Raw genomic sequence first — 56,258 nt, 5'->3', positions numbered from 1 at the left:
ATAGTGATTTTAATCACTGTCAGATATCATTATACTTGATCTAACTATGCCACGTCACCACTGTGCCACGACCCCCCTGTGCTGGGTTTTTTTTTATATTTTAGCTTCGATGCGAAGCTGAGAAGGTATTGGTTTTACTAAGATGTGTTTTTTTTTTTTGTGTGTCTATTACCACTTTTTCTCAGCTCTCACCGAACCGATTTCTTTCAATGATACGTCAAAAGATCACAAATCGTATCTAGTCGAAGACATTACCCTTAAAAATTGAAAAAAATTCCCTCGTTCCCCGTAAAAGGGGGAAACCTCCAAAAAAATTACAAATTTAAAAATCGCTAATTTTCGAAATTTTTTCAATTTTTTTTACTTAAAAGTGCCATAACTTTTTCAAAAATAAACATATCAATATAATTCTTTTTTATATAGATGCATAATATCATTACCTTTCATTTGGTATATTTTTTTCATAAATTTAACCCTTAACCTGCCCACAAGGGGGGATTTAAAATGACAACTTTTTCACAAAAAATTAATTTTTTTAACTTAAATTTTGAAAATGTTCCGGAAGGTCTGACACTTTTATATATATCTTAAATTAAAGCTAATGTAATATGCTTTATCATGAAAAAAAAAAATTTCGGACTTTATCTTATCTTCATGGTGAAAATGGCTACCGAATGCTATTTTTGTGTGAAAATTTTCGATTTTGTATTTTCCATTTTTAACTTTATTATGCTATAACTTTTTGAAAAATGTATGAATCATTACAATTTTTTTATGAGAAGTAGTATTTATATAGATCTTTCATTCGACATACTGTTTTTTTAAATCGGACCATTTCCCTAAATACAGGGGGGATTCAAAACATAAAAATGCATATAGAAAGTAGAACTTTTTCAACGTAACTTTTGAAAGTGTTCCGGAAGGTCTGACACTTTTATATATATCTTAAATTAAAGCTAATGTAATATACTTTATAATGGTAAAAAAAAATTTCGGACTTTATTTTATCTTCATGGTGAAAACAGACATTAAACTTAATAAAAAAAATACGATTTTTGTAAAAAAATTCTTTTTTATATTTTTAACTTTATAATGCTATAACTTCTCGAAAGATGTATGGATCAATATAATTCTTTTTTTTGTAGATGCATGATGTCTTTACCTATCATTTGGTATATTTTTTTTATAAATCTGACTTTTTACCTGCCTACAGGGGGGGATTCAAAATGACAACTTTTTCACAAAAAATTGACTTTTTCAACTTAAATTTTGAAAGTGTTCCGGAAAGTCTGACACTTTTATATATATCTTAAATTAAAGCTAATGTAATATACTTTATCATGGAAAAAAAAAATTTCGGACTTTATTTTATCTTCAAGGTGAAAATGGCTACCAAATGCTATTATTGTGTGAAAATTCTCAATTTTATTTTTTACATTTTTAACAATATAATGCTATAACTTATTGAAAAGTGTATTGATCAATATAATTTTTTTATGGGAAATACTATTTTCTAATAATCTCTTTTTTATTCGACATACTTTGTCTTAATCAGGATATTAATAAGGAACTAGCAGTTTATGAATCTTTTGGAATAATCCACCAATTTTTTAAAATTAAACACTATCTAAAGATTTGCATCGAAGCGTTTTTTTTTTATAGTGATTTTAATCACTGTCAGATATCATTATACTTAATCCAACAATGCCACGTCACCACTGTGCCGCGACCCCCCTGTGCTGGGTTTTTTTTTTAATTTTGTGTTTCTTTTCGGTTATGTAATTTTGAGACATTTTTCTAAATTTCTAAATTAGAAGTGGTTTTTTTTAATTTTTAGTAATGATTGTTTTAACTAGATTAAAATCAGAATTCTTTTTACGTATTGACCATTACAAATGGTCCTGTAAGATTTTAGAATTTTTATGGACACGCACAAAAAAAATAAACACATGATAATACCTTTTCAACTTTGCATCAAAAATATGCTTTTAACATAGTTAAAAATTATTTTAAATGAAGTAACTCAAAATTTTTGATGAATCAGAAGTTAAAATTTTGTCAATACATCATAGGCGACAGGTATGTTAACGATTTGTAAAAAATTCAAAAATATATTTCATAATCGTAGTAAAATATAATCACGAAAACTGACTATTTTCTTTTTTTTCTATCACCATTTTGGAAGTCTATAATTTCTAGGAACTTCTATTTATATTAATAAAATGTTAACTACATCTCTAAACACGGTGATTCTTTTAATTTTGACCAAAAATTTAAGTAAGAATTATTGTTGATAAAACTCCTAATTAAATTTGTGATCATATTTTAAAAAATCAGTATATAGAGATGCTGTAAGCATTTTATAAGTATAAATAGAAGTCCTATTATTTAATTACAAAATCATAAAACACTTCTTTTATTTACTCAATTAAAAAAATTCTATTAAAACAGTAACAAAATACCTGTTAAGTCTTAAAAAGAATGTACTTAATAGTTTCATTATTTAATTAAAATAATAAAAATAGCTTATATCAAATATAGAAATGAAATGATGAAAAATATGTTATAAAAATGTATTAGTACTTATATTTATGTTATTATATTAATAATGCTTTAATATTATTAAACAAAAAACATTGGCGTATTCACACAAAATGAATGGTTTAACATGTTATTTGCCTGCTCTTCGTCCAAACGGTTTAAGTTAATTCTTTTACTGTAAAAATAAAAATAAATTTAAAACCTTATTAATGAAATTTTAATCTTAAAAATTTAGATTTTATACAAACTTTTCAATGTAAGCACGAGCTCTAAATGCAGCTAAATGAGCATAATATGTAGGAGCTGGATAAGATACAGATCGAGTACATCGAGCAAACATAAAACACAAATAAAATGTTAGTTGCTCTAACTGATCCTCAGAGAGATTATTATCATCCCATAATAAATGATATTTAGTTGGTCTAGAAGTACCCTAAAAACAAGATAAATATAAAAATTATGTAAGTGAAGAATTTAGATGAGTATCTTTATCAAAAAAATTAGACCATGACTTGTTTATAAACATTTTTTTTTTCTAATTGATTTTTATGACATTAAGGCTAGAGAGTAACTAGGCTTAATAAAAAACCTAAATTACCATCTAGGAACAATAGACAGAAGTGAAAACATCTACTAATATATTGATTAGTGGTTTAAATTAAACTTAAAAGTGGCAGTCTTAATTGAGATGTGTGCACGTATATATATATTTATAGAATATATGTACAAAGATATACTGAAATATAATTGTCAGTGTAGCTAACTCATTTCACCCATTTACTCCCATGAAATCTAGAGCCTACCAAGAGAATTTTTATATAGTAGATAAATATTTTTTTAATTTTAAATAAAAAATTTAAATATTTTAAAACTCCAGGTAAAACATAAAAATTCCTGACATTTTTGGGTTTTCTAGGTTACATAAACTTTAAATAATCAAACCAGCAAAGCGTCATGCCAAAAAGTGGCATTTAAAAATATTTATTTCATATTTTCTAAACTATAGTCTATACATTTTTAGACTTTATACATACTATCTAGTGTATAGATTTTCTCAAATGCAAAAATTAAGTTATTAATTTAAAAGTGTATTAAAATATAGTTTAAAATTAGTATTTGACACAAAAAGAATATTTATTAAACAATATGAAATCAATAAGTAAATTAACATACTTGAATACTAGCATGACTACAAAGATAAAAATCAAGTTCAGTTGGATGTGTTATATGGGTGTCAACAATTGTTCCAGATGGAACATTTCCAAATTTACCATCCATATCCAATTTATTTTTAGGGAAAAATCTGGTATGATGGCGTTTTTGTACAACAACAAATGTTATAGCTGGCTTATAATTTGGATTCAATCTCATACAGGCTCTACGAATAGCCATTAATTCATCATTTAACACTTGCATAAATTGCCCTTCACTGACACCATCTCTAAAAAACAAAATTTTATTGGGAATTGATTTAGTTTTTTCTCTAAATTTTGATAGTTGTATGTGTATAATGTCTTCAAGATCTTGAATGATTTCAACTTTTGGTGACTGCAAACGCCATTCCATGTTATACTGAAATGCTTTAACATCATGACTGGCAGCTACCTTTATTGATGAAATAAGAATTAATAAAATTGTAGTTTGTTAACCTTATAACAATTTGAAAAGAAAATGTAAGCCGATAAATTTAATTAAAAATCATAACTTACTTTTTTATTCACAGCAAGTGATCTTAGTGAAATATTTGTCATAACAAGACATTAAGTTAGATTTATAATAAATGCCTACCTTGGATAATACTAAAATAATAGATCTAATATTTTGCTTAGAAATATATATATATATTAAATTTAAGTTTAGGGAATCAAGGAGTTAAAATATAAATAACCTTTAATATCGTAACCAAAGATCTTGCACTCCTCGAGCTTAACCCCCTCACCCCAAAATGTATAAAATAAAATTTTTAAAGATAATTTGATGTTCATTTGCTTGTTCACTTGCTTAACAAGTAATTAAAATAAAAACTAACGTATCATTACTCTTATGGAAGGCAGTAGTATTACTCTCCTATGTGGGTAATTCTGCCCAAAATGATTTTTAAGAAAATCACTAGTCATTTTATAACATATTACTTTAACTTCTCTTTGCGATTAAAAAATAAAAGAAGGTATGTACGTCTATATTTGAAAATAAAATTAATTTCTCTGTGTTAATTTATTTATATATAATGTTCCTTAAGTGAGCAGTATTACCCAAATCTTACCTACAATCAATAAAACAGAAATTAACATTCCTTAACTTACGGCTGCAACAGAAGGTATTGCAGTTTGATCTGGTGACGGATGAGTGACATCAGCACCAAAAATGATTGCACCTTCCATTGTTTTTGGACTAAAAATTATTTTATAATTAAAAAAAATAATAAATAATTATACCTGATTTGGATAAAAGTCAATTCATGTCAATTTTTAAAATTTCTGGTAATCTTATCTTATTGATAAATTAAAAATTTTAAATGAAATATTTTTTATTTTAACTTACTATTTACATACCTTATTTCTAAAATATATTTATAGTTATTGTAATATTAAATTTTAAAAAATTATACTTCAATTTTAAACAATACACACAGTTAATAAAATATTACTTTAACAGTGTTAAATTACAAAAAATATAGAACAAAAGTATTTTTTATACGTTATATATTGTACAAGGTGATTTATTAAGAATAAGACACTCAATTTTTTGGAAACTAACAATTTTTTTTATCCTTTTGTGAAGGAAAAAATGATTTGATTCAAAAAACTGTACAATAATATGTATTTAAATTATTTTTTTCCATGCCTTTAAGATTAAAAACCCTAACTTTCATTCTAACATCAGTGAGTTATTTTTAAAAATGGTTGAAATTCTAAAACGCTCCCGGTTGGAGTGATAAAAATTTCCAACCTTCACCAATAATTTTCCTAGACTCAAACCAAGTACTTGTTCAAAAATAAATTGAAAATCATAGTACACTAAGTAATTTTACAATTAAGTGTTTTTCCTTTTTCTATTATATGATAAGAAAAAATACAAATAAACAATAATTTAAAAAGGTCAGTTTTCATTTTTTAATAAAATATTTTTTCTAAAATTTCTTTAATTTTTTTAGCCTCTTAGAAATGAATTATCTTTACATTTTTGTGTCTTATGTATGTGTATCATCTTTCACAAATGGTTTTTCCTTTTTTTATTAATTGCCTAGTTGTCTGATTGATTGAAACATTTATATCAGTTGGGGTCTACTCTGTTTCATTAATAAGATTTTTAAAAATCACCAATCTTTACAGCTACTTTTTTGAGAATCTATTTCTTTTATCATTTCTTTCTATTCAAGTCTTTTGGCTTCTTAAATTTTCTTAATTACTTACTATACCCAATTATATAACCAATTTGTGATTATCCAATGTAAAATTAAATAAAATTACAATATAATACCCTATAATAAATACATGGTACATCATGTAACAATTTATCTATTTTTAGACTACATTAAAAGCATATTTTTATTTTTTATTATTAAAAAAAAAACTGTTAACTTCTAACTGTTATTTATATAAGAAAAAAAGGTTATATTGCTTTAATTATAAACCAGTTTCTATACCCATAAATAATAAAAAAATATATTTTAGTAATGATAAAATCTTCAATAGTTGAGAGTAAACAAATTAAAAAGATACTATAATCCCAATATTAGAGTTAATTTTTGTAAAAAAAGTATACCACAAAAATGAAATTTTTTAGTAAAGCAAAACTCTTTATGAACCAAATTGTAACATATTTTTCATAGTAAAAAAAATAGTTTTTAAAAAAAGTATTACTTTTTTTTAAATTATACATTTTTATTCTTGAAAATTTTGATACCAATAAAAGTACTAATTAATTATTTTGTGGCATACCTTTTTTTTTTTTTAATATTGATAAAATTATAAAAATACCAGCATCGAACTGCTAATGTATGATTTACTCCATTTAATTTTGAATTGATTTTCAATAATATATTTCCTGCTGTAGCAGGGTTCATTTTATACATAGTTTTAGACTTAATGCATTGAGTGAGTACCCCAACTTGAAGTTCTGATTGCTGCTTTACAGTTGCTAGATTATAAACAAATTGAAATATAAGAATTTAAATTATTTGTAGGAGATAACAAAATATATATATAATATATATAAATATAACATTTTTATACCATAAATTCCTAAAGGTGAATCAGGGATAATTACTACAATTAATTCCATATTGATCTGTTTTTGAGAGGTAAAAAATTTTTTAATTTCTCTTTCAATTTCATTTAGTCTCCAATTTCTTTGAACAGGCATGTTGTATATTGGATTCATTGGACTAACATTAACATTTAAATCTCGACCAGATCTAATTAAGTCTCTTTCAAAATCTCTAAAATTGAAAATCATTAATTTTATTTAATATATTTAAAAAATTAAGTATGTGTTTTACTTTATTTTTTGAACATTAGTGCGTACATCTAAGTTTAGTACAACCCATTTGCTCAACTTGATGGCTTCTAGAAACTTATCTGCTCTCCATACACCAAGACGAGGTTTAATTTCCTGATTATTAAATATATAATTATTTTAATGGTATAATAATTATTATTATTACTTCAACAAGTCAATCATTGCTATCAATAAGGAATTTTCTTTAACTTTTTAATTGTCTAGAGTAGGTGTTTAATTAGAAATTAGTAAAGTAGTTCATAATTTTAAGTAAAAATTTAAAATATTTATATATTATAAAATTTTAGAAGGCTAGAAATATACATTTCTATTTTTAAATGTAAAATATAATATTATGAATATTAATACTTAAAAAATCAGTCCAATGAACAGCTGAGAAAAAATAGAGACAGATACAAAAAAATAAATAAATAAATAAAAGCATTATGGTAAAATCGATATCTTCTTCACATCGAAGCTAAAAGAGGTATATAAAATTATATTATACTTTTATATACCCTCTGATCCTGATATGACAATACTGGCTGATCTAACACTCTAGCTGGTATATTAGCAAAACTTTCTTGAATCTCTATGCCAAATTCTTTTAAGACTGGATCGGCATTATAATTTATTTCTTTAATAGAATTTTCAATATTATTACGACGATCTGATGGTGGACGAGCAGCATTTTTAACCATATTAGACGTTTGCATTTCTGTCAATTTTTTCATACGAATCTGCCCTCTTTGAACAGTACATAACTAATAAAAAATAAAATATTTTTTAGAAATATTTAACACTTCAATCCATGGTTAGTTGGTCATATTTAATTCACTTTTACATTTTATGCCTTTAACTCCCTATCGTAAGTTCTAGAAATAATTAAAAATGAAACTATTATCTAATATAAATTTAGTAAATTTCATTTTTGCTCTCTATTAGAGGTTTAATTGTTACTATCACTGTTTTTCTTTCATCTTTTGAATAAGTTTTAATTTTGAATATTAATGTAAAATAATTAGTGTTTTAAACAGAAATTGTGATTTTGAAACTATGTGATACATGTCAGGTTGTTGCTTGGAAAATTCAACAATCTTCTTTTTTATATTTTCTAATTTTGAAATACATCAGAAATATACTTTAATTTTACATGAAGAATGAATATATTATAAGTAAAATTATATAATTATTTGTGACAAAAAGCCATTTTCTTTTTTTTTTTTTTGTAATGAAATTAATTATTATTATTATTGTATTTTAAAATTATAAAGTGTAATAAAGGAGATTGCCTTCAACATGTTTATAAAACTTTAAGAATTGCTTTGGAAATGAAATTTTTTTTGATTCTTAATGCATTCATAAAATTTATTTTTATCATTTTTTAAAAAAATTCAATACATACTAATGAATAATAAATAATGAAAATAAATATTACAAAACATTAACTGTTATAAATTACTTGATACCTTCATTCATACATAGAAGTAATTTTTTTGATTAAAATAATTAACTAAGTTTTAATAAAAATTTTATTATAATACCAAAAAAATCATACCTCTATTGGAATAGCAGTTTTTTTGGCTGGACTACCAACATGCAAACATGGTAAATTCGGATATATGATTTTATAGTTGCGCACTCTTTCAAAATATTGTACGACATTTAAAGATTGTGTAATTCCATTAGGACCTTCTATTTCAAAGCTAGATAAAATTCAACTTTTTTAAAATGAGAAAATGTATTACTTGTATTGAAATTAAGTATATTAAAAACTATTTTTCATTAAATATTGATTTTTTCATAAAAACGAACACAATAAAATTTTATTTATTTTTGTCATACATAATAATCAAGTTTTCTGTGAAAAAAATTTGATAAAAAAAAAAATTAACTATTATCAATAAATTAAGAGAACATAAAATAAGGTAACATTTTATAAATGCTCATATATTATTTAATATGAATGATTAATTTATTAATATAATAAAATAATATAAAACTAAATTAAACTTAGAGTACAATATATAAAAAAATGTAATTAATAGTTAAGGTGGTGCACTATCATTTTTTTGTTTAAGAATAATATGAGTTGTCTATTTGTAAGTGGACTTATTCAAAAAAAAATTTTTTTAACATATTAGCTTGTAACTAGGTAGGAAAAAATTTAATTAAAAAACAATTATGACATATGTTCTTTAGAAACTAAACCACTCATATGTACTCAGTCATGTAAACCCAGAAAAATATTTAGTGAAAGCAAAAAGTTATTATCTATCTCTCACAAATGTTATAACACTTTATACAATTCCAAGAGAATTTATTGGAATTGCTAGAGATTAATTATCTTTCAGATTGATAAATTTTAGACAGTAGTCCAAAATTATTACCAAAACTGTTAAAAGACATTTTAATTTTTAATTTTTTATACAAATCTATTCACTTTTAACTGAACAGCAAGCTTGTATTTTTAAGTTGTAAGAATTAGAGTCTTACAATAAGAATAGGTTCCAGGTTTAAATTTAGCTTTATCAGCTAAAATTTTAAGATTTTTCTAAACTATTCTAAATTTAATAACTGTTACAAAATTACGATGACACTTTTAATTGAAGATTTAAAATCAAAATTATTAAGAATAAATCTTATACAGTATATCAAAAACTAACTAAAAACATTTAAAAATAAATACTCACAAAAATTTAGCAGCAGTATCAAATAAATTGTTCACTTTAAATGATCGTCTTGTGTTAGGCTGATTTGGTATTAAAAAATCAACTTTTAATCCTTTCACATAAGATGCTAAATTTTTTAAATTTCTACTATCCATCTCTGTATTGAGATTGCATTTTAGATCATAATAAATATATTCAGTTAATTTTTGGTATTTTGGAAATCCTTTATGAGCAACTAAAATTAAAAATATGAATTTAATATAATAATTTTATTTTTTCATAAATCAAAAGCTTGACATTAAAATAATTTATAAAAATCATTAGTCATTATTAATAGTAAAATTTGTGTTAAAGAATCAGGTTAAATTTGAAATCAATTATAAACAAAAGCTTTTTATAATTTAAAGTAGTTGATGAAGTTGTATAATTATTTAAACTTTATAAAAATAAAATAAGAAATATTGAGCTTTTAATATCACAATAAATTTAATACATAAATAATTCTTGCTATTTTCTAAAATAACAATTTAATTTTACATTTTTTGATGTATGAAATAAAAATAGTATATTTATACACTATAATAATAATAAGTAAAAGTTATGAGATAAATGGATGCTATACATGTGGATACTATTAGTCTAGATGGCACCACTTCCAGGTTCTAGAGTCAGATAGTGATATCATTAAGTATTAAAAGAAAGGAAAAATAAATTAAGTTGTGAGTCGGCTAAGAGGTGCTTTTGTATGCATTTTAATTCATATGTGTATTTTGCTTTATATATGTTATTTTTGTTTGTGAATATTTAACAGGGCTTTTGTGTGTGAATAAATATATAGATATTAAATAATAGTATTGCATCTTTGCTCTATTCCTATGGATGCCTGTTGTATTTCCTACATATATATGCAGTGTTATCAGTTATTATAATGTAGAGTTGGGTTGGAAGAAAAACCCTGTGTACAATTCATTGCTTCTTTCTTGTTTTAATATAAAATAAAAATATGATGAAATATAGGTTTAAACTATTTTTATAAATATTAACTAACATAATAATGGGTAAAATTTTGTTAAACTACTTTTAACTTCTTTTTTGAAAATTTCGGAATGTTTAATTTATAAATATAAACTTCTTTAAAAAAAAAAATTCCTTTCATTAGTTTTATTTCCTTTTTAAATTCATAATCACATATTGCATTCTATAAAATTAAAGAATATATTGCTTTAGAGCATGCAAATGATCATCTTTTTAATGATCACCCACTTGGGATCTACTCCAAGCAGGTAAATAATACACTGATTGGTCCTTAATTATATTTGTTTATTATTATAATCATTGGTTGCGATCAGTACATGATTGAGTTAGAAGTATACTTCATAAATAAAGAAAAAATTTAAAGGATTTACTGATAAGATTTGTAATATGTCTCTAATATTATATTTAAAATTTTCTAATTATAAATTATTAAGTGTTAATAATTAATCAATGATAATGTACCATCTATATTTAAGTAAGGTTTCCAACCAATAACAGGACTTTGAAAAAATCCTTTCCACATTTCCATTCCTTCGCCAAGATCTGTAGGAATTTGCCGTGGTAAAGGAAAAAATGATCTTCCAGCATTTACAAATCTATTGTATATAATATAATGAAATTAGCTAGAAATTATTTTTCCTTCAATTTATTAAATAATTACCTTAAGGAAAATGGTCTGTTTTTTAAAACTATATCTAATACTTGTAAAGCTTCTTGTGGAGGAGAATTTGATGATCCATTTTTCAGAAACTCTTCAATTTTAATCATTTGTATGACATTAACACAGGATGTTGAAATATTAAACTCAATCATTCTGTTATTTTCTTCATTCATGACAGATATAACATCTGCTACCTTATTAAACATTTTTCAATAATTCTGTTATTATTTTTAAAACATTAAAAAATTGTTACATTAAAATAAAATAATAAAAAATTTTGTTTTCCAAAAATATGTGGTATTTTCACACACTCATGTAAAAAATTCTAAACAAAGTAATTGGGATCAGTCATTTAAGAAGCATTATAATTCATATTTAATAATCAATTTAAGTATACTAATTGATTATTAATTCTTAACAAATTAAAAAAGATTATAAGGAAACAAAATATTTGGACACTATTAATAAAAAACTTACATTAGGAAGTTTTCTTATAGAGTACATATTCTTGCGTCCATCAAATGCAATTAAATCATTAGGATAATGTTTATGGTTAAATTCTTCAAAAGCAGTTCTAAATAAAAATTACTGTCTTTAAAAATTGAATTTATAAATTATATTTATCAATATATATAAATACCTCAACAATTTTTTTGGAACATCAGGATTAAACTGTACATCATAATGATGGACTTCTTTTTTAAATAACTTTTGCAAATTCATTGGTAAATGATTGACATCTATATCAGTTTTTCTTCCTAAAGTTCCACCTATTTTAGTATTTTTTCTTTTAGGTATATCTAACTGAGACTTCATAACTTCTAATTGTTGATTAAATTGTGTTGGTGGTTGAACTTTAAATAAAATAATAAAATATTTAACAGTATTAGCTTAAACTGATTAAAAAAAAAAAAAAAACAATTGAAACCAGTATTTTGGAGATGTTTGAGACATATTAGAGATTAGTATAGATTAAAATTTGAATGTGATTAAAATCACTGTTTTTATATTTTTTGATGGGTGATGGCAAATATTGAATAGTAATTATCAAACTATTTAATAGTTTTCATAACTATTTCATAATTTTATAATCTAAGTCTATAATTTCCACACTCCTGTACGTCACTTTTACCTTTAAATATCGGCACCACAATATTATTTCTCCATTTATTTGGAATTTTCCCTTCTAATAAGATTTTATTTAAGTTTCCTTCAACCACCTTATGCCAACACCGCCTAATATTTTCCATACTTCTACTGGCACTACATCTGGTCCCACTGCTTTATCTTTTTCATTGATGCCACAGCTTCCGATACCTCTTTTTCATTAATTAAATCTACCAGTACTTCATTCAATGAGATTTCCTCTAACATCTCTTTTAGATACTCCTCATTCAATAATTTTTCAAAATACTCTTTCCATCTTTTTCTTCACATCATCATCACTTGAGAGTACCTTATTATCAACAATTTTTATACACCTTGTATAATGATAATCTTTAGACCTTTTCTTTCTTACCTTTGCAAGTCTATAGATTTCTTTTTCACCTTCCTTTGTTCTTAGCCTATCATACAACTCATCATACCTGTTAAACTTTGCCTTACTTACTGCACACTTGGTTTATTTGCACAATCGTTTATACTCTATCCAATCTTCTCTCTTTTTGTTCTTCTGCCATACTTTGAATTGTTTTTTCTTATTTTCTATGATTTTTTGAACGTCCTCATCCCACCACCAGATTTCCTTGTTTCCTGGCATTCTACTCCTACTCTCACCAACAATGTTCTTTACACAACTAGCAAATCTATTCCACACATCATTTATGTCTCCTTCGACANGCAATATTCTTTACACAACTAGCAAATCTATTCCACACATCATTTATGTCTCCTTCGACATTCCACATTGTCCTCTCTTTTACCTTGAACAACTTTTTTTCATTTTCTCTTTTCAATTTCCACCAATGGATTTTCGATTATTCTCCTGTGTTCCTTCTGTTTTTGTATATTCTTTTCCCGTTACACCAAAAAACCATTACCATCAGCCTAAGCTATGTAGTTACACTCTCGCCTGGTATAACTTTACAATCTTTTACTCGCTTTACGCTCACCCTCTTCCACATAAAATAATCAATCTGTGATCTATTTCTTCTACTCTTATAAGTTATATAATGTTCTTCCCTCTTTCTAAAATAAGTATTAACCACAGCAAGATCATACAATATTGCGAAATCCAGGATTCTTTATCCACCCTCATTCTTCTCACTAAAACCATACCCTCTATGTACTCTTTCATATCCTCTCCTCTCATTATCTACATGTCCATTCATATCTTCACCTATCACCGCATCCTCATTACAAGGTACCTCTTGCATCATCTCATCCATCTCTCTCCAAAACACTTCCTTGTCTATTTCATCACATTCTATTTGTGTACTTATTACATTCAACACATTTTAGTCTAAAATTAATTTTACGACTATAATTCTGTCACTATTTTTAGCTACTTCTAATACTTTACTTTTCATATCATCATCCATTATTACCCCTACATCATTCTTTGTAATATTCTTCCCCGAGTATATTATTTTATAACCCTCACCTATTTCCCTTGATTTCTCTCCTATCCACTTAGTTTTTTTTAGCCTGCACACAACAAAGGTTAACTTTTATTCTCTTAAAAAGTTACTTCAATATATAGTAAAAACTAAATATTTCAACATTTACTGTTTTATAACAACTGAAACTTTTCTAGATAAATTGCATTTGATTTTTGACACTAGAGGTAAAGAAAACTTTTTAATGATGGTTTAGATGGGTAAACTAAAAAAACAATTTAGAAATTAAAAACACAATATTTAATTAAACACCAATTACAATTATAAATGCTGACAGGTAGGGTTTCAAACTCATTTGTATAAATTGAGTACCTATCAAATATTTTATGTTAAAATGCTGTTATTCAAAAATAAAGTTGATAGCTAATTAATTAAATAATATGTATCAATATGATATATTATATTATATTATAATATATTATTATTTATGTTTAAATTCAAAATAACATAATAATGGTAGTAGGAAAGAAAGCATAGATGGGGATGTGGAATAGTTGGGACAAGTATAGATGATATTTGATAGTGACAAACATCACTATCATAAATTTGATGCAAATCTGTTAAATTTCACAATTGTTTGTATATTTATGATATTACAATTTCTATATTTTAAAATTTTATAAATACATGGTGTTCCACCAAGTTGGGATGGATGTCATAAAAATAATATAAACCCAACGGCATTTTACCACTATAAAATATTAATAACTTCCGAAATACTAATAAAAAATTTTTTATTAATTATTGTTAAGCTAATTATGTATGTTGCCATTTGCAAAATAAAGGTGACACTCCAATAAGTTATAAGAAGTGATTCTAAAAAGTAATTAATGGCTGATAAATCAAAAAATATATGTATCTAAAAACTCAAGTTTTTTCAATATTATATTTATTATGTGAAAAATTGAGTGTTTTATGATAAACTGAATCATTCAGAATACTAAAAAAATATTTTAATTCAAACACTTTAACAAAATTATAATTACACAAACAATAAATTATTTATTTATATAAATTGAATAGAGCCAACCATTATGACTCTCAAGTGCTCTTACCTGATAATTTTTGTACAATATTGCATTTGGTACCTAAAATAAAAAAATAACATGCATTAATTAAATAAGTTAATTAGAAAAGTTGACAATGATATTTAAACACTCACATAGGATAGTAGAAATAGAATTGTATTAAATTAAATGCTGCAACCTACTTAACCTTTGCTTATTAAAACTTTTTAAATGCTTTTATTTCATATAATATTTGTGAGAAAACAAAAAACCTTTAAAAACTATAAAACACCTTTGAAAAAAAATTACTTAATACTAATATATTGCCATTTTTAAATCAAATGAAATTGTACAATAATAAACACCATAAAAGTAATTATTAAAACTATTACACAAAATTATTTTAGATATAAAGACAAGTTACTACAAAATCAATAATAAGCTGTCATCAACCATAGATAAATTGTTTGAGTATACTAAAATTTTTCCTTTAAATAATTGAGCTTTTCTAATAGATTTTTTTCACCTATATATATATATAGTTCTACTATATATTACATTAAATGTAAGAAATATAATATAAATAATTTATTAAACAATACATTACAATTTCAAATTGAATCTAATTTAGCAAAAAACCTATTAACACAAGAACAGTGATGTCATTTGGGGATAGAAGGTGACAACATTTCCACCCCCTCGAAAAAAAAAAGATTATCACTAAATTAATTACTCCTACAATGAACAATATTAATGTACAAATTGATGAATTGTACATAATATATACATATTAATTCTTAAATAACTTTTAAAAATATTTATAATAAGTTTAATAATATTCTGAAGTATAAAAAACTATTTTAGAGTACAATAGAACATTATTTAAATAATATACTAGAAGATTAGTTTACTTGTAAAACTGATATTAGTAGATATATTTAGTAATTTGTGTGTACAGAAGAAAATAAGAATAGAAAGCTTAATGATTAAAATTTTTTTTAGATATTTCTTATAAATTATTATGTTTGTCCTATCATTTTCAAAATTTAAATGATACCATTGCACAAGAATATAAATTGTTGATTCTTTAAAGAATGATCTTCAAAACAAAAAACCTCAACACGAAAGTACCTAGAGTACCATTAACTTGACATAACCGGTAATTGATGGCTGATCATCAAAAGTGTACCAAAAATCATGTGAAAAAAAAGAAGCACAATAAGGAAATAGAACCGCAACCCAAGCATCATAGAGACAAACATTAGCATTGGATCACCTTGCACTTATGATTCAGTTCCTGATACAATTCCATATTGTTTAATAGTGTGATGTCCAAAATTCGTGTTTTTTTAACACAGTATAGTTACTGTTTTAAAAAAACAAAGAATTCAAGTTAGAAAATTCAAAGCAGGAGTTGAAGCCCACTACTGTAAGTAGCTACTAAAATAATTAAGTGATATTACAAAGCGATTGATTTATTGTTAATAAATATTTTCTAAAATAATTATGATGATAAAAATAGTGTAATTCAAAGAACTATAAAATGCACTTAAATATGGAAAAAAAATGTGAACAATCTTATCCTTTACATCATAAAATTTTTTTAATATTAGTTAATACTTAATGAAAAACTACACTTTTATAATAAATGTCCGGAATTCATATGAATTATAAATTTTATTTAAGTGACTTAAAAACACTCAAGATTATGAAAATTTGTTGTTGCAATAATACAGTAGCGAAGAAATATTTTTTTGATTTAAGAGAATAAACCTCTTATCACCCCTACACCATAACCTCAGTTGGAACATATTTTCAAGTTTTCAAGCTTATGAACACAAATTTGTACTGGTTAATAATGTGTTTGGAATAACTATTTGTCACTAAGATTTAATGTAGAATTTTTTAAAAAAAGTCTTTTAGGAATTAAAGTTAAATTATTGATTGATCAGATAAAAAAAAATATATAAGAACAATTTTTTTTAACTTTTTTCTTATGATATATAAGAAAAAAGTTTTTAACTTGATATAAGTTAAAAATCAAGTTCCTATTTAAAAAATTAAAGCTTTTAATCAATGAAAAATATTATTTAACAATATAATACTGTAATTTATGAACCAAATAATTTGTCTTTTTATAAAAAATTTCAATAGTAGGCTCTACTAGTACAAACCTATAGAAACAGCTAATCTCTTCTCCAAATACTTCTCTTCTATTTATACCTCGTTCTCTCTCACTCCGTCTCCTATTAGACCTTCCCATTTTCAGTTTTCTCTTCCTTCCAGCGTACATGTGTCCGTAATTAAGTTACACAAATCATTTAATTCTCTCCATAACATAAAATCTCTCGGTCCTGATGGCCTTCATGGTGAATATTTATTTAAATTACGGGACGTAATTGTCTGGCCTCTCTCATTAGTTTTTAATAAATATCTTAGCTCTGGAACTTTCTCCTCTGTTTTAAAACTTGGCTCTATTACTCCTATCTTTAAGTCTGGCGACCCTACTCATATTTTAAATTATCGTCCTATTACCATTCTTCCTCATCTCTCCAAGTTATTTGAAACTGTTGTCTTAAATACTATTCGCCCTTCCTTAAACCACATACTCATACCTGAACAGCATGATTTTCGACCAAAACCCGCTTTTCTCTTACATGCAACCTAGTTTTATCCTCTTATATTTTTTAGTCATTCCGCCTTCATAGTCAGGTTGATGTGATCAACACCGATTTCGCTAAAACTTTTGATCGTGTTGATCACTTCTTACTAATAAGCATTTAAGACCATCTAGGTATCGATGAACCTCTTCTTTCATGGCTTCGTTCCTATATACTGGATTGATCCCAATTTGTTTCAGTCCACAGTGCTTATTCCGATGTTTTTTCTCCTTCATCAGGTGTTCCCCAAGGTGCCGCTCTCTCTCTTCTCCTTTTTGCCTTATTTGTAAATTCTTCCACTTCAATTCTTCACCACAACAATCTACTAATTTTTGACGATGATATGAAACTATATTATCACATTAATTTATTGTCCGTTTGTCTTATTCTCCAATTAGACCTTTAAATTTGATTATGTGGGGCGAGTCCCTAGGTCTTTCCCTTAACATTAACAAATGCTCCACAATGACTTTTTCATGCCAAAGTGACCCTATTTATTTTTTTTATTCGATTCATGATATTCCTCTAAAATATGCTAGCAATTTTGTTCACAATCTGGGTTTTATCCTTACTCGTACCCTGTGTCCTATAAAACACATAGAAGAAATTTGTTGCAAGTTCTACATGGTTTCTCCCCTTAAATCATTATTTTGTGGCCTAGTTCGCCAAATTCTCTATCCAACATCCTCCTCATAATTATGTTCCTATTCTTCATTTCCTCAACCTCTCTACTCTTGCTGATCAAAGGCATTCTTTAAACCTCTCATTTTTATCAGGTGTCCTCTCAGGTACTATTGATTCCCCGATTTATTATCCCTCATAAACCTTAAAATTCCTCCTCACTATACTCGTTCAAATATTCCCTTCCTAATCCCCTATTCTTCCACAAACTATCTCCTCAATTCTCTTATAATACACATGATAAAAAAAGCTAACACTGACCCCTCCTTTATAATGCCGTAATCCAAGTTTGAGTTACTTTTATATTTATTTGCCACTTTCAGCTTAAAATGATCTTTGTGTGTATACTTAAACTTTCTGTAATTAAATATTCTTTTGTAAATACTTTTTTTCAATTGTTATCTACTAAAAATTTACTAATATTGTATTAGGCAAGTCCCGTATTAAATAATAATAATAGTTACTAGGAATTCATGCTTTAAGTAAACGCACCTACGAGTTTCGGTACTATGAAATTTGTTTGTCCCCTTTTATTCTATTTTGCTGAAACATTAAAAGGTTTTTCGTTTACTGTATTATGAATGAAGAAAAGCTTATAATTACATCGTTTGATAAATGTAAGGTATACTTTGCGTAGAGTATACCTTATTTATCATATACCAGATGATAACTAACAGAATCTAGCAATAAAACTCATATATTTAGTAAAAATCATAATATAATCGAGCTATCTCAGATATAGCAATAAAACGATCGTTTCAATGAAATTTTTACTTATTACTTTTATTTTGTAAAATTTAATTTTAAACAAATTTTGTATGAAATATTAGGTTGTATCACATATGATTCGTCAGATATGATGAAATATTTGTAAATATGCCAATTTCGACAATTTTACGAAATAATACGTATTTTGATATTTTTCTGTAAAACTAATGGATTTAGAAGAAAAAATGTAAGAACTTAATTTATACAAAACAATAAGATTTACAATTTAATTTCTATAATTTTTTTTTGTGAAAACGCTAATTTACAAGTTAATTGCTAAAAACTAAACAACTACCGTTTTTGGCCAATTTTCAACACCAAGTCGGTACGGGTTAAACTTACATACAAATTTGGAGGGTGAGCCCAAAGAATTTCCAAAATTTTAAAAATAAGAGACTCTAATATATATATATATATATATATATATTATACACACATGTTTTGACCTTCCTAATATTCTTATCTACTAAGGTACTGAAATAGCGCTAAAACATTTATTCAGCTTTGAATTTCAAGTAAAATCTTGATTTAATTTAAGATAATGGTAAAAAATAAATTATTCATAAAGTACTATTACTTTTTTGGGGATAAGATTCTTTTTTTGAAGCATTATCAATTGGGTTCTGATGTATTGGTGTCTGTTTTTTATTTTTCTTTTGAGAATAATTCAGTGAATTTGAAGGGTTTTGAAGTGATATTTTTGGTGCACTTTTTTTAATATCTAAAACAAATATAAATTTATTTAAAATACAAGTAAATTTAATTGTCCTTCAGGGGGATCACTTAGTGATACAGTTGTAGTAAACCAGGTGCCTCAAGCTACCCTTTCCATGGGTATAATGGAGTTGGCGATAGGCTAACAACCTATCCTGTAAAAAACTCTTGTTCATGAATCAAACACTAGTTTAGCCTTGGAATTATGGATCAAAGGACTTCAGACTAGAAAACTGGAAATCAAAATTGTTTTGGAACCTGAAATATACTCACTTTATTCAAACCTGGAGTAGTAGGAACAATAGTTAGAGAGATGGAAAGATATAATTTAGGGAAGTTTTCTTTAATATGCATGCTTTTACAGAGAAAAAGGATGAAAATTAAAAAATGATTTCTATTCGTTATTAGATAGTGCACTGTGTGAGATACCAAGAGGTTGTGTACAAATCAAATAAGGAGATTTTAACACAAAAATTGGATGTGAAAAATGTTTTAAGCTTATAGTAAGTGACCATTGTCTATAACCAATTATCGGATGATAATGGGTGTTTTATAAGTTATAGATTTGGCAACGAGAAGAAATCTAAAGGTTAAAAGTAACATGTTCCCATAAGAAGATATACTAAGGTATCTGGAGGTTACTAAATGGATGGTACATAAACCAAATAAACCATGTCCTTGTAAATGCAAGATTTAGCAACAGTTTTTAGATGAAAGACTGATGGAACAAACAGCGATCACTTTCTTGTGGTAGATAGACGAGTGAAGTTTAAAAAAAAACAAGGAACTAAAAGAGAAAGAGCTATGGGACAGTTTGACATCATAAACCTTAACAATTAAGCAGTTGCTGAGAACTTAAAAAAAGTACAGAAAAAAAATTAAGAGTGATGATTGCAAATGGGTCAGGTAGAGAAATGGAACAGATGTGGGAAACAATAAAACAACTTATTCAAGAAACCTCAGAAAAAACAATAGAGAAACAATGAAAATATCTGGTTTAATGTTATTTGTGAAGCCATAATAAAGAAGAAAGAAAGCTAGAAATATACAGAACATTATCATTACTTTTAACATTATCCACTCAATTTCTCTTAAAATATTATGTTTATTGAACATTTTAGCTTCGATGCAAAGCTGAGAAGGTAATAATATTACTATGATGTATTTTTTTTTCTTTTTTTTTTTTGTGTCTTTTACCACTNGGTCTTTTCGACGAAGCATCTAGACCATCGGATGGGTCTCTTCGGAGACCGGGTAGCTTTTGTGTCTGTTACCACTTTTTCTCAGCTCTCACCGAACCGATTTCTTTCAATGATACGTCAAAAGATCACAAATCGNTTTTTCTCAGCTCTGACCGAACCGATTTCTTTCAACGATACATCAAATGATCACAAATCATATCTAGTCGAAGACATTACCCTCAAAAATTGAAAAAATTTTCCTCGTTCCCCATAAATGGGGGAAATCTCCAAAAAAATTACAAATTTAAAAGTCGCTAATTTTTTCAATTTTTTTTTACTTAAAACTGCCATAACTTTTTCAAAAATGAACAAACCAATAAAACTTTTTTTTTATATAGATACATAATGTCTTTACCTACCATTNGTCGCTAATTTTTTCAATTTTTTTTACTTAAAACTGCCATAACTTTATCAAAAATGAACAAACCAATAAAACTTTTTTTTTATATAGATACATAATGTCTTTACCTACCATTTGATATATTTTTTTTTATAAATTTGACCCTATACCTGCCCACAGGGAGGATTTTAAATGACAACTTTTTCAACTTAACTTTTGAAAGTGTTCCGGAAATACTGACACTTTTATATATATATCTTAAATTAAAACTTATGTAATATATTTAAATATTAAAAAAAAAAAAAATTCCAGACTTTATTTTGTATTTATGGTGAAAATAGCTACTGTATTCAAAAATATGCTATTTTTGTATTAAAATTCTTGGTTTTGTATTTTATTTTATTATAAAGGGATTACACTGATTTTCATAAATATTACATTAATCTAATTGACATAGTATAAAAAGTTAAACATATTTAAATTTTTTTGTTTCTTTGAAGTCGAGAAAAATAACTTTAAAATTTGAACTAGCTAAATTTCCATTTTTATTATGTGGCGAATGCGACGTACAGTTTCTGAGACGGTAACAATGGGGTCTTTTACACCTGTGGCACTGAATTTTTTCCGAATTCTTTTTGAGTTAGAAAAAAATGTTTAACTCATTTGATTTTTATCTCATTTAGATTCAATAACTTCAATAAATATCAAGGATCCCATTACTGTAGTCTCCTCTCGTGAGAAGAAATTCATATTAATATTATTTTACTATGTGTTTTTTTTTTTTTTTTGTAGCTATCATTTATTTTCTCAGCTCTCACTTGACCTATTTTTTTGACTAATTTTTATTTTTAAATTAAACGCTATCTACAGATTTGCATCGAAGCGTTATTTATGATAGTGATTTTAATCACTGTCAGATATCATCTATACTGGACCCAACTATGCCACGACCCCACTGTGCTGGGTTTTTTTTTTGGTTTTTGTTAGTTTCATATGTATTTCTATTTATCTATTATAAAATGATTTTTAGGTCCATCCCTTATATCTTATAGGAGTGTCAACTTTATTCTTTTAAATGGCAACATCATACATATTAAACTAGCTTATAGAATTGAAATTTGTCTAATTAAGAATCAAGTAAGAAGAAAATTCAAAAACAAATAAGAAACCTAAAAAACCATAAGGGACCAGGGAAAATACTTAAAATTATGGGACATAACTTGCTTGATTATGTGTCTGAACTAATAATAGAAGTTTGGGAAAAATAAATAATTCCAAAGGAGTGGGGAACAGCGTTGATATATCTTATACACAAGAAGGGAAATGAGCAGTTGTGTCATAACTATAAAGGCATCAACATATTAAATGCTACTTATAAAATTCTATCTAAAAATAATTTAAACAGAATTAAGCCACGGACAGAAGATATTTTAGGGGATTATCAAGCAGAATTTAGACAAAATAGATCTACCACAGATCATATATTTATTTTAAAATAAATTTTTCAAAAAATGTGATAGTTTGACAGAGAAGTACCAGTATTATTTATCAATTTCTAGAGGGTGTATGACTGAATACATAATGCTGATTTTTGAAAAAAAAAATATTAAGACGAATCTTTGGAAGAAGTATAGATAAAATTATGGAGAATTCGAAAAATAAAGAGCTTAAACAGTTGAACCAAATGCCTAATAAAGTTAGGGAAACAAAAAAAGGTAGACATAAATAGCAAGACACACATGGAGAAAAGAAAAAACTTTAGTTTTTGATGGATCAATGTAAGACTCCGTAAGGAAAGAGACAATTGTGACGACCATGACCACGATGGGTCAGGAAAAAAGTACAAATACCAATTAGCATGGCTTAGCAATGAATAGGAAAAGATTTACTGTATTTGTCTGTATGATTTTATAGGTTAATTACAAAGAAGAAGTGAATTAATTGATTATTTATAAGATATTCAAAACCATACATTTAAAATAGTGAGAGCCAGATGATTTAAATCTGAATTATTAAAATCGCTCTCATTAAACTTTCAACGAGTATGTTTTTGAAGATAGTCTTATGAAAATTACTTGAACAAAGGATTATTTTTAACTCTTTAAAATCCTGTTATTAACACAACTCAGTAAAAAAAAAAAACCAGTACAGTAAGAACGCATCATAGTTGGGACAAATATAGATGATATCTGACAGTACTTTAAATCACTATCATAAAAATGCTTTGATGAGAATCTGTTTAATTTCTGTTTGGGAATGATGATTTATAATTTTAAGATTAAATTTGCTATAGGTTTAAAGAACACAGCTGTTCTGAAACAGATTCTGATTCCCATCAAAACTAAAATTATCAAAAAAATATTTTATGTTACAAAAATTGGAGTTATTCATTGATCCAATTTTTTTAACAAACAAAAATCGCCGAGCTCATCAAAACACATCTAACCTTAGCGGCTGCTACTGACAAAGTAAAAAATGAAACCAGCTGAAAATTTTATCATACTACAGAGATATGTAACCAACATAATGAAAAAAAATGTTTGATAATCGGACTCTCAATATTTTGAGATTATAAATTCCTTTTATTTTCAGAAAACACCTTGTATAATTAAGGATCTTTTGACATATTGATTAACAATTTTGATCAAGTAGAAACTGGGTATTAATGGCAACAGACTAAAAAAAATTATATTCAAGACACATCATATTAAAATTAATACTTTTTCATCTTCACGTTGAATTTAAAATAATAAATAATCAAGATAACTTACTTAAAATGAAATTTCTTTTTTATGAGAAAATAAAATTTTAACTCATTAAATTTAACGACATTCTTGTCTCAAGAATAAAAACGTATGCAAAAGTAAAATTCAATTTATAGATGTATATTAATATATATATTACCTGGATCACGGGGTGGGTTTTTATGTAAAGAATCATTAGTAATTAAGGTTTTTTGTTGTTTGTGCTTAGATATTTGTTCTTTTTTGTGTAAAGAAGATGAGTTCTCTTCTAAGCTTGGAAATTCAGACTGTTGTGATTTTGTTAAATCATCTTTACTTTTTTCTTTTAGTGGCTCATCTGGAATATTTTGTGGTTTAAGAAGTTGCTTAGATGGATTAAATTGAGGATTCTGGTTTTTTTGTTGGACATAAAGTATTTTTTCATGTTCAATACTACTTTGTTTTGAAGAACCTTGAAGACATTGTGATATAGGTTTTATAGATCTTGAATGAGATTGGTAACTTTTACTTGAATTTTGTGGTTCTTGTGTTTGGTTTTCAGAAGTTCTTTCATCTCCCTGACGGTTATCTAAGTCAATAAATTACAAAATAATAAGAATATTAATTAGAAATAAATTTTCAAATTATTAGTTTTTAAAGATTTAAAAAAATTAAACTAAAGTTATATAGTGATATGGTAGTTTGCTGACTTAGACAAACAATTTCATTTGAATAGCTTTTAATAACTAGAAAACGTTGGCAAAGATTTATCAACATAATAAGATGTTGAAAAGTTAATATAAGTAAATAAAGTTGATAACATTCTTCTACAGATGGGTTTTTATTTCATTGATTTATGCTTATTAGTTTAAAGTTATAAATTAGTAGATAATTTTTCAGCTCACCTTCAGAATTTCCATCATCTTATTCAATTATTATTTATTTAAAATGTATGAAACAGGGCAATCACTTCATCTCTATTAGAAATTTTTTTTTAATAAATATATTAGGTATTTACCTATCATTTGATATATATATAGATTTTTTAATCTGACCCTTCTTCACCTGCTTACATAGAAGGATTCAAAATGATAAATTTTTCACAAAAAATTAACTTTTTCAACTTAACTTTTGAAAGTATTCTAGAAATATTGACACTTTTATATATATCTTAAATTAAAGCTTATATAATGTACTTCATTATGAAAAAAAAATTTTGAACTTAATTTTGTCTTCATGGTGAAAATGGCTACCGTATTCAAAAATATACAATTTCATAAAATACACCAAACAATTAGCAGAAAAATGCAGACTATAAAACTTATAGATCTCAATATTTAAAGTAATAAGGTCACTAAGGAGTATTTTTCAGTTAGGGTGTCAGTATGTTTTTAGCATTGAAAATAGTAACATTGTTCCCAAAATAAATATCTACAATTTTTTAGTAATTTATATGACTTTTGAGTTAAATATATATATTTTTTAATTTATGACATCAAATCTTGTAATTCTATTGTAATATAAATAATTCCATTAAAATACCCAAATAATATGTATAATAATATGATACTGCTGAAATTGACTAATACATTATTCCTGTTCAATTTCATATTATATAGTAAAATTATCATATAACAAAACGAATAATATTACACATTCATTCTTTTGATTACTATATTAAGATTTAATAATCATTAAAGCTTTTAAATCTAATCCACTGTATTAATAATAACATTATGAATGTGTTAAAACTTTCATGGATTGTCTTGTTGCTTGAGGATATATCCATGTTTACAGTTGAGTTCTGACGTTTCGGACTCGTTGCAGAGTCCATCTTCAGAGTGATGGTTGCTAGTCGGTGGCTGCAACTATACTACAGTATAGCCACCGACTAGCAACCACCACTCTGAAGATGGACTCTGCAACGAGTCCGAAACGTCAGAACTCAACTGTAAACATGGATATATCCTCAAGCACTTCAAGCAATAATAACATTATTATTTACTTAACTACATCATGACTTTAATTTTTATCTTATATTTATTTCCTGAATAATTCCGTTGTTTAATGTATTTGTTAGTTAAATTTTTATTTTTATTAGTGAATTTCAAATCGAAAGAAGTAACTTTAAAATCTGAATTAGTTCAAATTTCCAATATTACTAAGTAACAAAAGTGATGAACGGTTACCGAATCTATAACACTTGTATTTTTATGCTTGGGGTACCAGGTTTGTACCTGCCTATGACATTTAATTTTTTTTTTAAATATTTTTAATTCATTTGATTTTTATCTCATTTAGAATTAATAACTTAAATAAATATAAAAGATATCACTGTAGACTTCAATTGTGAGAAAAAATTTCTTATTCGTGTTATATTATTTTACTATTTGGTTTTTTTTTTTTGTACCTGCAATTTATTTTCCCAGCCCAGTGATAAAAAAATTCTAATTTCAGATTTCATAATCATGGTGGAATGTTGATTTAAAAAAGTATATTTTTGATTCTGATGAAAGTTTCTTATAGACTAATGTTTCTGATGTATCAATGACTAAAGCATTGTATCAAGCCCTATATTTTTTTTTATACACGTTTGTTATAGAAGTAACGAAATAAACTACTTTATCATTTTATATTATTTTTTCATAAAAATTACAATATTAAATTATTAAATATTAATTTCATACTATATATAAATGCTATAATAAATAAATATTTATTCAAAAATTATAGCTTTAAATCTAAAAACTTCTAATGAGAATATGATTAAGTAAATAGGAGTTGATGTTCCTTTTGTAATTATGCACCAATTTCTTATAATTAAACACTATCTACAGATTTCTACCTTTTATTGTAAATTTTCTACCCTTTTGACATACATGAAGTAGTTGACCTAAGATGCTCAAAATTCACCAATAGTTTTTGAATGCTGTATAAAATAATTATCCAATCACTTGAAATCCAATTTATTAAACAAAAAAAAACGGTAGCATAGTGGGGTCACGGCACAGTATGGACGAGGCATAGTTGGGACAAGTATAAATATCTGACAGTGATTAAAATCACTATCATAAGAAATGCTTTGATGCATAATTACAAAATATATACGAAAAACTAAATTTCTATCCTTTTATGTAAATTTGAAACACATGAAGTAGTTGATCTAAGATGCTCAAAATTTATCAATAGTTTTTTTATGTCGTATAATATAAAATTCTAATCACTTGGCATCAAATTTTCAAACTTTCAAAATAAAGACACCCTAATGCCATTGTTTACCAGAATGAAAGTATAATGTTATAATAATTGTAAGAGTTAATAAAACTATAAATAAATAAATTATCAGTTTAATACAATTAAATAAATTTAGTAATAAGATTACTTTTTGGATTTTTTTTTCTTCTGCCATTTCTACCTAAATATATAAATNAATAAGATTACTTTTTGGATTTTTTTTTCTTCTGCCATTTCTACCTAAATATATAAATAATATTTAATTAGAATAAACTAAATTTTTAGTTAAGAATATTATCAAATTACCCGTGTCACTTGACTTTTGGCGTTTGTTTGAATCCATTTTGTAAACAAAATTTAATTATTAAATTCTACAAATTGGCGAAAATTCTTTACTACACTTTCAGTTTTATAAATCTGATTTTTATTAAATAATACAAAATATTCTTAGGTCTTCCAGTAGACTTAACAATACAAATAGAATAAAATAATTAAAATAAAAACTTACAACTCCGTACTGAAAAAGTCAATTCAATTATGAATTACGTTTCAGAATACCTTACGACCTGTTCTACATAAGATTTTTACGACTATGAGCGCTGAAACGGAAAAAAGTGGAACTTTATTTTACGTGAAAAATGATAAAATATACATGTTTGTTAATGATTATTGTTGATAATAACGGTATCTGTTTCGAGATAACAAACAAAAATCTGAATTTTAGCGTTGCGAAAAAATTTTTAAGAGGCTTTTTATTTAAAAGGCCTACTGATTATAGGGTATTAGAGGGTAAATTATTATTATCTATGATTAACACGTATATATATTATATTAGCATATGGCATCGGCATAACAAAAAAAAAATAATAATAAATAAATAATCAAATAGACATGTAAAGACAAAGGTAAATAAATAGGTACGAAAACAGTAAATAAATTAATTAATAATTTAGGTAAATACAGAAAATTTTTTGGTAACTAAAAATGATAACTTAAAGTCGGACATCCAAGTTGGGATAACCATTCGGTCGCATCACTACCTCCTTGGTGAATTCCAAGAACTCTAACATATTTGCTCTGAAGGGGCAGGATTCTACGATATGTCTTACTATTTGAAGTTCTCCGCAGTAGAGATGGGAATTATGGTTCACCTAAGTGATCCGATTCATTCGAATCAGGTCAACTAGAAGATCCGGATCAAAGACCCGTTCGCGATCTAAAAGATATTTAGAGTCAATTGAATGGAACATTCAGTATAGTTTTGATTCTTTTGCGGTTCCCGATTCGCGAATCGCATGTATGATTCGCGATTCGGATTAGGGATGTGTCGTATAAACAAATGACATATGAATATGTTATCATTGATATTTGGTAAGCGATCAAATCGGTACAGTGTGATTTATACGGGAAAAAATTAGTTTTTGGGGGATCCGGATCACTACGGTTCGGCGATCTGAATCATTTCGTTCACTATTTTGACCCGTTCAATGCGATCCGTTCGTTCGCGAACGACACATCTCTACTCCGCAGTCACAAAATGGAGACTCAGCCAACCTCCACTTATGAAGCGGGTAATAAGGGGATGGCTGAATATCAATATTAACACGTAATATTGGGTTATAAAAATGATGCAAGAAAAATGTATTGCGCATATATAATTGCTTACACTCATACAATCACAAGTTTGCTCGTTCTGGCTAATCGTTACATGATATATCGCATGTGGTAGGAATTTTCGTTTCTTTAATGTAATTACTCCTTTCGATACAGTTACATAAAAGTAATAATTACAAAATACTAGTTACTTTTAGTTTTTCATAGTTATTCAGTACCTGTCCCGAGACCTGGTGCCAATACCGATATAGAGAAGCTGTTATTATGTTCAATCGCAACGTCCCCAACTAATTTTAAAGTAGAATTACAATATTTGAGTTTCAAATGTCTTTTTACCCAAATTAAAGCTACAAAAGTAAATAAGTCACTGAATTTCACTACCACTTGTACTCTTTTACTGAGATTTTTAAATATCCTTTTTTTTTAATAAATAAAAATATTCATTTTTTTGTTTACCCTTTATTATGGTCCATTGTAATAAAAAAAAAATTAGCATATATTTGGCCAATATATAATAATACTATAATTATATAAATATAATTATAGTTTCTAATATTATTTTTAGTTATTCAGATTAAGATTTACTCTTTAATCAAATTCTCCAGAGGGCGTAAACTTTATTTTATGACGTCATGTTCATAGATCTATGGTTATGTTATACTTCTAATGATAATGCCGTCGACCATCTACGAATTGAATTCAAGATACAGTGTAGTCATTATTTAAGTCTAATTTTTTTTTTCGTCATTTACTGGTTAAAACTGTTTTAGCCATCGCAGTGAGTTAAAGTAAAACCGTATGTGCATTTTCATCAAATTATATAGTTTATTGTTGACATAATTTGATAATTTATAGAAGGTAAATGAATAATACTGAATATTCTTTCAGTCATTTTATATATTAAAACCACTATTTATTTTAATATTTTAAACTTTTAATTAATAGCATTTTATTGTTACAGTTCAACTTCTAACAATGGCTGATGTATTGGATTTAAATGCTGAAGAATTCGTCGAAGAAGTTGACGGTAATATTTCTGTAACTAATATGCAGTAGTCCCAATTTGAAAGTGGGGTTTTTTAGATTATCAAATTTGTAAGATTACTATATTACCTTTGAAAAAAAAAGTTTATGTTGAAATGTTTTTAATCGAAAAACATAGATTAGAAACCCACAAATTTATGAAAAAGATAAAAGAAATATTAGATCAATACTTTACATAATTAAGTGGGGTTCAGCTGTTTTTATGTTAATTAAGGGTGTAATATAAATTTAATACTTTGTATAGATTCTTTATAGGCATTATCCAGAAAATTTATACTGTATAATGTAATGTTTTGGGTTGGTATTTCTATAGTTTTCCATAATTTATTCAAAATTAATAACTATAATTCTTTTCAAGAGTAGTATCTCTACTCGAAAAAGGTCTTGATACTCCTATGATTATATAAACACTCAAAATTTCTTCAGAAAAAATCTGATCAAAGTTTTAATAAATGATTTTGCTAAATAATATATCAAATAATTATAAAATGTAAATAATTAAAACTATTGGCACCATTATTTTGAAAAATTCCTTCCAATCCATGTAATATAGGGAAATGTGCCATAAAATTGTTGTTATAATCAATCAATGTTGATTTCTTTAGTTTTCACTTTATATTGATATACATTTTTGTAAACTGAACAGATAGCAAACAAATTTTATTGGTAATACTTCAAACTAGATCTGGCAAAATCCACCAGTGGGATTCAGTATTACCTTCAAAACCGGTTTTATTTAATATACCAAAATTTTCATTATTTAATAATTATTATCAATAATTTGGGTTTGGTTTAAATTTGATTAATATTTACCATAATAATTATATATTAATCAGCAGTATCTATAGGTACTATTAATTTGATATAATTTTATAGTCATTATATTATTATATTGTTATATTTTTACCATTTTTTAATATATACCAACAATAATATTAAAAGAATTCCCAATTTTTAGTAAAAATATCAAAAAAGATGCATGATCTTAACTAATTACAATGATTAAATTTTATTCTAAATATGAGTACTATCACCAATTAAAATACTGTGAAACTACGATTAGCTATCATTTGTTTATTCGTCATTAAAGTTTAAAGACGTATCAAACTACAATTAGTTATATTAGTAATAACGAATAAACAAATTATGGTTAATTGAAGTTTCACTTTAGTAAAATGCAATCAAATTAGGTGAAAGTTAATATTTTCTAAAATTTAATAAATACCATTATTATCAAATTTTGATATTTATCGATAATTTAATTATTACAAAAATTACCAATATGATGTACTAATAATTACTATTACCATCAAATAACCTCAATACCAGAATTTTTTCCGTATATGTTGGAATACTCTTATCATTTTAAATTATTTCAAATTAAAGCTTATATAGTGTAATTAAATATGATTAAAAAAATATATATATATACTTGAAACAATCTCCCACATCAACCGTCCTCATATCGCATTCAATTATATCCCTCCATCTCGTTTTTTGTCTTCCTCACAACTGTTCCTAAATACTTAAAACTTTCCATCTCTACTATTACATCCTCGCCTATTGTCACTGAACTCCTCATTTTGCCTACCTCATGTTCTCCTTTGTCAAACTCGTTCTCTATGTACTCTATTTTACTCCTACTTATTCTTAAAATCTTTTCTTCAAGAGCTGATTTCCATATCCCAAACAATTCGCAAACAATTTTAGTGAATTATTATATTTCTAAGTTGGGGATATTTTAGTATATATTTTGGTTTATGGTCATTAAACTACAGAAACATATTATGTTTTAATAGCTGCTTTATGACCATCTGGTGGTTTGTTTGTGGTATTTGGTATATTATAGCTCTGTTATTAGAGGCTGGAGCAAAGAAAAGAGTGTGACACAAAATACATATGGTGCATTATTCAATATAGAACATGTACTGTTTGCTTGTTTTGTAAAATTACCAAGTTTCATTTTAAAAAGTAAGACATTTTTTTAGAAAGTATATCTAAGCTTAAAGAAAAAGCTAGAAGAAGAAAAGGTCGTGGTTTTGATGACAAAACAAAAAGAGACGATATCAAAGACGAAGCTGAATTTGAAACAATTGATCAAACAGATGATGATGGCCCAGGACCTCAGAGATGTATGTTTTGTAAACAATGTGTAAAATAAAAATCATGTTTGAAATAATTTATGTATAATATATGTTTTCTAGCTGTTGAAGGATGGATATTGTTTATTTCCTCTCTGCATGAAGAAGCTCAAGAGGATGACTTACATGATAAATTTGCTGAATTTGGTAAAATCAAGAATTTACATTTAAATTTAGATCGTAGGACTGGTTTTTTAAAAGTGAGTTTTAAGGAAAAAAATTCTCTAAATATTTTTATTGTGAAAGAATTATATTGTAAAGATATATATTATAAAAGTTTAGTTAAAAATTTTAGATTAAGATTATGGCCAAAGTATTTTAGTAGTATCAACCAACCTTAAAAAAAAACTGTTAGTAATGTATTATAAGTTATTATGTTATATTATATCTTATTTTCTAGGGCTATGCATTAGTTGAATATGAATCATATAAAGAAGCTTCTCGAGCTCGTGAAGGACTTAACAACACTGATATACTAGGTCAACAAATAAGTGTAGATTGGTGTTTTGTTAAAGGCCCTAAAAGGTAAAAATATTTAATATTTTAATTTTTACTTTCTATAAAAAATATTTTTGGTTATTTGTTTAGAACAAAAAAGTCAAGAAGAAGGAACTATTAATGATTGCATTTTGTATTTGACTAATTGCCATAGACATTATATATAAAACTTTTAAATTAAAATATCAAAATAAATTATTACAAATTTAATTAAATTCATAGTTCATAAAAAAAAACATTATAAAATTTCTAAAAATTATTTTTTATTATTATTTATTTCTTAACAAAATATTTTTACTATTAGGCAATAATCAACAATATAAAGTTAAAAATTTAGATTGCATTTTTTTTTTCCTGTAAATGAATATTTTATAAATTAATAAAAACTTTTAAAATAGATTGTTTTGTAATATATTTAGTGTTAAATCTTTTTTTATATTTATGATATTAATACATTTTTAATCAAAGTACAGTACTAATAAATGGTTATACCAACTATTAAAAAACAATTTAACCAAAATAAATCTTCTGTAAGTAGTAGTAATAGTGGTTGCTTGTCAAATAACAATTTAAACTTCTCATGACTTTTATGGCATAAATTATTACTTTTATTTCCTTGCATCTTAGTTATAGTTTTTGCTTTCCATAAAAATGTGGAACTTATTTCAATTATAGAGTTGTATATTGATAAAATAATCTAACAAAAAAAAAACAATAAATAAATATCTCATAAATAAAAACCCAGCACAGCGGGGACACGTCATAGCTTAAACAAGTATAGATGATATTTGACAATTGTAAGCTGTAAGAACAGTTAAGAAATGAATGTTGAAGAATGAAGAGGTAGAGGAAGACCAAAAAAGAGATGGAGGAATGTTATCAAGTGGAAGTTTATGTAATTTAATATTTTTACTACTAAACAATCAATTATTTATACCATCAAATTTGTTTTAAATATAGATAAATATATATATATAAATATGTGGGTACGATTGGTATCTAGATGGCACCACTTCCAGGGTCTGGAGATAGATAGTGGTATTATTATAGTGGTATCAAGTATTATAAGAAGGGAAAATTAAGTCAAATCGTGAGTCGGCTAAGACGTGTCTCTATGTATATTCTTTATTTTATATGTGTATTCTGTTTTATAAAATATTTTTGTGATGTGTGAATATTTTATAAAGAGTTTTCGTGTGTAATTAAATATATGTGTTATTTTTGTTTGTTAACATTTAATAGAGATTTTGTGTATTAATTTATATATACATATATATAAATTAAATAATAGTATTGCGTCTTCGCTCTGTTCCTGTAATTGTCTGTTTGCATTTCTCACATATATATATATATATATATATATAATGTAAAATTCGGTAGTACAGTGGGGTCACAACACAGTGATTAAAATAAATATAAAAAATACTGCAATGATAATTTGTAGATAGTGTGATGGTGTCACGTTTTCATAATCGTGAGAATTATTTCAATAAAATACAGACAGCACATCCACTGCCTGAGACTGATGAATTAACAAATAATATTTATTACCAAATCGGCAATAGTTCTAATTATTATGAAAACCCAGTAGACCTGACCATCGTGGTCAGTCGACTCCAGTACTTTGTGTCATTCATCAGTCTCAGTACTCGGTTGTCGCTGTCCGGCTTACTGTTTAAAGTAAAGTCTTTGTTTATTCCTTTTCTAACCTATATACTCTTTTCCTCGACATTTCAGAGTACTTGTGTCTTGCACTTCGTCTGCACCTCGTACTTCATTATCCTCTCCTAATAACTAAAGTACTTGTGTCTTGCACTTCGTCTGCACCTCGTACTTTGTTATACTCCTTATCTGGTATGCCCAGTATTTGTGTCTTGCACTTCGTCTGCACCTCGACTTCACTATCCTCTCCTATACCGAAAGTATTTGTGTCTTGCACTTCGTTTGCACCTTATACTCGGCTACCCCATTCTCTCTTTGAAGTACTTGTGTCTTGCACTTCGTCTGCACCTCGTACTTCATTATCCTCTCCTATACCCAAAGTATTTGTGTCTTGCACTTCGTCTGCACCTCATACCTAGGTGTTACTCTTATTCTCCCTTCCTATAACAACAGCCTTTCGACACCCACAGCTAACCCGGAGTGTCAGCCGAGCACGGTGACTGCTGTACGACAACACGCACGTGANACTAACTCGCAGTGTCAGCCGAGCACGGTGACTGCTGTACGACAACACGCACGTGAATACCTAGACAGCAGGCACGACATCATCCTCAACCTACTCTTCTAATTCGTTTCATTTTACTGTGTTACGACAATAGTGTTTAATTTTATAAGAAATTGTTAGATTATTCCAAAAGCAACATCAACTGCTATTTTTTGTTCACCTTCGACTGCCATTTGCAGTCTGGACAAATTTTTTTTAGCTTCGGTTCTAAGCTGAGAAGGTATTAATTTTTTTTAATTTATAGTACGTAAAATAATCATTAACACATTTAAAGAATACAGTATATTTACATATAACATATTTAAAGAAAAAAGTTGTTTTTTGTATCTCACCCTTAAATTGTTTACAAAAAAATGTATTTTTGACTATCCATTTTTCAAAAAACTGACAGAGATTCAAGTAAAAAAAAAACCAGCACAGTAGGGACGTGGTATAGTTGGATCCAGTATAGATTTAATCTGACAGTGATTAAAATCACTATCATAAAAAATGCTTTGATGCAAATCTATAGTGTTAAAATAAAAAAAATGGATTATTCCAAAAGCAATATGACCCCCTATTTACTTATTTATATTCTGATTACAAGTTTTATAATTTATAAGTATAATATATGTATAAATATTTATTAAAACAAATAAATGTTGTATGAAATTGATATTTAATAATTTAGAATTAAAATTATTTAGTAGTTATTAATTTTATGGCAAACATATATAAAAGTTGAAGGTTTTGATGCAATACTTTAAAAAAATCAAAGTAATCATTTCTAATTAATTTTTGGTGTTTAAAAAGATTCTACAATTGAAATATTTAGAACTGAATTAATTTTAATGATTCACTTTAACTAAAAAAGCAACCCAGCACGGGGAGGTCACGGCACAGTGGTGACGTAGCATAGTTGGATCAAGTATAATGATATCTGACANNNCGGCACAGTGGTGACGTGGCATAGTTGGATCAAGTATAATGATATCTGACAGTATGATTAAAATCATTATCATAAAAAACGCTTCGATGCAAATCTTTAGAAGTGTTTAATTTTAAAAAATTGGTGGATTATTCCAAAAGCTACATGATCAGCTAGTTCCTTATTAATATCCTGATTATCCCGCAGAGGGATCCGCAAGGATCACGGGCCTAACAACTCCGCGGACCCTAGTTAATTCAGTGGGGGTGGAAACACGTACCACTGCTCCTAGTCGGTCATGACTTTGGTTAGTTGGGACCGGTAGGCCTGGACATACCTGCTTGCTAATAGTAAATAGGCCCCCCTAATTCAGTCATACCAAGTGAAAGGGTTGCTAACTTATCACAGGGTAGTTAGCCGAAAGGTAAAGTGACCATTGGGATCCTCTATGGCACCTGGCGCACCATAGGTATACAGCCTTATCTCAGTATCTGAGCTCTGCTGTTATGGACCTTAATTCTCGACTACTCGTGGGAACTATATGGATAAAAACCCAGCACAGGGGGTCGCGGCACAGTGGTGACGTGGCATAGTTGGATCAAGTATAATGATATCTGACAGTGATTAAAATCACTATCAAAAAAAAACGCTTCGATGCAAATCTTTAGATAGTGTTTAATTTTAAAAAATTGGTGGATTATTCCAAAAGCTTCATAAACTGCTAGTTCCTTATTAATATCCTGATTAAGATAAAGTATGTCGAATGAAAAAGGGATTATTAAAAAATAGTATTTCCCATAAAAAAATTATATTGATCAATACACTTTTCAATAAGTTATAGCATTATAAAGTTAAAAATATAAAAAATAAAATTGAGAATTTTCACACAATAATAGCATTTGGTAGCCATTTTCACCGTGAAGACAAAATAAAGTCCGAAATTTTTTTTTTACATAATAAAGTAGATTACATTAGCTTTAATTTAATATATATATAAAAGTGTCAGACTTTCCGGAACACTTTCAAAATTTAAGTTGAAAAAGTCAATTTTTTGTGAAAAAGTTGTCATTTTGAATCCCCCCCTGTAGGCAGGTAAAAAGTCAGATTTATAAAAAAAATATACCAAATGATAGGTAAAGACATCATGCATCTACAAAAAAAAGAATTATATTGATCCATACATCTTTCGAGAAGTTATAGCATTATAAAGTTAAAAATATAAAAAAGAATTTTTTTACAAAAATCGTATTTTTTTTATTAAGTTTAATGTCTGTTTTCACCATGAAGATAAAATAAAGTCCGAAATTTTTTTTTACCATTATAAAGTATATTACATTAGCTTTAATTTAAGATATATATAAACGTGTCAGACTTTCCGGAACACTTTCAAAATTTAAGTTGAAAAAGTAAATTTTTTGTGAAAAAGTTGTCATTTTGATTCCCCCCTTGTAGGTAGATAAAGGGTCAGATTTATAAAAAAAATATACCAAATGATAGGTAAAGACATAATGCATCTATAAAAAAAAAGAATTATATTGATCCATACACCTTTCAAAAAGTTATAGCATTATAAAGTTAAAAATATAAAAAAGAATTTTTTTACAAAAATCGTATTTTTTTTATTAAGTTTAATGTCTGTTTTCACCATGAAGATAAAATAAAGTCCGAAATTTTTTTTTACCATAATAAAGTATATTTCATTAGCTTTAATTTAAGGTATATATAAAAGTGTCAGACCTTCCGGAACACTTTCAAAAGTTAAGTTGAAAAAGTTCTACTTTCTACATGCATTTTTTAGATTTGAACCCCCCTCGTATATAGGGAAATGGTCCGATTAAAAAAAACAGTATGTCAAATGAAAGATGTATATAAATACTACTCCCCGTGAAAAAATTATACTGATCCATACATTTTTCAAAAAGTTATAGCATAATAAAGTTAAAAATGGAAAATACAAAATCGAAAATTTTCACACAAAAATAGCATTCGGTAGCCATTTTCACCATGAAGATAAGATAAAGTCCGAAATTTTTTTTTTTCATAATAAAGTATATTACATTAGCTTTAATTTAAGATATATATAAAAGTGTCAGACCTTCCGGAACACTTTCAAAAGTTAAGTTGAAAAAGTTCTACTTTCTATATGCATTTTTTAGATTTAAACCCCCCTCGTATATAGGGAAATAGTCCGATTTAAAAAAACAGTATGTCGAATGAAAGATGTATATAAATACTACTTCTCATGAAAAAATTGTATTGATCCATACATTTTTCAAAAAGTTATAGCATAATAAAGTTAAAAATGTAAAATACAAAATCGAAAATTTTCACACAAAAATAGCATTTGGTAGCCATTTTCACCGTGAACATAAAATAAAGTCCTAAATTTTTTTTTTGCATAATAAAGAACATTACATTAGCTTTAATTTAAGATATGTATAAAAGTGTCAGACCTTCCGGAACATTTTCAAAAGTTAAGTTAAAAAAGTTGTCATTTAAAATCCTCCCAGTGGGCAGGTATAGGGTCAAATTTATAAAAAAAAATATATCAAATGGTAGGTAAAGACATTATGTATCTATATAAAAAAAAAGTTTTATTGGTTTGTTCATTTTTGAAAAAGTTATGGCAGTTTTTAGTAAAAAAAATTGAAAAAATTTCGAAAATTACCGAATTTTAAATTTGTAATTTTTTTGGAGGTTTCCCCCATTTACGGGGAACGAGGGAATTTTTTTCAATTTTTGAGGGTAATGTCTTCGACTAGATACGATTTGTGATCTTTTGACGTATCATTGAAAGAAATCGGTTCGGTGAGAGCTGAGAAAAAGTGGTAACAGACACAAAAAAAAAANGCGCACCATAGAGTATACAGCCTTATCACAGTATCGAGCTCTGCTGTGACGGACCTTTATTTCTCGACTTCTCGTGGGAACTATATGGATAAAAACATAGAAAAACCACAAAACAACGAACTTGTGACGATCAGGGATCCTACGGACAACCTGTCGGAACAAGAGCGTGAACTAGCGATTCTTCGCAAAAGAATCGCTGTACTTGAAGGTCTCAATGCCAACAACGGGACTCTTGGTGAACCGTCTACTAGCAAAGAGACAGCAACGTCAACTAATGCAGACCAGGAGTCGCAAGATCAACTGGGAGCAGTAGCTGACAAAATCGAGGATCTAAAACTTAGACCCTCGGACAATAGAATTCAATTCACTCAGATAAACCTGCATCACAGTAAGGGGGCCAGTAGCGTGTTACTAAGGACCCTAACTGAGAGTCATACAACACACTTACAAATAGCACTTATTCAGGAGCCATGGATAAATGGTGACCAGATTATGGGGCTAAATCTAAGGAATTTTAAACTGTTTCATAAACAAGCAGATAAACCAAGAACTTGCATTTTGGTTAATAATAAAGTTAAAGCCAGCTTGATATTTAATCTATCAAGTGCAGACTTGACTATTATTAAAGTAACATTAAATTATGGTAAAAATATTATAGTAGCTTCAGGATACCTACCATATGAGGTCACAAACCCAGGTAGGTCCCTACCTGGGTTCTTTAATTATCGCAAAAATGAAAAATTAGAACTTATTCTAGGTATGGATGCTAAAGCACACCACACTATTTGGGGGAGCAGTAACATCAACCAAAGAGGAGAGGTAATAATGGATCTATTGCCGACTACAGACCTCAGTATACTAAATAGAAGTAGCGAACCTACCTTTGTAATCAGGAACAGGCAGGAAGTCATTGATAGTTTGCTCAAAAGGGTTACTTCATAAGATAAAAGGGTGGAAAGTGTCCTCCGAACCTTCTCTTTCTGATCAAAGGCACTTACGATTTACTTTGGAAATTAAAAGTTAAGACGGAGTACTATAGGAACCCGAAAAGAATAAACTGGGAAAATTACAGGGCAGATCTTTCTCGTGACCTGAATAACCTACAATTTAGATTGGGGTCGAGACAGAGTACTAAAAGGGCTGTAAATATACTACAGGACTCCATTGCCTCGGCTTACAAAGAAAACTGTCCTTTAATAGAAAGGAAAGGTACAGGACAGGGTGTAGCTTGGTGGAATGCTAACCTGTCTAAATTAAGAAAGAGTTCACGTAATCTCTTAAATAAAGCAATGAAATCAGGTTTGGAACAACACTGGGAATCCTATAAGGTCGCCCAAAGGAACTACAAATCTGCATTGAAAAAGTCCAAATGAGAAAGCTGGAAGAAGTTCTGTGGGGATATACAACAACTCCCTATAGCAACTAGACTTCTGCGATCACTGAGGAAGGGACCAAACAAAACTGTCGAGGCAATACTACTGAATGTTCACTAATAACGATAATGAAACATTATCACATTTGATGAACACACATTTTCCTGACTCGGTAATTAACAACAGAGAACAGTCACATGATGCACAGGACAAACGTGTGGCCTATGCAGATTGTAGACTAACCAGGAAAGTGATAACCCCAAGTGGAATAAGATGGGCAATAAAAGCTTTTGGCAGTTTTAAAGCTGCAGGCTATGACAAAATTTTCCCTGCACTTCTGCAATAAGGGTTAGAGATAATCGTCCCCCATCTCTGCAAAATATTTAGGGCATGCCTTGCCTATGGTTATCAACCGGAAAGCTGGCGTAAGGTTAGGGTGGTGTTTATACCCAAACCTAACCGCACTAACTATTATGAAGCAAAATCCTACAAACCAATCAGTCTTACTTCTTTTCTTCTTAAGACTATGGAGAAACTTATTGATAGGTACATCAAGGAGGTGCCTCTAAAGGAGAACCCTTTACATGAAAACCAACATGTGTATCAAACGGGGAAATCTACTGTTACAGATCTACACTGTTTAACCACTAAGATAGGGAAAGCTGTGGAGAATAAAATGTATACAGTAGGTATATTCCTGGACATCGAAGGGGCTTTTGACAATACTCCCTTCGATGCTATGTGCGAATCTGCACAAAAGCATGGAATAGAATTTCGGGATCAATTCATTTTGGGAACAATCCATTTCAGCTCAATGAGATCAAAGTAATCAAAAGTGTTAAACAGGGATGCCCACAAGGCGGAGTTCTATCCCCCTTGCTATGGTGTCTAGTATTGGACTCGCTTATTAGAGAGTTAAACAAATACTGTTATACACAAGCCTATGCGGATGACTTAGTTATAGGAGCGGTGGGTAAATTCCCAGACACTATTATAGACTTAGCACAACGGAGACTAAACACTATACAGATATGGTGTAGTAAGTATGGTCTATCTGTTAATCCAAATAAAGCAGAGGTTGTTATGTTCACTAGAAGGAGAACAGGACTAGAGAGTCTTGGCACTCTTACTCTAAATGGACAAAAAATTAGCTTAAAAACAGAAGTAAAATACTTAGGTATTAGGTAAGCTAAAATGGAAATCACATGTTGAGTTAAGAATCAAAAAAGCAATGACCACATTGTGGACTTGCAGCAGAGCCTTGGGAAAGATATGGGGTCTTAAACCAAGAGTTATGTATTAGTTGTACACTTCAGTGATTAAAACTATGATATTGTACGGTGCCCTAGTCTGGTGGACCAGAACAGCACTCGTTACAGCTAGGAAAGAACTTAGTCGCATACAGAGAATGGCTGTTATGGCCATCACTGGAGCATTAAGATTCCTGGTCTATTGCTGGGTAATCTTAATAGCATGACTAGACATCAAATAAGCACCCTGACTGGTCTACTGGCAGGACATGGTCACCTGCTTAAACATCTTAACGCAATGGGGGTATCGGAACCACCATTGTGCAGGAAATGTGGAGTAGAAGAGGAAGACTCATTTCACATCATGTGCGAATGTGAAGCCTTGTCCACACTAAGATCAAACTACTTGAGTAAACCTTTTCCTGAAAAAGAAGATATTAAAAACCTAAAACCCAGAGAGATACTTAATTTCGCCAGAAAAACAGGACTCTTTGGTCATCTGTAGAGGTGACTTTATGGTTGGTAATATATTAACACTTCGGTGATAACACTTAAGTGGGTAAACCGAGTTAAGACAATTCGGTATGAGGTGCGCACAATGGACCAACAGATTTGAGTGCATGGGCATTATGTCCACCTCGATAATAACTAAAACTAAACTAAAAATATCCTGATTAAGATAAAGTATGTCGAATGAAAAAGGGATTATTAAAAAATATTATTTCTCATAAAAAAATTGTGTTAATCCATACACTTTTCAATAAATTATAGCATTATAAAGTTAATAATGTAAAAAATAAAATCGAGAATTTTCACACAAAAATAGCATTTGATAGCAATTTTCACCATGAAGATAAAATAAAGTTCGAAATTTTTTTTTTTTCATGATAAAGTATATTACATTAGCTTTAATTTAAGATATATATAAAAGTGTCAGACTTTCCGAAACATATTCAAAAGTCAAGTTGAAAAAGTTGTCTTTTTAAATCCTCTCCTGTTAGCAGGTAAAGGGTCAGATTTATAAAAAAATATACCAAATAAAAGGTAATTATATCATGCATTTATATAAAAAAAATTATATTGATTTGGTTATTTTTAAAAAAATTATGGGTAACTTTAGGTTAAAAAAAAAACCCAGCACAGTGGGGTCGTGGCATAGTTGGATCCAGTATATATATTATATCTGACAGCGATTAAAATCACTATCATAAAAAACGCTTCGATAAAAATCTGTAGATAGTATTTAATTGAAAAAAAAAAATTGTCAAAAAAGTAGGTCAAGAGCTGAGAAAATAAATTTAATTACAAAAAAAAAAACCACATAGTAAAATATTATTAATATTGGTTGAAATTGAGTAACATTAACACGTGCCACAAGAGGGTTGAAAATTCGTCTGTAAGGGTGGTTTTTCAGTTTTCTTCATTTATTTTACAAACTATGTAATTTACAAAAAAAATCATAAAACTTATTTTGTAGAACTATATGTTTTCCATAAAAAATATTATTATAAAAAAGTCCGTATCCATAATATTTAGGCTTAGAAATTTAAAAAACAAAATATATTTATTTCAACCATTGAAATCAGTTTTTTTAAGTTTAATAGTGCAACTTATAAAAACGAGTTTCATACAAAAATTTAATTATCATTATATTTGTTCTATTTTCAATTAATTATTATCAAATTCAGTTAAGCTATTCGCAAAAAAATTATTTTATACTAATACAAAAGTACAAAAACAACGCAAATTAATTCAAATGCAATCAATGCAAAGTAATCTACGTTACTGAAGACAAATTAAAATAATTGATAAAAATTAGCCATTTTGGAAAAATGTGTCGTACGTCGGTAGTGCCCAACGTAGACACAAATTAATTAATGTTTATATATATATATATATTGACGACGAGTTCGTCGTTCGAGCTCTTCTCGAGTCCTCCCGTTGGATAAACTGATCAGCCCCAATCTCTCTAATTAGTGGACTACTAAAGGGGTAGAGTTTAGAGCCATCAGCACAGTCTAGCTCAAAAGTAGCAGACTGAAGGGTAGCTCCTTGTCAGCCACCAGCACAACTACCTTTTTACTATACCCACTAAAGGACGGTTAAGCCCAAACACTAGCCAGCACGCATACTAATTGTTATGATTGACTAAAGGACCAGTAGTCCCACCTCGACTCTTGACGCACACACACACACACAATTCTAAGAGCACGGTGAATATAAAATATTTATGCTAAGCCCAGATTTTTAAATAGCTATTTTATTTAAGAAACGTATCAAACACAAAGTCAAAAAGTAATATCAAAAATGTAACACAAAACAAAATTAAATCGTACAATGACACTCGACGTTTCTTCGACAAAAACGTCCAGCCCTCTATCCTTTTCATGTTTCCCTTTTATATTCTTTTTCCCACCATTATTAATTTGATTATCCTGCAATTCCCATCTATATGACACCACTGTATTGCTTGAGAATTTAAAAATTGCTTACTATTGTTTTAAACCTCGTATTATACTAAAATCGACATTATTCAGCTATTTACTACAAATGTGTCACATGTATTTTTTTAATTCATTTGTACATCAAGGCATGGTTTAATGCATCCTCAGCTATAAAAGCACCTATTCAAAACTTGAATTTTATTAAGTTTTTTAAATTATAGCGCTGTAGATAAAACTATATCACAAGTTTAGTTAAAAAATTTTGTGGCCATTTATGGTATTTGTCATCCGAAATTTGTTTGATGAAACTATACCAGTTGAAACCAAAATAAAAATGATAAAATCTTTAAAGAATATAGAACCATCATCAAATATAGTGTCAAACTCTAAGCGTTTAATCGTTTCTCCGAAATATGCTCATGTGTTTTAAGAGATAGTCATAAAAATGTCTATTTTACATGAATTTTTAGCGCTTCGTAATTTTTTAGTTCAATTTAAAGTATTTTTAAGTAATGGATAATAACTCAAATTATAGTGTACTGAGAGAAGAATTTGATAAAGCACTGAGAGATCTAAAAAAGAAGAAGGCTGCAGGAATTGACGAAATCCAAGCAGAACTTTGGAAAGAATCTGGCGAAAACATGCGCAGTGAGCTTTTTAAACTCATAAAGGAGATATTTAACTCAGGAAAACTTCCTGTAGACTTTACTAAGTGTAAGATTATTCCTATTCCGAAAAAAGCAACCGCAAACAAATGTGATCACTACCGTACAATNCAAAAATTTACTAAGTCAAAAATACTGACAATAATTATGTCAAGAAGAATGGAATATAAGATCGAAGCCATATTGTCAGAAGACCAGTTTGGATTCAGAAAAAACATGGGTACAAGGGAAGCAATACTGGCTTTAAGAATAATTATCGAGAAAAGAATTAGAAAAGATAAGCCTACATACATAGCTTTTGTGGATATAGAAAAAGCGTTCGACAATGTCAACTGGGCAATAATGTTCAAGATGCTTAAAAAAATAGGTATAGAATACACTGAAAGGAGACTACTCTTTAATCTATACCAGAAGGAAACAGCTGTTATACGATTTGGCGAAACTGAGGAAGAAGCATGCATAAGAAAAGGAGTAAGGCAGGGTTGTACTCTCTCACCTAGCATATTCAATGCATACATCCAGGAGGCAATTAACATAATAAGAGAGAAAATACATTTGGGTATAAAGATAAATGGCAGGAAAATCGATATGCTACGGTTCGCAGACGATATAGCAGTCATAGCTGAAAATGAAGAAGATTTGCAAAGGATGCTGAGGTGTATGGAAGAAACTCTGCTCAATGAACTGAGCATGAAAATAAATACGAAAAAGACCAAAGTTCTCGTATGCAGCAGGAGCAATAATATTACGACAAGAATACATCTGCAAAATAACCAAGAAATAAAGCAAGTAGAAGAGTTCGCATACTTGGGAAGCATAGTAAGTAAGGATGGCAGAAGTAAAAAAGAAATAGTAAAGCGAATATGCCAAGCTAAGATAGCATTTAACAAAAAGAGAGGACTTTTTACTTCAAAAAATATTAGCATACGTACCAGAATATATCTCCTGAAGACATACGTATGGAGTATAATGCTGTATGGCAGTGAGACGTGGACGATTGCCAAAGAAGAGCGAAGAAGAATAGAAGCTTTCGAGATGTGGTGTTTCAGAAGAATGCTCAAAATAAGTTGGACGGGCATGGTAACAAACGAGGAAGTATTAGAAAGAATGTCCGAGAGAAGAACTTTATGGAGCAGTATCAAGAAAAGGAGAAATGAATGGATTGGACATGTATTGAGACATGGTGGGTTGCTAGGATTGATTATAGAAGGCTGTGTGGAAGGAAAAAATGCTAGAGGAAGACCACGAATGGAATATATGCAACAAATAATAGAGGACCAAGGATGTACTTCTTATGAAGAGACAAAGAGGAAAGCAAGTAACAGGGAAGAGTGGAGAATTGCTACAAACCAATCTCAGGATTGAATACTGAAGAAGAAGAAAGTATTTTTATTAAATTGATTGCATGCTGACTAAAAAAAATACTATTAACTTTATACTTTAACCGTAATTATATACTGTAACTGCGATTATGTTAAAAACCTGTATTTTTTCCTCCTTTTGATTAATTTTAAGACATTTTTCATCGAGCTTCTGAGTCATTTTAACTTTGGTATCTTCAATTTCAAGTACAATTAATTTCAATTCCTAAATTAATTAACAATATTAAGAATGATACAACTAAAATATGAAAGATATCGGTTGAAGGAGACAAACAGGGAACAATTGATCTAAGGTGAAAAGGCATTATACAAAATGATAAAAAAAAAAGAAAACAAATTAATTGTTACAAAAAATTTAAACCTTGTTCATATCTAATTAAGCATTCTTTATATTATTCACATTCTTTTGCTTATACAATTCCGGTGTCTAAATGCTATTGAATGTGTTAGCACATTAATCAAATCTGCCCTAATTAGGTCGGGTTAGTTTAAATATAGCTTGGATAGTGTTTTTAAAGTAAAAACTTCTTTTAGTAAATACTACTTTTTAACATATTAAAAGTATTAATGCCAAATAGCTCATGTAACAAAATTTCCTCAATAATATCTATTATTGAGGACATTTTGTTAAATAATTAACTATAGTTAATTATTTTAAACTAAACCTATATTAAAAATATTTTTAATTTAAAACTAAAAAACATTTAAAATATTTAATTCAAAAAGCTACAAAAAAATTACTAAAAATCGAGGATACATATTTTGGAAAAAAATGTTACCATTATCAACGCTAAACACATACTCATAGTAAAATGAATAAGTATGCTTGATCAAATTAGTGCGCAGGATATGCCTAAAATATGGTTGCAAAATATACAACCAACAATAAACTCAACGTGACGTCACATGTAAATACATTACGTTGTATATATTCTATATTAAGGGGCACTGTCCCGATTTAGCCAAGTATTTTAATGAACTTTTTTTAGTTAATTTCGGTTTTCAATTTCATTTATAATTTTTTTATTATTATTAACTTCAACTGTGTTGTAATACATCTTTATTGTATTATCTGCTACATTGTAGTAGTTTATAAACCAAGATTTAACTCGTTGATAAATCTAACCTGACAAAAACTTTAACTGTGTTGACATTATTAAACAACACACTGGGTACAGTAATATTATTTAAGATAACAGTTTAATATATTTTTACTTATGTTAGTATAGTACAAGGTCAAAGGGACACATTCATTTTACGATTATGTTGTTTTAATCAATGCAGCCTATTGTATACATGTTTATAGTTTAGTCGTAGTTTCGCCGTCTATCGAGTAGAGTGACCCATTGCCGTTGTACATCTCTTATATTATATGTTTTGATATTTTATATTAAATACTATTATATTTAGAATAATTTCTAAATCTTTTAATTACATAAACTATTCCATTCAACAAACTGCTTAGTAAAATTTTACAATGTTTAACTGCATATAAATAGTTAAATATCAATTTATTGTGTAATTACTTACAGTAAGTATAAATTGTTACATTATTTATAAAAAGTGTAGTTTTAATGATTAATAAATTTTTGCATTTTTTTTTTTTATTGCTCATTTCTTGTGATGCAAGTTTTTTATTTATATTCCGTATTCTAAAATATATTCTTGTTCTAATAATGAAGTTTAGGACTTCATCATCCACCAAAAGATTATCTGAATTACATGCTTTTTTAATTAATTCCAGTACCTCCTTTATTAAGCCTGGAGTTTTTCTAATATCATCTATTAAAAATTTAATCATAGGTATGTATAAAATATTTTATATTAACTGTATTTCTATAAGTACCATTTCCATTTAATTTTTAAAGAATGGTTTCTATGATTTTTCCTAAATTTATAAATGTAGGTGATGGTTGTCGTAATGTTCCAAATTATTTAACCTCTATTCAATCATTAAGTTCATTTAAATTATCTAAAAAATTCGGATATTTGTATTCAAATTTAAAAGTTACATATCCCATTAAATATGTGAAGCTGTCCTCCTCAAATAAATCTGATGGATTATATTCATTATTAGTAGCACACTAAAAAAATATACAATGAAAAGGTACTAGAAATATTGAATATATTACTTTATTTTATTTTTATAATATAAAAACATAATCTATATTTCAAGGTTATATTATGCTATCTCTCTCATTCACTTAAAAGTTAAAATAATTTCTATAAATAATATTGATTGATTTTTAAAATTCACATTAATTAATACTCATTCATTTTTTTAGAAAAAAAAAATGCTATACACTATGTTTTCCAAGAATGAACCATCTTAACCTAATGTAATATATTTAATATTAATTTCTTCAATATCTTTCTTATTTATTGTTTTAAAATGAATAATAATTGATTGGAAAAATATTTAACATTCATTATGCATCTTTCACATACTTAGCAATAATCCTTTCATTAATTTATTTAAATATAATTATACATAGCAATATTGCAGATAAATTTATATTATAAATTGACACTTAAAGCTGACAATGAATCTTACCACCAGAACCATTGCACTTATAAACCGCGCAAGTAGGCATTTTGCAAAATATAAAATAAATTAAAAATAAGTGTCAATTATGTCTGTTTATAATCACTAAACTGTAATATTATTTTGATACTTAATTAAATTCAAACGTCTCGTTGGCAATTGCCAGTGACATACCGACACCGCTGAGGCGTATAATAGTTTAATTTTGTTTGCATGGTCCTTACCGAAAAAGCCATAAATGAGTTCATACAGCTGCACGTATGGATTAGCAATATACAACGTATTACTTGTCATTGTTTGTTTACATATCCTGGGCGAACGATGATACAATACAAATAAATTCTCGTATCGCGTTGTAAAGGACATCTTTCTTTTTAATTAAATATCGTATGTCATCACACAAAATTTTATTACCATGAATCATTGTAACAGACCTAAGAGCCCTCTGGCATCTGATCAGCCTTTGACAATCCGTTAAAGAGGCACTTCTATTTTTTCTCCTCTGGTGTTCACACCTAAGTACTGGCTTTACTGTTTTAGTTTTGATGCGAAGCTGAGAAGGTATTGGTTTTACTATGATGTGTTTTTTTTTTTTTTATTTGTGTCTGTTACCACTTTTTATAGTGAACCGATTTCTTTCAATGATACGTCAAAAGATCACAAATTGTATCTAGTCGAAGACATTACCCTCAAAAATTGAAAAAAAATCCCTCGTTCCCCGTAAATGGGGAAAACCTCCAAAAAAATTACAAATTTAAAAAACGCTTATTTTCGAAATTTTTTTAACTTATATTACTTAAAATTGCCATAACTTTTTAAACAATAACCAAATCAATATAATTCTTTTTTTTTATAGATGCATGATGTCTTTACCTATCATTTGGTATATTTTTTTTATAAATCTGACCCTTTACCTACCTACAGGGGGAATCAAAATGACAACTTTTTCACAAAAAATTTAGTTTTTCAACTTAAATTTTGAAAGTTTTCCGGAAAGTCTGACACTTTTATATATATCTTAAATTAAAGCTAATGTAATATACTTTATTATGCAAAAAAAAATTTCGGACTTTATTTTATCATTTTTAACTTTATAATGCTATGACATATTGAAAAGTATATGGATCAACATTATTTTTTTATGAGAAATAATATTTTTTAATAATCCCTTTTTCATTCGACTTTATCTTAATCAGGATATTAATAATGAACTAGCAGATCATAGCTTTTGGAATAATCCACCAATTTTTTAAAATTAAACACTATCTAAAAATTTGCATCGAAGCGTTTTTTTTTTATAGGGATTTTAATCACTGTCAAATATCATTATACATGATCCATCTATGCCACGTCACCACTGTGCCGCGACCCCCCTGTGCTGGGTTTTTTTACTTAGCTGCCTTTTATCTGTTTTATGTTGTGACTTAGTGTCTATATTTTTAATATAGTTTAACTTAAGATAAATTTATGTTTGAATAACTATCTAGTACAATTATAAAACATGCTTATATAACAAACTATTCTTATTATTTAATATCTAATAAATCTACATCACTTCCTCTCCTCTCTACTCTGTGGAACAAGATTCGCAGCCAAGATATATTAGGTAAGAGTAGTTTTAATACACAAACTACAATTAATAGTAATAACTAATAAAAATACATTAATTTATAATTAATTATTCTCTTCTTTTGCTTAAATATATCTTAGTTCTAACTTCACACATCTTACGTTTCCTTCTATTAATTTATTTATACTATCTACCTTCACTAACATTCTCTCTTTCTCTTTTTTATTGGTTATTACAAAACATAAAGTCGATTTGAAAAATCTTTACTAAACAGCATGAAACAAAAAAATACTCAAATATGAGTTAAAAAGTTACAAATCTCTACTATGAGACACACAGAAGAGAAATGAATAAAATACAACAATTTCATGCAAATAATAAGAACTGTTATTAGCAAGATAATGTGGTGTTAATTCAATGTTAGAATATGAAAAAATAAGTCTGTACACTAGTTAATATAGCTCACGTTTAATTAACGAGGTACAAAATCCTAATTTTTCATTAAAATACAAAAGTTACAACAAAAAAATACATAGAATCTAAAATAAGTATCCACGATTAAATTTACCATAAAATATTATTATAATTCGTTGTTTTAAAGTAATTAATATAATTATTACTTAAAAATTATGTCTATTGCAATGTACGTAGACGACGATGGTGCGCGAGTGTGGATCGGTTTGTTGATGTTGTCACTTTGACAACGGGAAGAAGACTACAGTATCATTAGCGGCGGGACGTCGTGCGGCACTTGCTGGACTTTGCACCGCGGCGTATAGCGCGTGGTGTTGGTCAGTCAAATACTCATAAAATAGGGCGATGGCTGATAAAGGTGGCACGAGTCGTGGGGCATCGTGTATAACGAAACGACGCGTATACGGGTACGAAAACCAAAAATAAAAAAAATTATACAGGAAAATATTGTTGGTGGCCATGGGTAAGCGGGGTGGGGTGAATGCGTTAAGACAGTCTAGTCTCAAGGTCATAGTCGACGGGACACGCGACATAATAACACGTGCCGCGTGAAGTTAATAACTTACTACAAACTAACAACATACAAGTGAAACTACTATAAACGTGTTAAAAATCGCGCGATTTTAAAGTGCATTCGGCAGCGGTCGTATTTCACCGATCGTATACGAATGCACAAAAACACAAGGCGATGCACTTGCGCGTACTACGACGAAAATGCGAACTGTGATCGAGTATACTTCTTATTCATTTTACTATGCACATACTAACACCCCGAACGGAAAATCCCCTTATATACCCTTAGTGACCTTATCACATAGTTACGTTTTTACTAAGTAATATTATCATATTTAACTAATCTACATAAGTTTAATGCATTATGGATTTTTCAGTGGACCAAGATCCCAATTAACTATTGTTCTTTTTTCTAAACATTTCTATTACCTCCCTTATATTAAGTTCTTGGTATTCATTTACATTTTTAATTAGTTTTATGATTTTAATGGAGTGAATACGTATCAATAAATATTCAGTCACGGGAGATTGATTCAAAATCTATTTTATTCGTCGGAATATTGACAAATCTGTAAACCATTATTGTTGATATTATTAAAGAACACACTAAGTACAGATATATTATGTAAGATAACAGTTGAATGCATTTTTACTTATGTTAGTATAGTACAAAGTCAAAAGGGACACATTCCTTTTCGATTATGTTGTTTTACTCAATGCAGTCTATTGTACACATGGTCACAATTTAGTCGTAGTTTCGCCGTCTATCGAGTAAAGCAAACCGTTGCCATTGTACATCTCATATATTATATGTTTTGATTTTATATATTATATAATATTATATTACGAATAATTTCTAAATATTATAATGACATAACCTATTCCATTCAACAGGTTATGGGCCCAGTACCCAGTATTTAGATTTTTTTTTTTTAGTAATATAATAAATCGTGAAATTTAAAGTGCGTTCGCGTAGATTCGCGTAAGTGCGTCGATCGTGTTAAATATTATTGTAATTTTTTACTGTCTGCAGACAGTGTACAGGAAATTCATTATCATGGAAAACGAATCTATTAACATTAAATTAACAGCAATGAAAATTGGACAAAATGGAAATTTTAAATGACGGTAATATTAAAACCATATGATGTGTTGTTTTTGTAATAGAAGGAAGTTATGAATATCCAATTCAAGTGATAAAACATGATACAGAAACAGACACAGAGGTACAATTGCATTTAGAACAAATGTACAAAAAATGGTTGATGACAGATGCTAAGGCTTAACGTTTTATAGTTATGTCAGTAGATGAGCAATCATTAGATTACATAATGAACTATGACACAGCGAAAGGTATGTGGGATAAATTACTGAGTGTATATGAACAAAAGTCTGATACATCAATTACATTGATAGAGCAAAAATTTTACATATATCAAAATTAAAAAACTTGAGTAAACAATTAAAATAGTTAGGTGAACCAATATCCGATTTAATGCTTATAACCAAAATTCTTAAAACCTTGCCAGAAAATTATAAATATTTTTATATTGCATGGGATTCTATACCATCTGAGAACAAAACATAATTAAACTTTCCGATTTATGGTAAAGGAAACAAGACAAAGTAATGGTCATGAAATCCAGAAAAATTATGATAAAAATAGTGCATTTGCGGCAAAAAAATTGATCAGAACGCAAAAACAAAAATATTAAAAATTTGGTACTTACTCTGGAAATCAACAAAATAATGATAAAAAACCAAAAATTTTTAATTTTTGTTAGAAACCAGGTCATTGGAAACGTGATTGAAACGTTATTATGGCTATGGGTAAAGGTAATATATATGTTCAAGCAATAATTGGCGAAAAATGGATTGACAGTTATTTGTCAAATGTTTTACATGTAATTGAGGTCAAAGTAAATTTGTTTTCATGTGGAGCTTGCCTTGATAAAGGTATAATAATGATAACAGACAAAAATATTTATACATTTAAAAGAGGAAATAGTACAGTTGCTGTTGAAATTCGTGAGAATAATTTATTTTCAATGATTTTTAAAACAAAGATTTCGCAAGAAATATACAAGTGAATATTACTAAAAAAATTCTTAAACTACAACAGTGGCATGGAAAACTAGGTCGTCTAAATGTTAAATATGTTAAAAATTACCTAAGACATATGGGTATTCAATTCATAGAAAACAAATTTTTTTATGAATCTTGCGTTTATGGTAAACAACACAAGAACCATTTACACTGAGCAGTATCAAAACAACAAAACCAAGTCACATAATTCAGAGCTATATATGTGGACTCGTGGAAGAAAATTCACTTGGTGGTAAAAGATACTTTGTTATAATCAAAAATGATTACTCTAAGTATACGTATGTATATTTTATGAAACAAAAATTAGAAGTAAAAGATAAGATTGAATTATTATTAAATTAAATTCTACAGTGAAAAATCAGTTAAATATATCAGTTTTTACTTACGAAATGATTGTGGTTTGGAATATAAGAATGATGAAGTCAAAGCTTTTAGCTTCGATGCGAAGCTGAGAAAGTATTAATTTTACCATGATGTGTTTATTTATTTATTTTTTTATTGTGTCTATCACTACATTTTCTTAGCTCACATTGGACCGATTTTTCTTAAAGATACGTCAAAAGATCACAAATCGTATCTAGTTGAAGATATTATCCTCAAAAATTATGAACTTCATTAGTCATAGGATTATATTCAAACATTTTGTCGTGTACAATTTAGTAATATGCTGTAATGTTGGTCGGAAAATTTCCATCAGATTCAAATTCTAATCTATTATCTACTGGCGCATTTTTTAATTTTTCGTTTTTTCTTGAACAGTCAATGACAATGAGTGGTACAGTTGTCTTGAATTCTGTTTTTGTCAGCATATGACACGCCATCTCCTTTTCTTAGAACGCCTCTTGGAATTGAGTGTACATGTGATATGGTACAGCATACTTATCATTCGAAAAGTCCATTCGCAAGTTGTTATAGGGGTATGATTCCGAGTTCAAGTATACTTTTAGTGATGATAACGAATTATGGTCAAATCTACTACTATCTTAGTTTATTTTGTTTTTTCTATCCACTTGAAAAGCTACAATAACAAATCTCGGGCTCTCAGTCTGCCATGAAGTTTTCACAGTCCAGGCTTGTCTTTTACTATTTGGTAGGCCGGGATTTTTATATAGATCTCAACTTCGAAATGCTATTTAAGCAGTGTTGAGGTTTCCAGGATTTTGAGCATGTCTAACCGCATGGCATCTGACACATGTGGAACTTTCCATACAACTTTGTTCAAAATAGTTTCAAAACTTGATAAATTTTCATTTGTCGAGTAAATACAGTTTAAATCTGTACCACTCCGTTGCAATATTAAGTCTTGACGACAATTAACGATGACTTTTTTATGATCCTCGTCAAATTCTAATTATAACCTTAGAGGTATGCATACTTCAAATTTCATACTCGTATTTGCAGTTACAACACTCCAGCCAGCATTTTCAAACCGTGTATGATCATTCGGTGAAAACGTGACGTATCCTTTTATTGTAGACATTATCCCAGTCATACGCGATCTATCTATTTCTACTGAGTTCAATAAATATCTTATTTCAGTGAAGCAGTGAGCTAGCCAATTGTATATCTTAGTCGGCAGGAACTCCCGAGAGTTCTCCATCTATCAAGAAATAGGAATCAGATGAAAGGGTGTAAACATCTTGCTGTTGAATACATATTCGTATCTCATCATTATTCTATAGTGCGTTAACCGAAAACGATTCATAGGAAAAATAATCCAAAATGCGGTGTTCATTGTACGGTGTTTCCATTACTTCTAAAATATCGTCCATTGTTAATTGTATAACCCAAACCAGAAAGAATTTCAAGGTTTTCACATCGTATGTCTTCAACTAGTCGTTGATTAATGATTGGTTTTTTAATATTACTCTTAGTTTATCGAATCGAAGAGCCATCGCTATGTAGACGTATGGTAACAGGCTCACCTCTAAAATTAATTGGTTTATCGTCTTGATTTGTTATTTTCACTGTTATAGAGTATAGTTGATTGGATATTAATGGGTAGTATATCAAATTTTTAGGATTTTCAACAATACGAAAACCAGCTGGATTAAACTCATAAACCGTATGACTCGGAATCCCGTTTTCAAATGCGCCATAAGCAATGTTACAATTTATTTTTATACTAGTTAAATTATTTATGTTAGCAACTTGATCCGATATATGTATTTTGTTTGCATCGAGTATCTTTCGATGAAAGCCTAAAATATCACCTATACTATTTTCAATGCTAAAATCTATCTGTCGGCTACACTTTAATTCTGATTTTAAAGTGTTTTTATTAGCCATTAACATGAATGAGATTTTATACGACTGAAGACGTTCTTCTAGATATTTAATAATATCTTCAAGTTCATAAGTGCCTTCAGGTACTTTAATTTGTATGTTATATTCAAGAAGTTCGTTATTTGTATTTATCAAAGTGAATGTATTGTTTGACTTGTCAATATTTGGTATTGAATTACATCCGTAAAACCTAACAACGCAACCTCTGGTGCTCTAGTGAATTCTATCGGTGGAAAAAAATATTGATGTGATTTCCAACGTTGTGTCATGCAACGTAAGGGTTAGCGATTTGAGCATTGTGATTTTAAAAATTTTAAACACAGCTGACCACAAACGTTTGTGTTATATTTTTGTTTCTGATTATAATTGTATTTCACGTGCATATTTTTCAAGTTCCAGCAGAGGTGGTAAATTTCCGAAAGAATCAAAATATACCACGTCCTTTCTTTTTTTGAAATACACTACCCAATGCGTTCCTTTTCCACGGCCAATGTCCAAATTAAATACCGCACTCTCGTATATTTTGGGCTTGACAGGCAACTTATCTCTCGAAAATGACCGCGGAAATGACTGATTCCGAATGATTCAGCATATTTTATAATATCTAAAACGCGGAGTGCACGTTGCTTGGGTATTGTCAATGTTACTTTTTTTGATGTTTCAAATAGAACCTTCCGTCCTTCTCATCCCAGCAAATGGATGCAAGTATAGTGCATTGCCGATTTTCACTGGTTTATTCAAATTAACGTTTTTTCTGACTTCGTGTGCAGCTCTTACAATACTCGATATTCCACCAGCCAGCTAAGCGTAGTAGCTGCCTGACGTGATGAAAAAAATCTATTATTTAAAAAAAAAAATATATATATATATATATATATATATTATATATTGATTTTCACGAATTCTGAAAGACGTATATTGATTTCTAAAAATATTTTTGACTTATAAAAGTCTATTTACATAATTAAATTAAT

General features: G+C 28.0%; 3 protein-coding genes across 7 annotated transcripts; 2 read left to right on the top strand and 1 right to left on the bottom strand.

Moving 5' to 3' along the window:
- Positions 1 to 2,559: 2,559 nt before the first annotated feature.
- Positions 2,560 to 27,960, bottom strand: LOC126903860 (protein argonaute-2-like). Of its 5 annotated transcripts, none has more exons than XM_050682384.1 (20): positions 27,702 to 27,960; positions 27,603 to 27,635; positions 24,691 to 24,750; positions 24,343 to 24,633; positions 19,721 to 19,864; positions 15,083 to 15,115; positions 12,050 to 12,263; positions 11,887 to 11,983; positions 11,410 to 11,603; positions 11,211 to 11,344; positions 9,735 to 9,948; positions 8,600 to 8,747; positions 7,560 to 7,805; positions 7,043 to 7,155; positions 6,777 to 6,982; positions 6,522 to 6,681; positions 4,845 to 4,932; positions 3,715 to 4,146; positions 2,790 to 2,974; positions 2,560 to 2,716 (listed from the first exon to the last, which is right to left on the bottom strand). In XM_050682384.1, exons 1-20 carry the CDS (start codon positions 27,736 to 27,738, stop codon positions 2,623 to 2,625), a joined length of 3,123 nt encoding a protein of 1,040 aa, XP_050538341.1. In that variant the 5' UTR covers positions 27,739 to 27,960; the 3' UTR covers positions 2,560 to 2,622. The 5 variants fall into 5 exon arrangements, with proteins under 5 accessions (XP_050538341.1, XP_050538342.1, XP_050538339.1 ...); XM_050682385.1 differs by lacking the exon at positions 27,603 to 27,635 and adding an exon at positions 27,544 to 27,576; XM_050682382.1 differs by having other exon boundaries at positions 24,343 to 24,750; positions 27,702 to 27,959.
- Positions 27,961 to 29,710: 1,750 nt separating this feature from the next.
- Positions 29,711 to 33,450, top strand: LOC126903869 (RNA-binding protein 8A). The gene is made up of 6 exons (XM_050682405.1): positions 29,711 to 29,867; positions 29,971 to 30,036; positions 32,042 to 32,185; positions 32,258 to 32,394; positions 32,595 to 32,719; positions 32,783 to 33,450. The coding sequence occupies exons 2-6, from the start codon at positions 29,985 to 29,987 to the stop codon at positions 32,811 to 32,813; spliced, it is 489 nt and encodes a 162-aa protein (XP_050538362.1). The 5' UTR covers positions 29,711 to 29,867; positions 29,971 to 29,984; the 3' UTR covers positions 32,814 to 33,450.
- Positions 33,451 to 35,872: 2,422 nt separating this feature from the next.
- On the top strand, positions 35,873 to 42,785 carry LOC126903867 (uncharacterized). The gene is made up of 2 exons (XM_050682403.1): positions 35,873 to 36,295; positions 38,688 to 42,785. The coding sequence occupies exon 2, from the start codon at positions 38,761 to 38,763 to the stop codon at positions 39,616 to 39,618; it is 858 nt and encodes a 285-aa protein (XP_050538360.1). The 5' UTR covers positions 35,873 to 36,295; positions 38,688 to 38,760; the 3' UTR covers positions 39,619 to 42,785.
- Positions 42,786 to 56,258: the final 13,473 nt, after the last annotated feature.

Source organism: Daktulosphaira vitifoliae, unplaced genomic scaffold (genome assembly GCF_025091365.1).
Source record: "Daktulosphaira vitifoliae isolate Bord-2020 unplaced genomic scaffold, ASM2509136v1 Scaffold_4, whole genome shotgun sequence".
NCBI classification, from domain to species: Eukaryota; Metazoa; Arthropoda; class Insecta; order Hemiptera; family Phylloxeridae; genus Daktulosphaira; species Daktulosphaira vitifoliae.
This window is presented reverse-complemented; position numbering and strand designations above follow the sequence as displayed.

Excerpts from the sequence above, each read along its gene's own strand:
- LOC126903860 (XM_050682382.1), bottom strand. The coding sequence starts at position 27,738 with ATGGATTCAAACAAACGCCAAAAGTCAAGTGACACGG. Across the intron at positions 7,156-7,559 it reads TGTCATATCAGGATCAGAGG|GAAATTAAACCTCGTCTTGG; the intron begins GTATATAAAAGT and ends TTTAATAATCAG. Across the intron at positions 4,147-4,844 it reads CAATACCTTCTGTTGCAGCC|GTAGCTGCCAGTCATGATGT; the intron begins GTAAGTTAAGGA and ends TCATCAATAAAG.
- LOC126903869 (XM_050682405.1), top strand. The coding sequence starts at position 29,985 with ATGGCTGATGTATTGGATTTAAATGCTGAAGAATTCGTCGAAGAAGTT. Across the intron at positions 32,186-32,257 it reads TGGCCCAGGACCTCAGAGAT|CTGTTGAAGGATGGATATTG; the intron begins GTATGTTTTGTA and ends TATGTTTTCTAG. Across the intron at positions 32,720-32,782 it reads TTTGTTAAAGGCCCTAAAAG|AACAAAAAAGTCAAGAAGAA; the intron begins GTAAAAATATTT and ends TTATTTGTTTAG.
- LOC126903867 (XM_050682403.1), top strand. The coding sequence starts at position 38,761 with ATGGATAAAAACATAGAAAAACCACAAAACAACGAACTTGTGACGATC.